This window comes from Coturnix japonica, chromosome 19 (genome assembly GCF_054131305.1).
Source record: "Coturnix japonica strain WE chromosome 19, WE-NBRP24, whole genome shotgun sequence".
Taxonomy (NCBI): domain Eukaryota; kingdom Metazoa; phylum Chordata; class Aves; order Galliformes; family Phasianidae; genus Coturnix; species Coturnix japonica.
Window position 1 is genome coordinate 13024928 of NC_140681.1, and position 71035 is coordinate 13095962.

General features: G+C 43.2%; 1 protein-coding gene and 2 long non-coding RNA genes across 15 annotated transcripts; 1 reads left to right on the forward strand and 2 right to left on the reverse strand.

Annotated features, from left to right (window-relative positions):
- The first annotated feature begins 2004 nt into the window (after positions 1-2004).
- Positions 2005-40043, forward strand: BCAS1 (brain enriched myelin associated protein 1). Of its 10 annotated transcripts, none has more exons than XM_085519809.1 (13): positions 2005-2334; positions 6655-6728; positions 6841-6922; positions 11015-11592; positions 16159-16317; positions 16884-16928; positions 20941-21078; positions 23432-23467; positions 23805-24011; positions 29001-29165; positions 32019-32084; positions 34106-34375; positions 39114-40043. In XM_085519809.1, exons 2-13 carry the CDS (start codon positions 6660-6662, stop codon positions 39186-39188), a joined length of 1890 nt encoding a protein of 629 aa, XP_085375935.1. In that variant the 5' UTR covers positions 2005-2334; positions 6655-6659; the 3' UTR covers positions 39189-40043. The 10 variants fall into 10 exon arrangements, with proteins under 10 accessions (XP_085375935.1, XP_032304471.2, XP_085375937.1 ...); XM_015882072.3 differs by lacking the exon at positions 2005-2334 and adding an exon at positions 2867-3000; XM_032448580.2 differs by lacking the exons at positions 2005-2334; positions 20941-21078 and adding an exon at positions 2865-3000.
- Positions 22429-29005, reverse strand: LOC146757861 (uncharacterized). Of its 4 annotated transcripts, XR_014935831.1 has the most exons (3): positions 26889-27130; positions 25375-25498; positions 22429-24779 (listed from the first exon to the last, which is right to left on the reverse strand). It is a non-coding gene; the product is annotated as an uncharacterized LOC146757861 (long non-coding RNA). The 4 variants fall into 4 exon arrangements; XR_014935833.1 differs by lacking the exon at positions 26889-27130 and adding an exon at positions 28696-29005 and having other exon boundaries at positions 22429-25498; XR_014935832.1 differs by lacking the exon at positions 26889-27130 and adding an exon at positions 27996-28160 and having other exon boundaries at positions 22429-25498.
- A 21079-nt stretch (positions 40044-61122) lies between the features above and the next one.
- On the reverse strand, positions 61123-64349 carry LOC107323035 (uncharacterized). Its single transcript, XR_001559138.3, has 2 exons — positions 64228-64349; positions 61123-63136 (listed from the first exon to the last, which is right to left on the reverse strand). It is a non-coding gene; the product is annotated as an uncharacterized LOC107323035 (long non-coding RNA).
- Between the last annotated feature and the right edge of the window lie 6686 nt (positions 64350-71035).

Genomic DNA, 71035 nt, shown 5'->3' on the forward strand with positions numbered 1-71035 from the left:
GGACTGTGCCTGCTCTCAGAGGAGGGGATATGTGCACAGCTGATGGCTGACTCTACCTTTACACCATCCTTCAAGTCTACATCTGTCCCAAGGGTTCTTAACTTCATACCAGGTGTACAGCAGTGCCAGTGTCCTATTTTGGGGGAGATCAGCTGCTGAAGCCCCAGGTCTGTAACAACCTCACATTGAAATGCATGGAAGCTTCCGGAAACCTGCTCTGTGATGGGTGACTGAAGGAACTTCCACTGGTCTGACTGAGCAGAACTGCAGAGGTCTCACTCAAAGTTTCCTAGAAATGCAAGGATGCATTTGAGGCCTCAGGTTGATGCTGTTTGCCACCTGCACTGAAGTGTTAGAAGCTGGGGTCTCTCCCAGTCTCTGAGATGACTGTAACAATGTGCAACTGCCAGGACAGCTTTCTCTGAAACAGGGTATTAAGTGATACATTGGGCAAACATTCGCATTGGAGAAAATTCCCACTGAGACTGATAGATGATATTAGATGTGGTTTGGACATCTAGATTAAGCTGAAACCACAGAATGGGAGGTGGTTGCGTAGCCCCAGATGAATTTATCCAGTTACCATGAGAAACAGTTCTACATCACCAACTCCAGCACATGACTAATGCAGATCTCTAATCCCAAGAGATTAGCCTCTTTCTTTGGCTAAAGAAGGCAAAAATATACTTAATTTTCCCTTTCTACTGTAGTCTTGGCTAGGAATGAAATTGCACTCAATGAACTTGGAATCTTTCTCTGCACATGAAACATGTTTTATTTCACAACGTGGTGCTTACAGCTGTTACTCAGCCAGCAGCCCAGGGCAAACCTTGCAGACCTTGAGCCCTGTGTGTCACCATGTGCCTGTCTGTCCAGCCCACTCCTCCTCCTCATCTGGCACGGGACTGGATGTGGCTGACAGGCCTTGGGAACAAGCAAATGGGGCAATGTGAATGCTGGGCTGGTCCTCCCTTGTGGGAAAGAAAGAGGAAGTCCATGATTCACTTCACTTATCCTCTGGGATGAAAATGGTAAAGGCTGAGTCAAAGTATCATTTGGTTTTTGTCTGAAGCTGTCAAAATTTACCTATATTAGTGCCTAATTGTTCCTCCCCTCAGCTGTTCTGCAGCTCCTTCTTTCATCTTTCTCAGACGTTACTGAGATTGTATTGCTGCTCATCTCTCCATCTTTGCAAGGACAGTGAAGCTGGCAGTGCTTTGCCATGGGCAAAGGAAAAATGATGCCTGGATAGTTAATGGCAAACACAATGCTGTGGCAAATAAAGGAAAGCAAGCAGACACCCTTCAGCAATACTGCCATCTGGTTGTTACTAGTCAGTTCTAAGGGTAACCTTCTTGAAAGGCAGTGGTGTCTTGCTTGTATTCACTGCATGTGCCATAAGGTAGATAAGGGTGTTACTCCAAACTGTTTCCTTTGTGATACTCACTAAGTTTTTACGTCTTACTGACAACTCTTCAGGAGCAATAAGCCCATGGCAAGCAAAATACATTGCCGAACCCCTGGCCTCAGAATAATTCATTAATAATTAAGGAGAAGTTGACACTGTGCTTTTAGTATCTTCACATCATGACAACACTAACAGCACTGCTGCTATCACCTGCTGTGCAGGGAGGAGCATGCAAGCCCTGAGCCCCGCAGCGTTTCCCAGGCTGGTTCATGGCATCACCCAGTGGAGCCTTTCACACCACTTTGCTCCATACAGAATAAAGGTGGGGTTTTTGTTGGCTGTATTACAATGGACTCTGGGAATCCCCAGCTCGTGGAACCAAGTTTTATTTTGTGAGGAGACATGAATGCACAGAAGAAAAAGCCTGTTCCTGCTTCAGGCACCCCAGTGTGGGCTAAGTGATGAGCATGAGGGATCAGCACATTGTGATGGTAGGCTTAAGACATAAATGCTAGGTCAGTTTGCATATTATGGAAAAATATTAAGATCCACTTTAAGTACAGCAAAGAGCCATGCCATTAAATTCACTTCTTTTTGTTGTTGTTGTTCTGCCACTGTGGGAAACACCCATGTTTGGAAGGGGTTTTCATGTGTCCAGCCCAAAGCCACAATTTCCAGCACCAACAGACAATGGGCTGCCCACAAATCTATAAACTCAGGTATACATTTGTACAGGTTTGGGTGGCCAGGGAGAACAGAACACCCTTCACAAAGGGCTGGGAAAGTGGAATACCCCTCCCTCTGTGTGTTTGCACCCACTGTGTGCACAGTGCCAGGGCTGGGGCAGAACAGGGCAGAGCCGTGGACACGAGCAGCTCCTCGCCCCAAGCTGTGCTGGTCCCTGGGTGCTGCCTACCTTCCCTGAGGTAACTCTGCTGCTTCTGCTCTCATCTGTGTTCTTCTTGGCTTTGCTTTTGGTCTTCCTCTGCTGCCACTTCTGTCCCACACTTGAGCACTGTGGGTGCTCCATGTTAAGTTGGGCTGGGAGCTCCAGCAAGTCCTCAGCTTATTTTCTTTGGGCATTAACATATTTAGTATGATTTTTCCCTTTCAATGCATTTGTATTTTCCACAAAAAGACAGAAGAATAAAAGGATCTCCTTTCTGATAGACCTTCTACCATCCGGGTTGGGATTGTTCACCTCTGTGCCATTGTTGAGCTTTTCCCACCCTGAAACAAGGGTGTGAATGTTTGAACAATTTTGCTTTTCCCATTTGACTACAATGCAAAGTGGCTGAAGGGATTGTATTAAAAACTGCCCATAGAGCCTCGAGGGCTGTAATTTTGCATGTCCTGAATGCACAGCCAGCTTCCTGGCTGCAGCTTGAATTGTTCTTGGGTGTTTCTTGTTTGCTCTGGGTGAGTCAACCCAATCCTTCCTTCTGTCACTTTCCTGTCCATTGTCTGTTCATTTCTTCCCCGTGGTCATTGACAGTCCTCAGATGTATTTGTCTCCTGGTTTCATCCTACCCTTCACGTGTCTGAGTTATATTTTCCTGCCAGGGAGCAATTGAGATTTGCGCAGAAGAAAGGTAAGGAGACATTCTAAGAGACATTCTAAATCCTCTGCTTGCCTGGCTCCATGTGCATCAGAGCGGGAGCAATGCTTCTCTGCCCAGAAACAGCCCCATGTTCATCTGTTACCAAGAGACAGTCTATAGAGACGTACTGGAGAGCCCTCACCCTACTGACACAGTGTATATGTTCTTTGTGTGAAATGATGGATGTTAGGTCCCTCATTGCCTCTGGAACTTATGCAAGGCTTTTTTGGTTTCATTCCAATGCTTATGGAGTAGACATATCTATAGTGAAATGATATACGAAGTGAACTGGGTGAAGCTGATCATGGTTCTCTTGTGACATCTAAGTGTAACATATAACAAGTTTTAGTGAGGAATCAGTTGAATCTGCCGGTACTTTCTATGTTAGCAAACACTGTGACACAGGTGGTTGTAATACTGCAGGTTGGTCAGTGTATTACAGATGTCTTACCTAGCGTGGAGCTCATGCTCCTGCTACAGTTCATGTGGCATAACAACAATCTTTAAAGTATGATTTGACATTCAGGTTCTTTTCTTTACTTTAATTGAAGCATTAGCCGGGCAAGGAAGGGTTTCTGAGCTGTGTCTTGGCCGCAGGCTGGCAGTGCTTCTTCCAAACCAGTCCGGCTACATTCCAGCAGGGCTGTGAGCCCCCAGATTGGGTAAATAATATCTTTGGAGGTTAATCTTTCTATAAAGGAACCCTAAAGTTGAGAATGTGCTCACTCTGTTTCCTCTCAACCTTTGAGGGTTTATTCACATTTTAAAATACGTTCTTGCATCAGGATCCTTCCCTGCTTTCAGTATGAACATCTTCCAGCAGCACTTCCCGGCTCTGGGGAAGGTTTGCTCTGTGCTCTCAGCTTCCCACAGAGATCAACGTGATGTTTTCACACGTGGAACTAAAGGCACCAGTGGGTCCTCTACCACTCACAAATGGCCATGATTAATAATGTAATATAAATAGCCGTAGCCTCTGCAGCAGCAGCTCCTCGGTGCAATGCCAGAAGTGAATCACTGTGACATTGCTCAACTGGCTTTTTGAATCTCTGCCAATTTGGACCATTTTGCATGATATCCCTTCTGCCGATTCTCGGTTTTGTCTATAGGTGGCAGTGACCTTTCATTTTTTTTTCTTTAAAATAAGGCAGAAACAGAAACATACATGCATGAAAATCTTCCTAATTTTACTGGACAAGCTGGACCAGATATGAGTTTGGTATTGTGAGGAACTGCTACAGAGCTGCCATCATTCTTCTGTTGCCACTTTGCTGCAGCTGTAATACTGCTTAAACCATTTAACTCCCAATGCAATAATCAACTGCTATTGCAAGGAGGCAGAAGTCTGGGAAGATACTCCATACATGCATGTGTATACATTCATGATGGAGCTCTGTCTTCTGGGGTGTATTCCAGGGCAGTTACACAGCAAGTTAGTCCCAGTCTTTTAGCAAAAATAGCCTGTGAGTCTTCTCTGGTTTCTCATGAGTGGTAATATTTTAAAAGCCCACATAACCACTGCATGTGTTTTATTTCAGTCAGTATTATAGATTGAAGAAGATGGGTCATTTTTCTTCCACGATAAAATACACCAGAGATCAGAGCCTGTGATCTCTGCTCTGTATGAGTTGAAGATAACTTATCTGATGTAAGTAGAGCTGCATCAGCAGGAAACTGGAGCAACTGAGAATCAAGCTAGAAATCATTGTAGAAAAAATAAGAAAAAATGATAGGATTTTACTTCTCTCAGATGTGTTCTGATTTTACAGTGTGTGCAAAAGAGGAAGCACACAGCCTGCAAATATTCCATCCTCTGCTTAAGTTGTCTTCTGGCATAAACCAGGAGGCCTTGGGAATGGAAAACAAAAGTAAATCCTCCAGATTCAACAAGATACTAAATTTACCACTGAGAGTAAGCTGTAGGATTTGAATCTTGTTTTCTTCTCTTCCAATGGAATAATATTCAATGTTGCTAAGAAACAGAATTGCATATCAAGGACAAGAGGGCACTGTACATCCATGGGGAGATGCTGGCTGTTTTCCACAATAAAGAAGTTCTGAATTATAGTGGAAAAATCAGCTGAGAAGATAAAACCCACATAAAATAAGTCTGCATCTGAAATCAAGGCTCTGTTCTACAGCTGCCATCAGTGCAGTGATTCTCAACTGGACACGATCGCAGTTCATGTTTCAGCATCCTTCAGTGAGGGTTATTCAGTGTTCAGCTCAGCACTGGGAACTCAGAGAACAAAAAATAGGCCTGAAGAGAAGCCCAGTTTGTATTTCACATTGACTAGGATGCAGCATAGAATAGAAATCAGACCTGAATTTCTCTGTAAAGAAAAGGCTTGTACATAGATTGTGGTTAGCAAGAACCCACCATCTGGAACAATAACTGGAAGCAGACACTGGATGTATAGGCTGAAATGAGAGCTTCCTCCTGATTCTGAGGTTCAGTTTTCAAGGAACAATTATTTTCCTCCTTCTCTGCAATAGCCAATGACGCTTAATGAAAGCACTAAGGAAGAAGCTGTTCCACCATGCCTCTACAACTCCCCTGACTCACACAGAGGTGCACCAAAGCAATACTGGATGCTTAGCACTCATGGTGACTGTGCCAGGCATCCAGTAGGATGCACCGGGGCTAGAACTGGCTGCAGTCCTCAGCCTTCCTCTCTTTGGAGACCATCCTCCATCAAGGAGTGTCTCAGAAAGGTCTCTCCTTATTGTTTACTTGTGAGAGCTTAATGTGTATCCTAAGCCAAAGTCAATAGGAACCTTCCTCTACATTCGACCTTCAACCACATTGCAGGGGATGTGCTTGGTCCCAAAGAATTTACAGTTCACAGGCATAAAGAATTCAGAGGGTACATAAATATATTTCAGATTGAAGTTTTAATTATTTAATGAGCTACCGGTAATTAACAAGCCAAGATTATGCTTGGATTGCAGTCAGAGCTGTGACTCCAACATGAATGAATGCAAGAAGTGGTCTTAAAACTGCCAAATATGGGCAGCGGTGATACAGCTGTATCAACACAAGATGCACTGAGCTCCAAAAACACAACCAGGACTATAAGCAAGCACCATGGGGGCTGATTTATGTGCTTGCCTTGCTGAAGTTAGCCCAGGGAACACCCCCTCAGCCACCTATGAACTGCAGCTGGGTAGCAAAGCTGCCTGGAGCTGCCCCACATTTAACAGCCATAAGCATCTTTTTTTTCTTTTTTTTTTTTTTTCTCTCCTGTTATTTAAACAGCAACAACACAAATGTAGACCTCCACAAAGCTGCTGTAATTCCTTCATATGATTCAGTCTTTTCCACCTTATTTTGCTATTAAACCCAATTGTTTCCTATCTGAAGAGTCCAGATAAGCAGTGTAAGTGTGACTCCTCCAGTTTTCCTCAAGAAAGAAGAATGTAATCCATGGCATTTCCAGTAAGTAGCTGTGAGCCACTAGGAGTGACCAGGCTGGAACACTGATGACTAGGGCAGGTGCTTTTGAGAAAACAGGTGGGGCTTATCAGGAGTTTAAACAGCCTGTTGAAGTCTATTGACATTGGTTGTCTCTCAATTTGAATTGCTTGGTAAACTGATATAAATGAGAACAAGAATTGTGCTTTTCCTTCCTCTCCATTTCATAGGAACTATGGGGAACACAGGGAGTGCACCAGAGGAAGTTGAAGAAGACTGCACGTGTCCAGTAATAAGCTACCAGGTAATTAAGAGCTGCCCACGCTCACTTTCCTTGGCTACAACTTATTGCAGTCATTACATTTTAAATCTCATGGTGTATCTAATCCTAAGAACATTTTCATTTGGCTTTTCAGGCTCTACCTGAATCTCCTACAACTGTCAAAAATGGATCTGCTGTATTTGTTCAGGCTCATTCTCCTACAATGAATGGTGGAGGTATGCACTGGGAAGCATTTAAACCTCTTTTTGCTACAAAAGAGAATTTTATGCTGGAGCAATGCTAAGCATTGACATATGGTCTCAGGTTAAGTGATGAATTCATGTTTCATGTCTTATATCTGAGTCTGTTCAGCATGGAGTACCAAAGGGCAAGAACAGTTTGATGGTGGTCGATTTATGCTTATATGTGAATTGTGGGTGTTAGTTTAGAAGTAGTATGATTTTTGCCATGGCTTGGCTGTTGTGCAATGCTTTTCTGTGTGAAGTAAAGAACAGAAAATGGAAGAGAGGTATCAGGTGCTTTTGGAGGGATGTAGGTAAGCTGTTGCTCAGTGAGAGCATTTATCACCTATCTCATGATGTGCATAGCAGGGCAGTGACCAGGCTGGCATATGATGCTGCTGGAGGCTGGCTGGGTCCTGGCCTCTAAGGGAAGATGGCTGTCAGCAGCTCAACCCTGCTTTCTTTGTTTGTATCCTTTCTGAATATCAGCTGTGAAGTATGTGGTCTGAGTGCTAAAAACTGGGCTGTGAGCAACTTTGGGATGTTGTCTCCATATATTCATGGGCAATTGCTCTCAGCCCCAGAAATGTCTCTTTCTCTCCCCTTGCACTTCAGTGCCTCATTTATTTCTCCTACTACCTCTCATTGGCTCTGGAGCCATATTAAGCAGTGCTCACTGTCACAGTGTTGCTTCAGTTTGTGTCTCTACATATTCAGCTAAGTTAATTTTACCACTTTTTTCCTTGTATTAGATTTCTTTCTGTTCTCAGATCATAATGAAAGCCAACAATTCTCTCCAATCTCAGTAAGGAAAGAAAATATTATTCTATTATTCATTGTTAAGAGAAACTTCTCAGCCTGTTATATCCTGTTACATCCAGTTGAAAAAAATCAAAATGTAGACAAAAATAATTGAGTCTGGTATGGAAATAAGCAGATGGTACTGATTGCCATCAGAATGCCCCGTTCCCTGCTAATTTCCTAATGCCACCTAGCTGTAAGAAGTCAGTTGAAATGGCTACCCATTAAAACTACAAGCCCATCACTGTGTGTTTCTGCTAGTGTAAGCCAGCAGAGTCCTGGCCAGTAAATAAAAGCTGGGTAAAGACTTAAGAAATAAGTGCATGTTTTAATTTTAACATGTAAAATTAAGCATATGTTATTATTTTGCTTAGATGGACTCGTTAACATAATTAACTAGTTTAAGTAGCAAGCTGAAATATTGGACTGGGCTGTACTGATATTACTCTGTAATTTTATTAATGATCCAGGAACAGTTGAATCATTTACTACTTGAATACCACTGAAATCATGTCAGATTTTGTATCAAGAAAATCTGGTTCATGTTGGGGAAAAAGGGGGCAAAAATAGCACAGATACTCATTTCATGCAGCAAAAGGCAAGTGAAGCAAGAGGGCTGTGATAACAGATAGGTTTGTGGTCTTCATCTTGTTAGATTGCCAGAGGTATGACCATGTGCTATGCATTAAATGATAGAGTTGATAAATGAGTGTATGAAATCTATATCTGCTAATATAATGAAAAAATGGAATCATGAAAGTTAACTTAATATGACCAGGGGAAGTAACGTCATTTGGGAGAGCCCCATCACCATCTGCTTCACATCTGGGTGAGCAGGTTGGTGACTTTGCTGCTTCTTCTCAAACAGGCTGACAGATGTGTGGGCTTTGGGATTCTTTCCATTGCTTGCCTTTCCTGCTTCTGATTCTCAGGGCTGCAGACACTGCACAGTGCTATCATCCACCTTTTCCTCCTGTAAATCCATTTAAGTAGCAGTGGTTCCCTTACGTCTTCTTGACATCTTTCTCTGTGGCAAAAGGAGAGATACTTCTAATGTATGGTGCTGGCCTTTCTGAACCTCAAGTGCTAAAAGTGCTCAGTGAACAAGCAAAGGGAAGGGGGCAGAGCTAGCAGCAGTTTATCCCAGTCTTCCACAGTGCATCACCTTGGTGATACAGGTTGTTCCTCACTCAACAGTGATAAAAGAGATGCACTGTGGAAGACTCAGCAAGAGAAAGGGCAGGAGGCAAGAAGTTGCAAACATGAGACATCACAGGACCTTGCTGAAGATGATCCCTGACAGTGTTAGCTATGAGAGTGAACATAGCTGCTGAAACAAGACTAACAAAAAAAGGCGAAGGAGAAGGATTGTGTTTTAAGAAGGGATCTGGAATGTAACTGAAAAAACTGAGTATTAAAAATAGATGCTCACACAGAGTGTGGCTTAAGCTGCTGTTAAGGGTGTAAAGAGCCAACCCTGATTCAGAGAAAAATGGGTTATAGAGAGGGAAGCAGTCCAGAGGTGCTTTCAGTCAGACATCGCTGTACGCTTCCAGGCAATAATAGAGACTTTGGCTGAAAATGAAAACCTTTGTGGGAACAAAACAAAACAAAAAGGCTGAAATGAGATGTGTCAAGAGGCTGGAAAATGTTGTTAAAGTGGCAACATTTCCACCCAAACAACAACAACATGATTTCAAAAACTTTCTCCTTTGCAGTTTGCTGTGTACATGGCATGCATCAAATCCTTCTGTTCACCCACCACGTTAATACCCCTTCTCCTGTGGGAGGATCTCTCCTGCTTTGCCTGGTGTCTGAGCAGACTTTCTCTGAAGCACTTGGGGCTGTTTTGACACAAGAGATGTGCTGCAGAGCACATGCCAATGATGCTTTCCAGGTCTTTCATTCCTGCAATTATAACTAGAGATAAAAGTAGCTTGATAGGTTCTTGAGCTACTTTTGTTGATGATGATCTTACATTCTATTTTTATACTAAAAACTGTGCTTTGTTTTTTATCTATTACATGAAACAGAAGTTTGGCATTTATTTCAATTATTTTCCAGTACATATTGTTTCTGCTTTAGCTGGAAATGTGTTTGCTTTTTCTTCCCAAGTTTCCAGCTATAATTAGTAGTTATATCTTCAGTTCTTTGTCTCATCCAGAATACAGGAGGTTTGGGGAACTGTAACTGATGCCTAGTGGCTCAACAGACATAATAGCTAATTATTTGTACCTTCTCTTTGCACATCAGTATGTTGAAATTGATTTTGGTGGAATACTGTAGTAGACTATTACTGGCAAAGTAGTCTTGCCAGCATAGGTTATTTTCTTGCCCTACCAGTAACATTTAGGGCAAGAAATTTTCTCTATTAGAGGGCACGAAGAAACAAACATCTATTTACCTGGGCAGAACATGTATGGAAGAAGTCTGTGCCCCTCTGCTTGTCTGCACATGCACAAAACACAATAAGAAAGCAAATGTCTGATGTAAAATGTTGGAAGCAAATTGCATGCCTTCCTGGTGGCTGGTGAGATATGCTGGCCTCTGCTGTGACTCTTGCAGCAGCAGTCTGTGCTTTGACAGCTGTTGCTTTTGCAGCTGGAGAGCGTTTAAGTAAATTCACTTGATGTGTAAATGATGGCACGCCAGCACATCTCTGTTGATAAGCTGGTGTAACTCTACTGTGAAAAGCCAGTAGGTTGAGATTTTGCAGTCTAAAAATGTTCAGTTTTCCTTACCTTGAAAAGGAATTTTAAAAATGAATCAATATTGGAATCATATGCTGTGGGGGACAGCATTTTAGGCAGGCTTCATTGGCAACACAGTGCAATATTGCCTAAAGATTATAAGAATTACTTGAGATAATTTCAACTTTGCTCTGAAAACAGGAATTTTTAATTTGAATTTTAGCAAGTGAGGTTGAGACTGACAATTTGCCCAGCTATAATTAAATAAAATAAATAAATTAAATAATTAAATAAATTAAATAATTAAATAAAAAGAGGCAACATCAGGGGCTGCACAGAGCATAGAATTTGCACCAATATCAGTGTAGGACAACAGGATGGCAAATCAGAAGAGCTGGTCCTACAGATCAACTGCTGCTTGTGCTCAGTGCTGGAAAAAAAACCAGGAGCTTTAAACAAGCTGCACTGTGTGGTCCTTCCTGGGGCTCCACGTCTCAAACTACTTTATTAAGGAGGGTGGTCACCATGCTTAATTGTACAACCCTTACAACTTCTTTGCTGTGTGGGGTAATTACTGTTCTGTACTTTTTTGCAGTGGATGTGAAGGAGAGTGTTGCTCAGGATAATGCAGCTGCTTCTTCCCCAAAGACAAAGGAGCGGAGCACTGCTGTGGCGGGTGGGGAGGCTGCTGGGAGAGCTGCCAGCAGGGCTCTGCCATCTGCAAAGCTCCGCTCTGTCTTTGCGTTTTCATGGTCTGTACCAGGGCGTACTGAAGACCCAGCATCAGATTCATCAGTTGGATTGGCGAAGCTTGATGTCAGCTCAGAGCACGGCACAAACAAAGCACCAAGTGACAGCGCAGCTTCCACTGCAGCAGCTGTGCCTCAGCCCAGCACCCATAAAGAGCCAGATCAGGCCCTGCTGGCACCCACACCTCAACTCAGCAGCCCCACAGCACCAGGGACACCTGAGGGAGAGGATGCGGCTGTGCTGAAGCCAAAACAAGTCAACTTTTTTGACAAGATCTTCAAACTGGACAAGGGGAAGGAGAGGAACCAAGAGCAGACGGGCACCCAGGAAGGTGGGCAGCCTTTGAGTGCTCCTGACAAGCACAGCACCGCACAAGAGGCTTCCAGGCAGCAGAATGCTTCTAACAGCATCCCAACAGAGAAGGCAAGTGCTGGGAGAGGGCTTTCCATGCCACATTAATGACAACTAGGAATAACAGGAGCACGGGACAACCTGCTGCAGGGATGGCTCAGTGAGTGAGCTGGTGGTCTTAAAATCACTGGAGGTAATTGCTGGGAGAGGAATGCAGGACAGCAGCAGCTCTGATCCATGCACAGGCAAGGTAACAGTATTAACACTCAGTAGTCTGGATGGTGAAGAGTGACCATCTACAAATAAAGGGTGAAATACCTGAAAGTAAAATTGTTACTTGTGCTTTAGAAGCCTGGAGTTTGATACCAGAGAGTAGAAAGAAGTTCTCATGGAATAATGGCTCTTCTTGAGCAGTGTCTATTTATTGAATCTTGTGCAAGCTATGTTGAGGGATAAGTAGTAGTAAAAGCTTTTGTACTATCAGTCACTGCAAATTTTAGTCAAGGAAATCCAGTCCTTGGTATTGATTTTGCAGGAGGGGAGAATGCAATGTAAGATAGTTTGCCAGACAAAGGAGCTGAAAACAGATCTGGGTTTAGTGTGGCTCATCAAGGAAATGTGTTGTTACTTCTAACAGTAGCCGTTTTGTAACCCAAATGTTATCCTTCTGAAACAAAAGGACAGGTAGTAATAGAAGATAAATGATCCGAAGTCATCCATTTGTTACTGTCCTTTGTTGCCATAATGAGTGTAACATCTCAGTTCTCAGGCTCATCACTGGTACGGTTCATTGCCTACAGTAAGGCTTCACTTCAGCCCTAAAGCAAATAAAGCTTATTTATCAAGGATAGCATGATGAGATTTTTACACTTCCTGCTAAGTCTGAAATCAGTAAAAACAGTGTAGGATTGATTTTCAGCAGCTAACTATTGAGAACATCCAGCCTATGGACTGAGTGTAAGTGGCATCACTCTTAGTAGTTTCACTGTGGTGGTGCTGGTCCATACTACCGGGGATGTAGTGCAGGTCCAGGTCCTGTGCAGGCTGGGAAAACAGGAGACAGACATTGGCTGCATGTCTTCCCCTTGTTGGAATCTCTACGTGCCACTTTCATTATGATGGTTTTTATCTGATTACTTTAGGCTTTCAAATAACACAGCTGCGCTGAAGCTATTAAAAGTAACATTGAACGTGGCTCAGCGGATGCTCAGTGCTAGAACTGACAATTCTCGCTATCCCCAAACATTTCTTCAACTTCTATTCTATTACTTCTCTATTTTACATTTCCTCAGATGTGAAGATCTCATTACTTGTACAGTCTTTAAGAATATTCCAGTTTTTACATTTAGTTTGTAAGACTGAGGTTACACTTTTAACCTTTGTGTTTCAGATGTGTAACTCACCACCAGTATCTCATCTATACACATAACTGTAAAGCATCTGTATTCTCAGCCTAGCAGTGTATCCAGCCATTCACTGCAGAGACATGGATCAGAATGAATCGTCTCTTTGGCGTGCTGCTGTCACTTCTGTTTCTAGCTATTACCATAAAGTTTTTCAACACTGGAAACTCCTGCAGATGTTGATATATACACAGTGTAAGATTTGCTGTTTGCTGGAATAGTTTTTTTTTTTTTTACAAACAATTGCTTGTTTTACAATGATAAATAATTTCCTGTTTTGCTGAGACTGTAAACAGAATGCAAAAGGTCACAGTTTGTTCTGTGGAAGTACCATGGCAGGAGATGTTTTCTAATGAAATAAGCTGAAGTAGCTTTAATTGGAGGTCTGAGTTACGGATTGGCTGGTAACTGGGATAGACCAGCCCGGCATTTCTGATGAACATCCCCCAAGGGGTGAGAACAGAACAAGAAATTCTGAAGCTTTTTTGCTATTTTGGATGAATTAGAAGCACTGTTCATCTGGAGGACTGTATCGTAAGGGAGAGTGAAATTTCTAACCTTACCCTTGAGTTTCCTGATGATAATTTTTGTGTTTCATTCCTCAAACATAGGAAGGAGGGAGTATGTGCTGGGGACAGGGAAATGGTTGATAAGGGCATTTCCTGAGAGAAAAGTAGCAATTAAACACTCCTGGTATGTTGCCAGAATAACCGTGTTCCTAAAACAAAAGCTGAGGCTCTGCCTTGCAGTGCAGTTGCCTTCTGTTTCCTCTAAAGTTGCTCATTCTCATGTAGGATGGAGGAACGACCAAATCTAAATTAATTACTGTTGCTTTATTAACTCCAAACTGTTACCAGATAACCATACTAAAAATCCAGATATTGCTGCCGTAGTTTCTTCTATTTCTTGTTGGGTGATGGCTTGTACTCTCTGTAAAAGCAAAAGAAGACTTTCCCTGAGTTGAGTGCCAGCGCATAACAAGCAGCATTGCTGGTAAGTAAGAGAGATTCCACAGTTGTAGCTTAAGAGCTGCACAAACAGTCTGTGTTTGGTGAAACACTCTTTATTTTTGTGGTCCACAAAACTACATTCAGAAGACAGCATAATTAAAACAAGGACAGAATTCATGAATTCATGAAGCATTTACTATGTAAGCCAAAGAAAAGATAAATTATATGCCTGTAATGTTTCACTGAGCTGTGATTCATACAAACAAAAGTGCTGGCAGGAATACATTCTTTTAAGTGTTTTTCTAATGGCTGAACCTAAACGACAGTGTAAGTACTTAAGGTGTTTATTACCCCCAAACTTGGATCCCCAAAGAAATGAATTGAACATTTGCATGGGATCTGTTAACTTCTAATGGTGACTTTCTTCTGTTACTCTGAGAGGTTCCTTTCATTGCTATTTGCCTTCAGGGCCCTCATGATGCATTACACAGTGAGCTGCTTCAGAGCCTTCTGTGGTCATTTGACAATGGCTCTTAAAATGCGTTACTATAGGACTCCATGCTATCTCTCCTTGATTAATGTGCTGAAGGCTTGAGTCTGTACTCCTTCCTTACAGCAGCGTTCCTGTGGATGGCAAGAAGGATCACTGCATCTATCCAAGTTATATTGGGATAGCTAATATCAGTCTGGCTTGGGACTTCAGGTCTTGGGGCTCTGTGTGCCGGGGGTCACTTGGTGGCCTCTGTGCTCTGCACATGTGATTGCAGGGGTTTCTGGAGTGAATCTCTTCATGATCTGCAATAGCATTTACATTTGCTGGGCAGTTTGGAATTAGCAGGGGAGACCCTGCTAGTGCTGCCAGAGGTGGTGACTGTCATTTTTGCAGTGAGTTCAGATGCTGTTTGCTGTGGTGTTTAGCAGTTTTCTTCTTCCTAAATGATGCACGGTCTAAGCAGGGAGAGCCCTGGTTTGAGCACATGTAAAAATGTTTGTTTTTCTTATAGCATCAAACACTTTGTAATTAAAATCTTGTTTAGTGATGAATATTCTGCCTAAATGGTGACCTACTCTGAGAACTTGGGTTTCTTGCCTCATGCTTTTGTTGCCTCTTTAATATCTGAAATAGAGCCAGCATTTTTCATAAAGCCAGCACTCTTTAGATGGCATCCCTGGAGGAAGGGCTGCCAGAGCTGGCATGTCTGCATGCGTTCTGCATGGGACATATTGTTCTTGGAACCACTTGGGCCTCTGACTGGCAGCTGGACAAAGTGGTGTGTTAGGACCTTGCAAGTAACTCCTAAATAGCCTGTTGAAACCTTCTGAACTACTGCGCTGTGTTTCTTCATGGGTAAATTTGGAACATGGTGGGTGGAGAATTACAGAATTCTGTTCTTGTAAGTAAAGCTGTCTGTTTAGCTCCTTAAAAGCTGCATCAAGATTGGTCACTCTGTATTCACTTTTTCTAATGCCAGATTAACCTCCTGAACTCTTCACTAAGTTATTGTTTTTTATTCTCCTTTAGTGAAGAAAAGATGTACAAAATAAGTAGATTCTTTAAAAGTTCTATAAGAATAGTGTTTCTAAATCTGTTGGTATAGTCAAAAGTTTCCTGGGTACAATTTCATGTTCTTTAATATTTTTTTTCTGGTCAATATAGCACCAGCTGAGTACATATATTTGGAAGTTTGAGAAAATAATATATATATTGGTGCCACTTAGAACAATAGCCAGTCTTTGAGAGGCTATTGGAATACTGTTTTGGGGCTCTGATAAATGTAATTCCGGCAAGGAGTCAGCTCAGTCTGGCTCAAAAGGATTACCCTGAGTTGTTACTTTTTTCTTTTTAATCTATACCATGTTTGTATTCACAAGATAATTTATTCCTGGAGTTGCAAAATAACAGGGTGTCGGAAGAAATCTTTGTATGGTACAATCAGACACTGAGCCATCAAAGACTGAGATCTCAGTATTTGTTTCTATTCGCAAGTTTGGCCTTGGAAAGAGAAAAGCCGTGTTGTTTGGGATGCTGTGTGCAACTTTACTTCTGTTACACTTGGTAGCTGGGAACAATGCTCCTCCAATCAACAGCAAATGCTGAATATATTAGAAAAGAGGGGAAAGAGCTGCATAAATGCTCAATTGTTCTGAAGACGTAGGCTGGAGAAATATGGTTGGAATTAAGGTTGTGACTCTGTGGAACATAATGCGAGTCACAAATGTTACTTCTGCATTCCACTGCAAAGTAAGCAGGCTGAGACTGAGGAAACTCTGCCCTCATTTCTTAGGAGATAGATGACTGCAACCAGAGGGACCTTCTGCAGGACTCAGCAGGTGTCAGTGGTCTCACTGCTGGGCAGCCTGAAAAGGCAGAAGTAAAGCAAGACAGCTCCCAGCCAGCTGCTGCAGTGGACAACAACTCCGTCATGAGTTTCCTTAAAACACTGGTAAGCACTGCTCCTCCTCTTCATCTGGGAGTTCAGTTTGAGTTCTTGTAAAGATCCCATATGTGGCCATGCTTAGCTTAATGCAGTGTACTTGCTGTCATGTGCACTGAGGAACAATGAAGCCAAACAGACACCTTTGGGAACGGTATGAGAGGTACAGAGAGGTGCAGGCACAGTGCAGTTGTGAGTCAGTGATGCTGACCTACTCTGAGATCATTCTCAGCTGCACAGACACCTGCAGACCTGGAGGCTTTGTCTGCTTTTAATATCTTCTTAATATTGAAGCACTGATTTTTAAGTTTTTTAATAATTTTCACTTATATGGAATTATTGAATTTTATACAACCAATACAATTTTTGCTCCATATATTTTTCATCTTTGTACTGCCTTTAGGTTACTCTTCAGAAATATTTGTTTTAGAAGCTTTCCAGTGTATGGGGAAGAAAGTCTGTGCTCTCACCTTTGTATTCAGGAAACAAAACCGACTTACTAGAACCAAGCAGATGATCCTTCAAAGCTTTTGAAAGATTTATATATGACTTTTTTTTCCTCAAATGTATTTAAGGTTTCCCCAAGCAAAGCTGAAGCCAGAAGTGAACCTGAAGACAAGGTAGGCAGATCCTCATTTTTCTTGCTGGTAAATATATGGGCTTTAATGCAGGTATTTCTTCATTGTATTGCTTCCTCCCCACTGATATTATCATTTGCAGTAATAATTTAAAATGTTATTCCATCTGAATAAGTTGGAAAGGAAGATGACCATGAGTAAAGTGTAACTATCTCATACGCTGCAGTCAAGATCAGATCTGTAGCCTCTTCTATAAGATTTGTGAGCTGACAATGTTTTTGTTTGTTAGTGACTTGCCCTTGCAAAGTCCTTGCAATGGAGTCTTCCTGAGTCTACAGAAGCCCAGTTTTCTCGTAGAGCTGGATAAAATACGTGGCTCTACACATCCCATAAGGTACATATGCAGAGAAATGGCAAAGATGCACAGCTGCAGTGCTGCACCAGGGACACGAGAGGCCCCCAGGCACAGCAGCTCTATTAGCTGGATCGGGGCAGACACACCTCCTGCAGGACCACATCTTCAAGTGGAGGAGGTTGAAGCACCCTTGGCCCACAGCACAGCTGGAACTAGTGGGCTGTTCCTCACAGCAGAGACCTTAGGAAGGTGAGGGAGCTACAATGGGCAGGGCTGGGACTTGCAGAGGGAGAGCTGTATTTTCCGGTGCCATTGAGGATTCTTCCACCTAGATGCAGCAATGAGGATCTGTTTGCATCCCAAAGTCAGACCTTTTAGTGTTCCTGCTGGGAGGTCAACTTCTTATCATGTAGAAACTCCTCTTGCAGCAGGCAGACATGGCCTCTTGTGTTCCCTTTAACAAACCAGTTTTTTCCTTGGATTCCACTGCCAGGAGATTTGTTTACAGCACATGAGCAGTGAGGGTCCTTTATGTGTGAAGTCCAGAAAGACTTCACTATGAAGGCCTTCCTTTGTTATTACAGAGTGAAAATCTCAAACTGAGTCAATGTATTTACCGTATTTGTGAAAACTGTGAGGGCTGTAAAAAAAAACTTAGATTTGAAAACATAATCTTTTAAAATGGAAAGAACGTAAGTGCTGAAGGACTTCTCTTTCCCCCTTCTTTCCCACTGTTCACACCAAAGCTTATAACAGTTTCAACAGAAGCTGGATTGTGAGACAGTCTGCATTAAGCTGCTGCCTTCTCCTCTCAGTGTTTCAGGCACATCACGGGCTGTCCCAAGAGCTGGGAACACCCAGATAAAATGTGCTTACATTGTTTTGACTAGAACAACATTTTTTCCCCTGCAATGCCTATGAAAAAGAATCTAAGTAACACCAAGAATAAATCCCTAAAAATGTTATTTCCACTCACTTTTCATGTAACAAATTACTTCTGCCATCAGCATCTTTATCTATCCCATTTTTATCCTTTTTATCCAATTCAGTTTCCATACTATTGTACTACAATGAAGGTTTTTTCCAGAACATTTTGAGTACGCTCTGGTTTAATTTGTTTCAGCTCAGTTCTGGGAGCTGTTGATCAAGGTTGATGCTTTCTAAGATGTTCAGAAAAGGCAGCGTCAAACTGCCCCTTCAGTGCGAGTCTGGGGCTCTTTCAACAGCTTTTTGAGAGCTCCAGCTGCTCAATGTGGTATCCAGCCATTATCATGTGCTCCTACAACAGGTGACTGGTGAAGGCCTGCTGTAATTTAGAAACAAATATGCAGTTGGGGTTTGGTTTGCTATCACACCTGTGAGGGTAAACAAATTCAGATGACTAGCAGGATATGCAAAGGTTTTATATACTGTGGTTGAATGTGAGTTGCTTTTCACAGAGAATTCCTTTATCTTCACTAGTATTTTTCTGATCCAAAGAATGACATTTTCACTATATATTTAAAAAAAAAAAGTATTAAAATGGGTAATGTGTCAGCCATCAAAATTTTACATTTCCTACGACAGTTGATGTGCATAATGAAATAATGGTCGTCTTTACCTCTGAAAATACTTTTGTCTTAGATGCATTTCCAAGTGTGTCTGAGCCTTTCCCAAGCACTGGAGGGCTTTAGTGTTGCTTGCTGTTTTGCGTTACTTGGGTGGCACTGAGGCCACTGTGTATTTGAGTCCCAGTTGTACTCTCATTTCTGCTGCTTATGCATCTGCTTTGTAGGAAGGAGCTGGGTTTTATCACCCATGGGCTGGTACATTCCAACGATCTCAATAATATTTTTCTCACTGATAAAAAGATGGATTTTTTTTCTGATTTTTTTTTTTTCTTCCCTGATAATTCAGAGTAACATCACAGCAAAGCATGACAGCGCACTCCCTCCTGGTGATGTGCAGAGGTGCGCAGCACCGCTGAGTTTGTCTTCATGCTGAATAGTGGCTATGTAGCAATATGCTGTCATCAGGAAAGCCCCTGGCTTTAATTGGGTGCCTACAGATGTGTGCTTTCAGCAGCACGGGCACACCCTTCATGGCTGTCACTCCATCCGTGTAAACACGGAGTTTAGCCTACAGAGTAAACAATGCTCAGCTGAGTCATAGGAGTGAACTGATCCTTTGCAAGTTTATACTAACCTAAAAGCATTCATTTGGCTCCAGAACACCTCCTGAAGTCTTCCCTGATAGGTGCTGACAGGGCACACATGGGAGTGCCATGCTACCAAGTACAACAGGGAAAACATGGCCAGTTGTGATGCAACTGACCACAGCCCTTCTGTAGGACACATCCCTTTGGAAGAAGCTTGTAATTGCACTGAACAAAACAATCCTGAACAAACCAAGATTTCATCTCAACATGCTCACAAGTATTGTGTTATCTATTTTGGACCTTTTCTCCTAACCTGTTAGTTGTGGACAGCCACAGTGCTTGATGCTTTATGGTGTAGGTCCTATGGACTGATTTACTTCTTTGGGTTCAGTCACTTGTTTCTGTAGTTCCTGGAATCTTCAGTCAGCTTGTTTCAAAGCTCTTAAGAGAGTGAATACTTCTAACTGAAAGATGATGAAAATGATTTATTTTTAATTATATATTGGCTTGTTTGATATCAACTAAATCAGGAAATTAATTGTCTGAGAAAAATGCCACGGGAGACAATGAAATTCAGGGTATTAGCAAGCACAGCTTAAAATATTACATGTTCCTTTCTAGTAAGTAATACGAATGCATCTCAGTGCTTCAAGGCTCAATGCTGAAACCCTGCAGTGGGAAGAACGCTGCCCTGTGTTTGTGGTTACTCACACAGCGTGGGCATCTGCTCCAGGCTGCCAGCAGAGCTCACACTTGTGCTGACTTGTTTGTATGTTACAGCTCACTTAAGCAATGCTTTTGGGTTTTTCCCCTTTTTTTTCCTTGTCAAAATACATGAAAGTAATGGGGAGGGAAATAAAAACATGAATATCAAAGTTTTTCTTTGATTTAAAGCTTGTTGTAATGGTTTCTCAGTGAAGTGCTCACAGCTTTAGAGAGATCCTGTTTCTAACTTCAATGGGCAGTGATTTGCAAAACAGTGCCTTTTGAAGACATGTAGAAGGGAGTGCAAGAAAACCAATGCTTTTTGATTCAACACCCATAATATCATTATTTTTATATCCTTATTTCTTGCTGATCTTATGAACATTAGCGTGAACTTGTAATTTTTCATGTGGTATCTCATGAATATGGATATTGCACATTCCAGAAATACTTCATTATGCACAGCATTAAGTCTGTAGAATACTGTTTAGTATATTTTTCCAATAGTTATATTTGCTCTATTTAAACTTATGACCCCAAATTCTGTTGGCCACTGAAGAATTTAGGATAATACAGAAGTCTACCTTCAATACCTGATTGAACTGATTCTGTTTGGAATCAACTGGATTTCTGTATCTTTTTATTTCATTCACTACTTGAGAAAGTTTTGTTGAATTGAGAAATTACTTGGAGGGGGAAGAACTGCGGGAGGGTGGTGGGAGGGGATAGAATTTATCCAGAGCAGAAGGGAAATGTTTGCTTTGAATACAAAGTATAAAAATGTTTCAATCTTTCTCATGAAACAAAATGTGCAAGTTCTGTAACAAGTACTGAACTTATGTGATGTTGCACAAAAGGGATCAAAAGCAGAACAAGGCCGCGGTGGGCAGCCTGCTCTGAAGACGGCAGAATCGCCAACTAAAGGAGCCAAGAAAAAGAAGGCAGAGAGTCCCAAGCTGGGACACAGCACGTTTAGCAAACTGTTTAGGCATAAGGTCTGTATGAAACTCAGGGATGAGCAGAACCCTGAGCAGTAACAGATGGTTCCTGTCCCAGAATGAAATCACTGCATTTTTAACTGAAGTGGATCTGGCCAGCTGCGCTCTGCAGTGCTCTGAAAACCACAGTGTGAGCATTTCTGTGCCACACGTTACTGAAACAATCTCAGTGTGCAGTGCTTTATGTGATACACCATCTGTGTGCCTTTGGGATTCTGAAACCATTCCTGAACCCCACGGTGCTCTGGGCTGCCCAGGTCATGCTTACTAATGTTCACTAATGTCACTGACCACTGAAAATGAACATAAAAGGTACTGACAAGCAATGGAGCATGCAGATACATCCATGTCTGGACTATAGAGTGGATTTAAGAGCTCAGTCCAACTAAAGTTTAAGGTTGATATTGATGTGCATAAATCGGTGGCTGGAATTGTGATCTGATGAACTGGGACATCCAGTAGATAGGATAGGAGAAATAAGAAATTTCCTTTTGAAAGGAAAGTAACATTTTAAATCATAACATTTGATAATGAATTATTATATTTAGTTTGGATGAGAAAAACCTGGATGTCAATGGCAACTTGAAATAAAGTAGTTGGTAAAGCACACTTCTCATGCAAGTGGTTGTTTTCAGTGGTTTTTAAATGAAAACTAGAATTCTTCATCATCCTCAGTGAAAGGCATTTCTGCTTTTCCCAGAAGAGGTTAACGTGCCATGCTGCTCTGTGGCAGGCGAGCAGGGAGCTGTAGCTGTTTAGCCCAAAGAATGCAGAAGCAGAGACCCTTGGGCTGGGGGAGGAAAGTAATTAATACTTAATGCTTGTTCAAAACACCCACAGGGAATCTGGGGTGAGTAAGGGGCTCTGTGTTCGAGGGTTATATCTGAGCACAGGGCAAAGGGAGATCTTTATTGTATTTGAAACAATTATGTTCTTTTTATTGTGGAGATTAAAACCATCATCCCGTTGTCACTGAAGGGATCTTGCCAGTGCATTAAGACTACAGTTCTTGCCAAATACTTAAACAATTAGGATGTTATTGTATCTATGACAATGATTAATTTTTATTTAACATATTTAAAATGTGAATTTTTCCATCATTAACTGGGGCTCCCACTATGTAAAAAAAGAAGGAATAAACAGGTTTTTTTGTTTGTTTGTTTTAAGGTGCTAAACCTCTTGAAGTATCTCAGTCTTAAGACCTGTTGTCGGGAAAAATGGCTCCTCTTTGCTTTAGGCTTTGATATGATTTCTTATTAAATATCTGGGTCTGGAATTAGAGACATTATCTGGAAGAAAAGCATCACCTCTAATATTTTATGGTAAAAAAAACTTGTCTCATAGAACTTCACTGTTTTATTTACATAATTTTATTTCTGTATAGAAAATATACAGAAAAAAAAAAGCAGGGTATTACTCATTATGTATTAAGAATAAACAAAATGAGCTAAAATGGTGCTATGTTTATCTGAAAGGCTGATAGAAGGAATTCAGATCAGAACACTGACGTGACAGGAAAGCCCTGAAATCCTCACCTTTAAGATATTGTATCCTTGAAATGCCAAATGTACTAACTGGATGGATAAGTCATGGATTGGTTTATTTGAAATGATCATGTTAAGTGTGTAAATATTCATGTTTAATTCTAGGCACTTCACTGGAGAGGGTTAATCCCTTATGTTCAGCATTACTACTAACATCAGCTCGTGGCACTGATGTTACTTTTTATCATTTGCTCTGGCTCTTACTTGTTATAGCTAACAACAAAAAGAAGTTCCTGGCTCCTGCAAACAACCCTCATCAGCTCTCTCTAGAGGTCTGCACACAGGGCAGCACGCTGCAAAACCTGGCTGCTGGGCTGACAATTACCTGGATTTCCTTACCTGAGATCTTTCTACACCCTCCTCCATACAAAAACCTTCCGTTCTGTATCCCAGGGGTCAAAGCCTGCTGCTGGAAGTAGTAGACTTGATTCCAGCTTCCATGTATGTGTGGTAAGTGGCACGGACTGAGCCAGCCATGAAAATCTAATGTCTTAAACCTCTGTGTTGTGTCCTACCTGATGAGATTGGAAATGTACGTTTATTTTAAAAAAAAGCAAGTTGAGGACTGCAAGCACAGCAAGATTAACATGAAATAATTCGGCCCAGGGCTGAGGAGCTGCTGTAGGTGGGACAGGCACGGGCAGTCCCTCCAGGCAGCCTTGCCTCTGTCAGGGATCACATGGTTGCAGGAGCCAGGACTTCCACAAACATTCACTAAAAATACGAGGCATTGTGACAGACAGTTCCTGAGCTGGGTAACTGAGAGCTGACGTTGTCAGACTTGTCTTTGTTTTGTTTCCCTCCAGGCTGCGAAGGAGACCCAACAGACAACTAACACCAAAGTGAGTAGGATGATTCCAGGTATCTGTGTATGAATAATGTAGTCTAAGGGTAATTAATCTCACTGTCATTCTCAGCTTCAAAGACTGTTCAAGGTGTTTTTTGTTTCAATCAGTTAATCCTCTCTGTTAGGAAGGGTGGGTTGCTACGTAATTTGCTTCCTCTGTTTGAGACATCACTTCAAGACAGGGCAAGGCAGCTCATACGCTGCACCTTGCTGCTTTGCACGCCGGTGCAGGGACAGCATGCTGTGCACCAACCTCCTGCACCAGCTGATGCCCAAACACACTGCAGTCAGCTCATCTGTTTCCATCAGCCGATGTGTTTGTTTGTTTCTAGATAACTGAACAGCAGCCCGTCACCTCTGTAAAACCAGACAAAAATGTTCCTTCTGCTCAAGAGCCACAGCCAGCTAAGCAGAACACAAAGGCTCCTGAGCCTGCAGCCCAGCAGCAGGCAGCAGCAGCCACCGAAGCCCCCAGAGAAGCTGCAAAGGAGAAAGGATCATCCACTCCTATGCCACTGAGCAAACTCTTTTGGAAGAAGGTATGTCTGCATTTTAAAGCTGGTCCACCCCACTGCTCACTCATCACCCACATCTGGAGTTACTGTGGAGATTATGGTTACAGTAAAGCAGGCAAATCTGCAAAGCCGAGTAGATCCTGCATGCTAAGTGCATAGGGACACAAATAATATATACAGCTGCAAATGTTTATACAAGCTTTGGGCTGTCACCTGCACACCTTGCCAATAATGGCAATTGGGCTCCTCTGGAAAAATCTTGTCAAACCACAGTTTTTAAAACCTGGCTGTAGTGTTTTTGAATAATAACATTAGTGAAAAAATACCAATCATCAGTTCAACACGAGCACTAAAAATCCCAGAGATAATATTATTTGTCAAGTTATCTCCTTAATAGAGATATAGGTGTAGAAATGTTGTTCTTTTCTGAGAAATTATTTAGTTCTGGTGGGTCTATTCTTACTCAATGGAAAATAAATCATGAGAGTGCATCAGTCTTGAAGTTTGGTGATTGAGGTCAGTTGGTTACAGAAATGCATTTCCCCAGGTTAAATAGCCACTGTGACTTAAATTAGGACTGACTGTTTCCATGATCCTTAGTGCTTTACCAGCTGAAGGCTGCTGCTTTCCTTCTTTGAGAGAAGAGCTGGGTTAAACTTCACTAAAATGTTGGATGTGGGATAACTGCTCTGCTGGGCTTCTGTTCAAGTTCCAATCCCAGAAACGAAATGCTTCCAAATGCACAGATGCAGACTGAGCAGCCAGCCCTGCAGCTTCTGCAGCTGTATTTTCCTGTGGGCAGAGAAACTGGAGATGGTTTGGGTGTTATTTGCAAAAGAAAAGAAAAAGTTTAGATATTTACAGAGTAAACAAGCTTGAACCATTTGTTATTGAGGAACTCATTTCCAGTGGAACTGGGTGAATTGGATAAGTAGAATGACAGGAAACCTGTATGGAGGTGGGGGGAGCATATTTTTACGTAGCCACTATCACTACGGAAATCTTCTCTACAGATGAGTAGTCTGGCTTAGCTGGAAACAAGGCTGGGAAGCAGGATGTATGCTGAGCATCAGGGTGAAATGAGGAGTCCTTCTGGTCAGTGTTTGTGTGCTGCTGCAGCATAAAGCTGAGTAATAAATCTGGTTTGAAGCTCTGTGTTTTCATAATTGAAGTAACAAAGCCCTTTGTATTCAAGAAAGGAAAAACATGGACAGGGATTTTTTTCTTGTAGAAAAACAGGGAAAGAGGTCCTGTGTGGGAGGGATTGGGGAACTCAGAAATCTGGTTGAACTTTAGTAAGATTTCAAAGCCTTATTTAGGAAGATTAGCTCAAACTGATGCAGATATTGTATTCCATATTGTGGTTAAATTAGGCCTACGTAACTACCATGTGGCTTTTTAACTTGTCAACAGTTCTCACAGAAGTTCTGGCATCTTGAGCACCTCAGGGCTGCACACGTCTTGCCAAAATCCTTTCACTTTTCTGCTCATAATGCTGGATCCAGTTTTACCTACATAAAAATAAAGCTGTTTACCTCAATGAATAGAAAACATTGGAGAAAGCACTATAAGCCAGGGCTGGTTTTGGCTGCTACCAAAAACACTAAGAGTGACTTGAATCCTTGTAACAAATATACTGAACTATATTAGTAGATGAAATCTGGCATCGAGCTTTGCAGAATAAGCTTATTTATGCTTAATGTGAGCTTTTTTGATTCTGGAGTCACCCCAAGACCAATTATTTCTTGCAAGTTTTCTGAGGGTAAACTTCTGCAATGGAAAACTGAGTGTGGTCCTTAGGATTTATAAAATAAATAAAACCTGCTTGCTTGAGGTTGAATCCTTTCCTATGAAAGGCTCAAGTTGCATTGCTGGAGTATCTTGGCTGACAGCAATTCTCTCCTTTGAGAGAGAGGTGACCCAATCAGCTTGAGGCTTTAAAAAAAAGGCATAGGTGTATAATGGCCCTTAAAGCAGAGGTTAATCTCAAACTTGGTTTGCTTTGAGGATTCTCTCAGTTTACTTGCAGTGTTTTGTTTTGCTGGGTTTCTTTTTGGCATGCACAGCTCCTTTGCTAGGGCGGAGCGATAATGCTCACAGCTGTTCCATCATTCAGCCTTGTATCGTCCTTTAGAACTAACAAATAGCAACTGCAGCACTCCGAATTCAGACCCAACTTCTCTCCTTCCAGGCAGACTCTCAGATATCCACCTTCTGATGAGCTTTCACTTCAAAGCACAGCTAATGAAGTGACTGTCAGTGTGTTGCAGTTAATGCTGCAGCTCTGGCTAAAAGTGAATGTATTTGTTAGGAAAATAAAAGTCCTCATTCAGCTCTGCAGATTGAAACTGCTTCAGCTCTACTGATTGTTCCATATGAGAATGATAACGAGCATTACTCCACTGTTTGTCATAGAAGCATTTCTAGCAAATGTTAAGGAATATTAAGAGAAAATTACAGATCATAATTTCCCATATCTGTGCTGAAAAGCTGGCTTCAAAACCTTGTTGTTATATGATCAGTGCAAAGAATCACAGCACTTCCTTTACATCAGGTCAAAAGTATGCAAGTAAAGAATGGAGGAAATCTCAGAGCATTAAGACTGCCCTGTGAATTGTCTTTAAAAGCAGATCTATTTAAAGCAAACAAAACAAGCTGGTGCCTTACAAACTGTTGTCGTACAAACACAGAAATATAGTGCTCTTCTTGCTGAGGAGAATTTATGTCCCTCTGATACAAATAGCCAGCAGGTTAGTTATTAAGAGAAGCAGAATGACAGCACTTACTGCTGACCCTGCAATCACACTGTGCCATAGGAAAACAAAGATAAATATTTGGGCAGAGCATGCAAGATTAATGTTAGAACTATTCAGGACTTATCAAGTCCCCACCACAGTTTACCTGCTCTGGACCTGGAACACGTGCCCTGGCAGGCAGGACAGAAAGGGATTGTGGCCCTTTATTGCAAGCTGAAGATCTCAAGATAAATGAACTTCTGCAACAACCTCGTCTGATAGAGCACAGATTAAAATAACTCAGTAGGTAAATGGTTTATCTGCTTCAATCAATAAATCACAATTAAGTGTACTAAAGCTGAGCTCACATTTTCCTGAAGGCTTCTGAGTAATGCACAAGAAATGTACAAAGAGATACCAATTACTTTAAACAAATCCATCTCTCTGGATTGCCAACTCTTAGCTCTCCTCTCTTTTAAATAGGCAGTGCTTCTCAGTTTGGCGTTTCCCCCAGGGTACATTTGTTAGTAGTGACACTGATGCCATTGCACAGATGTAGCTTGAGAGACAAAACTCATCTGGGTTGCAGCTGTAACAGAATAACAGTAATATGATCCCAAACCACAGTCACTGAGTGATGGGCTCCCAGAAGCCAAGCTGCTGCTTTATTGAGCCACTCCTCCAACTCATGCAATGAACTGTTTTCTTCAAGGAGATAGATGGTGAATTGACTTTATGTGAAGGAGACAGAAGTATGAACTAAAATTATTAGGTGTTATCTCTGGAATTTTCATAAACATGAATTAAATCTGCAATTCCATGGGAAGGGTGTGTACTGCTGCCATCTCAGGTGGTAGGGGACAAGTGATGTTTATTCCTGCATCATTCCTGTCATCTCCCAGAGTCACCTCATCCATAAAAGAGGAGCCAAAAAACACCAAGAGCAGCTGTCGTGCTGCTCTTCAAGCACATGCTGAGTCCACACCTTGCACGTGGCCTGCAGCCCTGGTCTCCCCAGCTCAGAGTATATCATAAAGCTAAAGGCATAACGATGAGAGGGAAGAGGCACATAGATATGGAATGACTTCTGTTAGAAGTATATAAACTACTCATAATTTTTTGGCTCGAAAAAGTTGTCAGAAAGGAATGTGGGAGCAACATGCAGGATGACTGCAGCATGAAATGTGAACAGGAATGGTCAGCTGTTATTGCTCAGACTAAAAGCAGCAGAGTATCAAATGGAAGCGTTTGATGAGAAAAAGAAAGTACTTACCAAACAGCACATACTTCAGCTGCAGAATTTTTGCCCTGGGATGCTGCTTGGTGTCAGGAGTCTACATCAACTCTAAGTGTTCAGCTGAGTTTGTGTAGGAAAAGTCCATCAGGGACTATTAAACCAGACATACAACGTGGCAATCAGTGAGTGTAAGAGGGCAGCAGTGCTGAAAGCTGTTGCTGTATGAGGCTTCCGTTTATGGTCAGAGATGGTATCTGGTGCTGCAGTGCATCTTTGGTCTTATTGTCTAAATTGTTCTCATGTTCTGCATGTGGCTGAAATTACTTTTAGTAAAAAGACTGTGAGAACTCTTTAAATGTGAGTTCCTGTATGTTAAAGTTATCAAATACAAATTATTCTGCTTTACTTACAGCAGTTGTTTCCTTTTGCTGTCAGCATGCATTTCAGCTGTAACTGCTATCTGTTTTACCAGAAACCTGTGTTTAAAATGGCAATGATGAGAGTAACTGCTTTTGTTTGATTTGGTATTGAAGGCTGAAGTGTAACTTATGCCGTGTTTATAGCTTTGTGTGCCTTTATGCAAAAGGTACAGAATGGCCAAGTGCTGTCTCCAGTTCAGATTACCTGGTTATTAGTATAATAGCTTCTCTATGGCAGAAAGGAAGACGGTTCTTCATACAATTATGGTAGAATGGGAATTAATTAGTGGTTCTTGGCATGGGAGAATGTTACTTACCAGGGCATTTGCTGAAGGCAGAAGAATCAGCTGTGTATGGAACTGCTCATTTTTACTGCTTCTAGCAAGTGTCACCTGCTCACATTGCATCCTCCTGGAAGTAATTTCATTTACATTTTCTGTTTGAACTGCAGCTGAAGATAAATTCCTTTGTTTAGGAGCAGGTACCACCACTGTTTCCTTTGTAACTGGCTTGTTTGCTTGTTTGTTCATTTTGCTAAACCCAGAATTACCGATTATTCACTCATTAACCTGTATTTATTTTTTTCCCTGCATTCTTAATGTCTGCTCAAAACAACCCTTAGAACGCATCGGAAGAAGCGGAGGTTGCTCACAATGAGAAAGCAGATGCATCTTTAGAAGCTGTAACTCCGGACAAAGATGAGAGGAGCCCAGAAGTGCTGGAAGTGAAACCTAGAAGAGAAGAAAGCAAAACCCCTAAAGCAAACCTGAGGAAGTTCTTTAAGCTGGTAAGCAGAGCGCTTCGATCCACAAGCTGAGTGCTCTAACTCCTAGAGCCCCCTGCCGACCTGCGATAATGCTGAGCCCAGGCTCGTGCTGCAGCTCCTCCTGGCGGCGACCAGCTTTATTTTCAAGCACCTACACGGTGTGGGAATCAAAATAGCTTATACATCAAAAAATGACTTTTTTCCCCCCCCTTCTTATGATGCCATATAATGGCCCAAGTTTTCCAAATGATCACAGCTATGAATAGTCACATTGTTAAACATTAAAATGAATGAGTCAGACCCCAGGATAAAAAAGCTACACTCCAAATCTCTCCCCACCCCCTGAATTTTGCAATGTTTGGTTTTATGGGCTTTGATAGCTGCAGCCCGACTCATGGTAGGTGCCTTTACTTTATTTCTTCTGGTGTTACTTTGCTATACAGCCAGTCTGGTGGACTGGAGTATCTAAACCATGATAGGATCAGGCAAGGCACTGTAGACCCAACAGGCCTTTGGTTGTGAAGGTCACTAAGAATTTGTCTGTTAGGAATAAGGAGAATGTATCCAACACTGAAGTCTGAGACAACTGTGACTTCAAGCCATACAACCCTACCAAAAAAATAAAAAGCACTGCTTGAAAATAAAGCTGTGCTCCACGCCCATCTTAGTCACTATGGAAAAAAACAGCTGTTAAAAGAGCAGAGGGTTAATCCACAGTTTGGCCTGGACAGACAGAAGTAGAATGTAGACAGACCTTCAGACAAGTGGTTTTGTGGGTTTTTGAAACACTTCGTATTCATCTGCTCTACTTTTGGCCACCAATTTCCAACCAGACCCTGAGTATTGAATATATTTTTTGCCCTTTGATGTGTGTCCCGAGCAGTTTCCTTTGAATAACTCTTGGGTTGCTGGATAACTGCCATGCTGTTGCACAGAATCCAAGCCATGTAGCTGTCATGCAGCTTTGTGCTGTCTAACACACACCAAGTAGTGTTTTCTGATACAAAATCCCCCTTTTCTGTTATCTAAATGGGCCGCGTCTACACAAATACAAAATCCAGGGCTGCTAATTGGAATTCACTTGTTTCTCATTAATCAAATCAAATACCTGACTTACCACATACAGGATATACCTAACATGGTCCAGGTGTTTCAGTAGCAATGGTGACATGTGAACCATTCCCGCATATGCCCCGCAGAAGCAATGAGTAGAGGTGAGCAGTCCTAGAGTCCCTTTGGATCTAGACAACATCAGATGATTTGAGCCTTTAAAATTCCTGTGTTCTTGGTGCTTATGCACAGGAATGCAAGTTTATGTAAAATAAATCTTTTCTAAATATCTCTTTTGTGGAGATAATAGAGCACAAAAAATCATTCTTTGATCCAAATGAGCAGGATTGCTGACTGTAAACTGGGAGTGAAAGCCCTTGTCCTTAGCCAGGAAGATGCTGAGCAAAACAGGTGGTCTGAAAATGCCCTGAGTGTGGCCTGTAAATAAAACAACCCATTTCTGGACTAAAAAGATGCTCTTAGGCAGACTAAGTAACTAGCAAAGCTTTCCAAACTGTATCTGCAATGGTAGGACTTATTCTGCAGCAGCTGTGCAATGCTGCTGCCCCATAGAGATAAATATTTACATGATTAATTGTAGCTTGAACCAAGTTGTCTCATCCTAGTTTTCCAATATTATTTACAAAAACGGGTTTACTGCTTGTCACAACCTGCTCCCATCTAAAGACATGATGGCATGGATGTGCAAGGGGCTGAGCAGGGGCACACTCTGGGAGGAAGATTTCCCCTGTGGTCTGTGGCAATTAATTAATTGCTGTGGAGCAGTTCAGCTTTCTCTCATGCTGCTGCTGCTACATGTTGATTTTTCTGTGGCTTCATGGGAAAATCAGAGTCTGAAACAAGTCCTTGCAATAACAGCATGCATAGGATCAAGCAGATAACATGTTTCAAGTAACAAATCCACAAGCTGCATAAAACCACAAATCGTCCAGTTCTATCTTTAGAACAAAGGTCACATCCTCTCATTGTTTTCACTGATCGTATGCAATGAAAAATGACGTTTAAATTTGGGCACGTTGAAATTCTGGAGTTTACTTTATGCTTTGCTGCTGAGCTCTGTGGCTTATGTGGTACTGCAGGGAATACCACGCTGAACCCTCTAACGTGCTTCTTCATTTAGCGCGTACATACAGTTTCTTTATATTACTAATTGTAACTAAGTGTTAATGATCAAAACCTTGTAATGTTGACTTCTTGAGCTGTTTTTGCCAAGCAGTGATTTTCTGTATCATAAATAATTCAGATGCTTTAAGGTCACTGTGAGTGAGCTGCATGTGTCGCCTGGCAGCCCACTGTGCTGCACTGGGATGGGAAGGTGGGCACCCAGAGGGGCTGTTAGGCAGCTGCATATGGAGAGAGGGCATAAACTGACAGGCAAAAGTGGGAAAATGAATTCTGATGGAAAATATATATATGTATAGAAATGTATCTGTACAGCTGAGAGGGTTTTAATTATTCACGGAGTATGCTCTTAGTGTGATGGTTCAATAGAAAGGAAGGCACGCTGGATGTTGTAAGACAGGTTTGTCTCTGGAAAGCAAGCAGAATCTCTTTCCTAGAACACCACAGGGCAATGGGTTGATAGTGGGTTGATAGCACTGCCCTGTTTACTGGCCATGATCTCTGGTCCACTGAGACCTCACTGGAATTTCTTACTGCTTCATGGGAGAATTGCCTTGCAATTCTGAAACTGGAAAATGTCCTTAAACCAAACCTTGCACTGTTCCATGTCGATGTTTTCATGTTATTGACCGCTGCAGAGCAGAGCCCGGTCAGAAGCGCGGTAACGCTGTGTTGTTTCAGTCAGGTCGGGGCAGTGGAGGGTTGACCCCCCCAGCAGAGGAGATTGTACCCAGCCCTGACCACCAAGTAAGTGCCTGCAGGTGTTCTCTGTTGGTGGAGGGTCGCTTTCACCTACTGCCATCCAGCTTTAGCTTCTCCAATGGAACAGACACTGACACAACACTGCTATGTGCTCACCAACTTTCTTGTATTGCCTCATTTCATTTCTTTCCTCTCCTGCTAGTTATGTTGTGCACATACCTTGGTTTAGCCAGCAAAGCTAAATGCAGACAGCCAGGATGATTTTGACTTTGCTAATTTATATTGCAGAGGAAAGGATCATTTAGGTGGGAGCTCCCATAGAAGAGGGAAAAAGGAGAGAATGAAAAGTGCTCACTACAATTTACCAACAGATATTTTTCTATCTGTTTTATTCTTTTATTGTGTTTGTGCCATTAAAACTGGGAGTTGAAATATGAACTTTAGATTATATGCTTTATAGCTTTAAAAACGCCTAAAAAAACCCCAAACCCATATTTTAATTAGGAATGCAAATACTGTTATCTTTTCCAAGAGGCACAGCTTCAGGTTGGGACATCCAGGATAATCACCCCCCAGCAGCTAAAAGCTACAGTCCTGGATCTGTTCTTTAGTATTCCATTACTTCAATTAGCATCCAGTTCAAATTGTTTTGAACAACTTCTTTGTTCTGCTGCCTTTCTTATTCGTGCTGCTAGGAATTAAGGCACAAGGAGGGCTGCTGCTGCTGCTGCTGACTTTCCCCTTTATTAGAATTTCTGCCAAATAATCTCCTGCAATGTTGCCAAAGTGCTTCTGGGACGCTGTGATTCTTCTATTTTCCTCACTGCGGTTCTGTACCCTACCAAAATGCTTTGCAGTGCATTGCAGTGCTCACCCAATGTCTGCTGAAATTTATGGGGTATTTCTTTCTCATTTAAAAAGCAGCCTTGGATTAAGGCCTCCTGCAGTGCCATGGGGAAACCACTGTCCTGTTAATCTCTCTCTCTTTTTTTTTTTTCTTTCAGTGGCAATGTTAAAGCTGAGAGAGTAAAAGCAATCTGTCAGGTGCAGATCAGCCTGTAGAATAAGAAACATTAGCATGTTTCATTATTCATAGGTTTCACTTTGTATTTCCTGAGCTGCTCCCGTCAATATAAAATATGCCAATTTCCTGCCTTTCAAGGTTAATATGAAACACCTCAAAGAGATTATCTGATAGAATATTTTTTCTTATTTTGCCTGGAAAATACATTGTGAATATTTTTTTAGTGTTTTTTTTTTTTTTTGGGGGGGGGGAGAGGGGCAGACATCAAAGGCCCAGACCTGCTCACAGAAATAACCCTGTTGCACCCAATTTGCATTGAGCTGCAATACTGCAAATCTCAGGCATCAGCGCAATTAAATGTGTGGAGTGGAAGACTCAGCTCTAATTTTACACAGAGTAAACTCACAGACTTCATGGAGTGTTGACAAAGGCTGGAAGTTCTTCTGCCACCTTTGAACTCCGATATATCCATCTCATAGGTGTGTTTTGTGTGCTGTGGTTATTTTTGAACTGAATGTGCACATCTGCAATTGCACTGAAGATCCACCTGTTTTCCAGTCAGCTTCAAGCACATCCCATATTTTTCTGAGTTTCAGAATCTTTGCCTTCACTATAATTAAGTGCGCTGACATTGTTGTCTTTGGATTGTTACCTCCTCTTCTTTTGCACTTGTGGGTGGCATTTTCAATGTGGTCTTTCATAGCCATGCCTGGTTTTTAGTTTCTGATGCAGCGTTGCAGTTTTGTGGAGATGCTCTGTGCATCTGTGTGTGTGATCCCTGACTCCTAACACAGCTGGAGCACTGATGTACATGTCAGTAAGGCTGGGCAGCAATGGCCTGATCCTGCCATCTTGGCTCAGGTCAGTCAGCTCCCTGCGTCAAGGCTGCAGGAGTCACTCTTGAGCTCTGGAAATGGACACCTGTTGGATAGCAGGATTTCTCCTTGCCAGGTGGCCTTTCATGTTTAAACATACTTATGGATCGCTTTCCAAAATGTTTACTTTTCCCACTAAAAATAACCATTCTTTGAAACTGCTTTAGACGTTAAACTCCACAGAGAGGCCAGTTGCCACAGCTGAAAGTGAACCAGTGGGCCAAAAAAGCAAGGAGAGTTCCAAAGACAAGAAGCCGCCAGCGGAGCTGAGCAAGCAGAAGGGCAGCAAGCAGGAAATCCGAGAGCAGCCAGACTGCAGGGAGCAGCACGCAGCTGAGACCGACTCCATCCAGAGCGGAGGGGACACTGCCAAGGAACCCACCTCCTTCAAGAGGATGGAGAAGAGGCAGTCGTTGGGAGGCTTTTTTAAAGGCTTTGTATGTTCTGTTGATCCTATCTTTTTAAGTTATTTATTTCTTAACTAATTTGAACTCCCAACCTGCAAGCTGTTAACCCTGTGAGATTTGTGCTCTGGTGCACAGTACGTCCATGTCAGGAGTGTCACTTTGTAAGAAGCTTGCAGGACTAGAGCTAAAATGCAATGTGTTGGTTAAGGGCAAGAAAACTTGGGCTTCAGGGTAGTGATTTTCAGGTACAGTGCACAGTGGGACAGCCATAATTGCTCCCACACCCCTGCTTCACAGGTTCATGCCTTGGCCATGGGGATGACTCAACTGCTCCTGTAGCAGGTGCTGAACCACCTACAAATTATAGTGTATACATGAAGGAAAAGTGAGGGTGGTGTCTGTTTGCCAAGGCATGCTTCCTTCACAGTGGTAGCTCAGCTGCTGCTCTGGAGCAGATGGTGCATCCCTGCAAGGAGCAATGGACCGAACTCCAGGAGAAAATCATGGCATTCCTCTTGCTGGTTGGAAACCAGCGCAGATGTCATGAGATAAGCTCCAAGAATTAGTAATCAACCACAGACTAGCAAATGAAAAATTACACATGCTATTTTTTCCTCTCCTTTTGTCAAAATGTACTGTAAAATTGATATGCCCCCCTTCACTGAAACCTTAAATGTAGATGTGAAAGAATTCAGGACACTAAAAATCTGAGTTTCTGTAAGGCTTGCTATTACTCATGCAACAAAAATGCTTCCTCAGAGCACTAAGTGCATGGATTTCTTTTCTCCTGTCTGCATTCAGGGTGCAGGATAGACCTGGAACTGCCTCTGGAACCTCTCTGTAAGAGTGCAGATTTCCATTACTTTTGATAGATCATTTGCAAGGAAGCATTTTGCATCTTTCCTCATGTTGCCACAGTGAGTCTGGAGTTATGGGATCACTGTTAGCATCCTTTGGAATACTTGAGCTACATCACAAAGCTCGAGTGATGCAAAGAATGTGAACTGATTGAACAACGTTACCTGCCATGATTCCTAGTGAATCTGGTTTCTCTTGAGAGATGATCAGCTTTTATCCCTTCCTCACTACTCTGCTTCTAAGCGTGTCACAAAAGAGAAGGACAGCCAAGAAACCCTCCAGGTCTGAAAGAAAGGTCAAGCAATATGGAGTGAAATGGTAGCATGGATCTGAAAATGAGCCCCATTAGGACTTGGAGTTTTGCAGTCAGGCTGCCCTGCAGACCAGCATGACTCATTCTGAGGCAGATGTTTTTCCACATCATAAGAAGTGTTTAATTTGCACACATTTCACTGAATTACTCTCTATCCCAGAGAAGGTGATTTGCATTACCAAAATAGTTAAATATTGGTTGGGGCATTAAGAACCAAGTATACTGACAACTTCCTTCCAGCAATGAATCTGGGAGTTCTGTCAATCACAGCCCTTAAATGACTCTGAAGTTCTGTTTCTCTGGCATAAGGTTATCTGGAAATGAGGCAAATGTTAACCACCCCTGTTGTTATATGGACATGCTGAGGTTTGTGGTTTATTCCTAGTCTGGAGACTTGTTGAAATGAGGTAATGCCAGCTCTCCTTTGTTGTGACTTTTCCTGCATGTGTGAGGAAGGTTTTTGTGTTGCCAACTGTGCTTTGTTTAGTGACATTCATAGATACTGTATCCAAAATATTGCATAGAGCTTAACAATAGATACAAATTTAGACTTATTCCAGACAGAGAGATAGCAGGAGCTGTAAGCTCATGCTTTTAAGTGCAAGGCCATGAAAGATTCAGAGGTGCAGGAAAAGTAGCTGTGATACAGGGGAAAGAAAAGCTTTTTGATGAAGCGAGGAGGTTGTGTACAGGTAAAAGGACCATTCAAGGGGAAAAAAAGTATGCAGAGCAAACATAGAGGAAGTAGAAGTGTTCAGTGAGATTTCTGCTTGCTCCAGCAGTAAGCTGCACAGCTTGGCTATGGAGCCAGTCCGTCTGCTCTTGCAGCTATAGAGGGTAACATTTCTCTAACTTCCCTCTGCCATTAACAAGGCATAACACTTTCTAAGATGTTTGGTTTTTAGTGTGTTTTTTGTTTGTCTGTTTGTTTTAATAACTATATAACCCATTTGGTGAGTTCTTTGTGTTTTTGAGGGTGGAAGAAGTTCTGTGTATGGAAAATATCCCCCACAAACCAAAGCCAGACGTTTCTTTTGCAGATAACAGCACAGATCTCTGGTAACAAATCAGAAAAAAAAACCACTAAGCTTCATGCTGATGAAACAGAAGCACACAAAGAAAGAGATCCAGGAGGCCTCGCTTGCATAACCCGTGGCCATGGAGCTCCTCCTGAACTCTGGCAAGCTATTTCCATCGCAGCTATTTTAGCACCACTTTCTCCTCAATGTATTGATTCCTCTGGGAAAGGGCACAGAGTGAGAGGATGTCATAGCCCTGGAATGCAGCTGATGGAGATGCTTCAGTTCAAACATCTGCTCCCACTTGGGCTGAAAAACACAGAAATTTTTAATACAAATGAAGCCAGTTATGCAGGCAAACAATATTAGGGGTTGGCTGCATGATTTTGGCACAGACCTTAAGGTCTGATGTCTGCTCTTATGGCTGAACAGACGGATTTCTAAGCTATGTGAAATACAAAGGCATTCAGTGAGAGTTAGAAAAGTGAGATTTGATAATAAAAGAACAAATAGTTACATTGTTTTCTGAGCTGGAATAACTCGTACTGAGGTTATCAGAAGATGGGAGTGCTCAACACATGGGAAATGTTCTGACCTATTCAGGTCTGACATGAACTTCTGACCAAAAAAACCTCCATCACTGTGACATTCCTGGGTGTGCCCTTGGAGGTGCTCTGCCCAAAGAGTGTTCCAGACAAGCTGTCACAAATGCAGACAACTTTCACTGCACGGAAAAGGGACACGCAGAGTAATTGAGAGCAAGACATGGGCAGTAATACCTGTGCTTAAGAATCTGATGGCAGAGCTGGAATTTGGCCGTTAAAAGGGCAGGAACAAGGTTCTTTATTTTATGTGGTGCTTGGAAATTCCAGTTTAACAGGAATCATCAGCCCTCTCCCTCACAGCTTCCTGCTTTACTCAGCAATCACCTTGAAAATGGGTGCAGCAGGGAGACTTGTGTTGGCAAATAATGTGAGACACTTCTGCAAATGTGCTAAATGAGTCAAAACGGGGATTATCTGAAATGAGCTTTACCTCCCCTACTCCTTCCTCCACCCAATCTACATCATTTACAGGAAGGACAGCAAATACCATCATCTTGTTTTGTAGATCAGCATAGAAATGTTTCAGTATCTTCATGTTTTGGATGGAATAGCTGCAGTTGACAGACTCAAAGTGAGCCTTATAGGGGAGGAAATCTAACTTGAGCAAATTTTAAGGTTTGTTGGACAAACCCTAACGATACAAACAAATCATATTCATCCAACAAATGATATTCAGCTTTGTGTGACACACATTACAGCCTGAGACTTTTTTAAAGTGTCTTTTATTTGTTGCAGTGACAAAATCATAATCATTCTGTTCTAACATCTTCCAAATGATGCCAGAACTAGAAACAAACCCTCTGCAAGAAATGATGTTTCGCCCAGCCACCCCAGTACAAGACTTCAGTTCTGCTCAGGCAGGGGACGTTTTCAGTCTGTTATGATTGTTGTCTGTTCTTTATACTTAGATTTTCAAAGGTGAAAGGCTGAAGGGATATCAGTGCAGTGAGGTCTAGTCACTCTAAAAAAAAAACACTGATCTTACTTCTCTGAATGGAATGAGGAAGTTGAGGTCTTTCTCTCCCCATTTGACACAGAATAGTCCCATGGTGTCTCAAAGTGATGTGGCAGGTTCCAGAGTGAAGCGTGCTGTGTGAAAGGACAATCTCATATATGATTCTGCACATTTTGTATTGTAGGGAAAGCACATAGCCCCACTTAGCACTGTCACTGTGTTCTTCTGCTCAGCCTGCAAAGATTTAGGCATGGGGCTACAAACAGGTTTGGCATCCATACACACTGTTAACAGCCATCTCTTAGTGTCTGTGGATCCATATTGCTGCTGTGTTCTCAAGTTTCAATGGCTTCAAAGCCAGTAAAATCAGGTCAAGATAGCTTAAACTAGAGCCAAGTTTCTATTAATTACTGGCCAAAAATTTAGTTGGCAGAGCTAGATCTGTGCACTTCCTCATCCTAAACTGGATTAGTGTCTTGAACTGGTTCCAGACCTGGAATTATATGTGTCGCGAAGAAAAGTTTTATCACTCTAACACTGTCAAATATCTGTCATGCATGAAAGTATTTAATGCTCCTTTAACTTAGAGCAGACCAAGCCTGGCTATAATGCGTTATTAATCATGTTTGAGGGGCGCCCAGCACAGCTTCAATGAACCATTTAGGTCAGAGATATTTTAGTGAGAATTGGCCAAAACTGTAATACTGAAAGTAAGAAGAACATGTCTCTGATAGGTTAGTCCTCTCCCTAAGCACAACTGCTTTTTATGCTGATTGGGAAAACTATGTTAAAAATACATTAAAATAATAATTTAAGCAAACTCTCAGGCAGTATTGTTCTGGGACTGTCAGGATGTGTTCATATACAGACTAAGTGAGGGGTAAATTAGGAAAAGAAAAGAGCAGGAATGAGAATGAGTGCATGGTGTCTACTAGCAAAGATTTAACATGTAATCTCTGTCCTAACCTTTCTGAAATAGCAAAACAAAATTCATACATTTCTGTTTCTTATTCCACAGGGTTCCAAAAGGATGTCTGATGCTGAAGTGCAAACAGATCCAGTGTCTATCCTACCTGCTGGGAAATCCAAGTAACGAAGGCACTTGGCTGCAGGAGGATGGGCAGCTCCCTGTGAGCTCACCTGCACTAGAGATGACTCATTATTTTCCTTTACATGGCTGTCATGGAATGCCTGAGGCTCAAGCAAATGTTGGTGTATCATGTAAGGTGTATCATTTGCAGGGTATGTTCTTTAGACGTTAGAAAGAAACTGTAAAGATTATCAAGAATGTGTAGTAGCATATTTAAAGCAAGGTCATTTTTAGTCTGTGGAAGGTAGGGCACGTAAGGTAAGAAAGTGGCAGTGAATTAAATAAATAGCAGAAAAAGTGCACGTGACAAAGGAATGCAGTTCGTGCAGCAAGGTGTGAGCAACAAATCTCAGCTTTAGAGAGCTCTAAATTAGCCAGGAAAAGAAAATCTCCTCTGATAAATGTTATACTTAATTGTAAAAACAACCCAGTCACCCATTGTGGTTTTATATAGCGCTGAAATTAGCCAGCAGCCCTTAGCCCAATAGAATCAGCAGTTCTAAAGTTACGCTTTGTCTTGGTTATTAATGTAAATTAAAAAGCTAAAACGCAAAGGCTTTCCGTGATTGAGGCAACTTCTCTCCTGTCTTGGTGAGGCAGGATAACAAATTTAAAGCTGTTTGAGGTTCTAATGGGAACACACGGGGGCAGCCGCATCCCCACGCTGCCCTAACGCCAGGCTGTACCTCCAATCCTGCTCCTAATGTTTGGCAGATGATAGGAAGAAATACTTAGCCGCTTCCGATATTTGTTTATATTCGTACTTGTAATTAATCCTAATAAAATCGAAGCTGCCCAGGCAGCTCCCTGCTTCATGAGGCTCCTGTAATAACTGTGGTTAATAAATTTTACAGAAAACAGAGGTGTCGGTGCTTTATTCAGCCCTGGGCTCACTCAAACAAGGAACCATAAACCTGATGTTTTAAGGCACATTTGCGTCTGAAAGGTGCAGTACTCTGTTATTAGCTCTTTCTGATTAAATAAAGGAATACTGATCCTTTCAAAAAAATTTAAAAAAAACAATGTACTTCTACCGCTGCATGAGATGTGGGATTTCCTGTGGGTCTCCATTTATGGCATCAAGAGGGAAGAACTGGGATTGTTATATACAACACTGCAACGAAACTAAATGGTTTTAGGCTTTGTCTATGCTGCAGGAGCACGCAGTCTTAATTAAATCGGTGAATGCAAAGTTGTGGTGTGACAACCACCATGGTTACATGTGTGTATGAAAGAGTTTGATGTCAGCACAGTGAATGCCATCAGGAAAGGCGCATAAACCATCATGCTGTAACACTGACCTCATGCCCCACGTAATTGCCTCTGCATTAGAAAAGCACTTAATCTATTTTTAAAGAAGAAAAAAAAAAGGGGGGGGGCTAATTAATTGTATGATAGGCCCCATACATTATTATTACTGCGTTACAGATTGCATAGATTATTATATTACAGACAGATCAGGCCTTCTGTATAAGATAACTCTTTGCTGGTCTGTGCTTCAGGAGCAGAACTGCACTGATTGCCATTCTGCCCCCCTGAGGCAATGAGGGCTGGTGAGATGTGCTTCAGCCCCATCCCTTGGCAGTGGGGTGAACTTCAGGAATCAGGAAATCCTCTTGGCAGAGAAACAAGAAAAACAGCAAGTTTGGCTGCGGGTGCCCCAATGCCACGGAGCTGTTATTGCAGATGGAATAAGGGTTCTGTTGGCACTGCTTCCCACAGAGAAATCCCCCGTTATGTTTGATTCCTCTCTGACAACAGGAAAATATGAGCTCTGAGGAAGCGAGTCAGCACACAGAGCCCCAAGAGGAAGAAAAGTCTTAGGAGATGCATCCCCAGTGAAGTCGAGCTTCCGCATTCCACGTGCTGTGTAAGAAACATGAAAGTACAGCTGTTGTGTTCAGGCCGGGTAAAGCTTAACGAGTCGCTGGAAAATCAAAGCTTTGGGAAGGACTGCGATCCAAAACAAAGGAGAAGAGCAGCCAAACCAAGGCATTGCATTTAGGCTGTGCTGTCAGCAAACAGTTCTGGTTTTGTACATAAGACCTTTTGAGGGGAATTGAAGCGGATCAGACTACTTCAGATATGCATGTGCAGAAGAATTTTAAGGACAAAATGCAGTCTGAGGAATAAATAACCCAGGGTATAGATTTTAAGTGCTGCTTTCCATATGCAAAGCACTCCTCTCCAGTAGACAGGAATTTACCCCCTGGCCTGTCCTCCTGCATGCTGTGCAGGGCTGGCCTGGAGCTGGGCTATGCTCTTCCTAAGCCGGTGGAGATGAGCACCATTGCAGCAGCCTGCGTGCTGTGGGTTTTCATAACCTGAAAGCAAATGATCTCCTTTGAAAGTATATCAGAGCTCAATTGCTCTTCTCTGGATCCTGTCCAGATGTCTAAATTCATTACACTTCAAGGTGGGTTCTACAGATAATTCCCAGCTAAGCTGCCCTGCACTGACTTGTACAACACACAGCCTGCACAGTGCAAGGTAATATCCGGTCTTAAACAGTCTACCCATTAATTGTTTGCATAACCAGCTGCTAATTACCAGTACACACAAAATAAATAATTGCGCTTCAGCAGCTAGTACTTGTTTGGTGTGAGCAATCACCTACAGCCTCTCTTAAAATGCAGCAACAACAACAACAAACCACCCCTTCCAAGCCTGTCCTGTGCATGGCAGCAGGGCTGGAGGCTCTGAGCAGCCCCTGTGGCTCTTCTGTATGTAAGCATTTACAGCTGGCTTTGGGATAACATACAAGAAAATCTGGTTTCATACTGAGAAAGAATAGCATGGCAAGAAGTGCATACAGGGTTAGAGCACAGAGCTGTGACTGTGGGGGCTGAGCCCTCTTGTGAGCACAGAAATGGGATAGCTGTAATTTCTTTATACTCATCTGAGAATATCAGTGAAGAAGCTGGATTTGCTTTAGGCTCCGCCTCTTCTGGATAACACACCCAAGTCTTTACTGGCAGCTTCAGCAGTTTAGCAGTTCTGAGAATACAAAAACAGGAAATTCTGCACCCGCCTTGACAGAGACTGAAGGACTGAACAGATTCCTTCAAGACTGCATTATTTTTTGAGAACAAGTTATCAAAAGCTTTGAAGAAAAATAAATCCCGTATCAACATTCTTTGTTTTTTCTTAATCCTGCAGAGGAAGCATTAACAATTTACTTTAAACCAGAAAGGTGCAAAGTCCAAATTCCTCCTTTATCACATCCCACTGTAATCAGGTGATGCAGCTCTTGACACTGCCCCGTCACCTTGACACAGAGAACAATGAACACAGACCCTCAACACAATCCCAATCCTGAAGCAGGTAAATGTTGTAATTAATAGCTCTGAGTACCCAGGGAACCCACTGATGCTGGGCACAGAAGCACCTTGGTGGTTGTTGTTACAGCTGTGCTATAGCAAAGGGGCTCCATCAGAAACATGAGCCATCTAATTCCAGTGTAACTAAATCCATACTAAGGCTTTTAGGAATATAATGACTGTACTTGAAAGACATTTGGGGTCCCCTCTTGCACCTTCTAACCTCCAATCAATCCTCCTGGTACACTTATGAGGGAATTTGGGCCTTGTCTCCCATAGGCTGCTGTCATAGTGGGACACACAGGTCCTGCAAGGGTTAACTTCTGCTGTGGGGTGGGCCCGCACAGCTGGTGGCAGTAAAGGAGCTAAACTCTTTGAGAGGGATTGGGAAAGAATATAAAGGTAACATGGCAGCTGCTCTGGGAGGGGACTGGCTGCAGAGAGAATCCAGGTAAGAGTGGTTTGTTCACTATGGGAGCAGATGGGCTGGGTGGTTTGGTTTGAACTGGTGTGTGTGTGTTCAGTTTTTCATGGGGGTGTGGGTCGGTCTTATATCCTCCTAGGAGGACATTGGCCCTTAGTAAGCAAACCTGTCTGGTTTTAGGTCCTCCGGAGTTCGTGGTGGGGTTGGTTTGGAAAGTTTGTAGCAATATGTTGGCTCATTTGTGAAGGCTTTGGGAATGTTGTGCACCTGTAAGTTGGTGGTTTAAGTCAATGAGGCGATGTGTCTCTTTTGTTACAAGTATAAATGTGGATTTAGCCACTTAACTTTAACCTGGAATCATAAACAACTCTGACCCCGGTTGATACTCTGTTAAAGGTAAATGGCTGTGCTAAAATGTAAACTAACTGATAGCCAAAAGTAGTGAGAATCCTCCCCAGAGCAACAGCAAGCTCTGTCTTTTTGCAGGCAGGAGCAAGACTCTGAGCAGCATCTTGGTGTGTGATGGCTGCTGTCTATGTGCAGTCTGTGCTAAATGTTCCTCTGGTGTATTTTTTAAGTGGTTGCTGCATTAATCCCTTTCTCAGCCTCTGTGAATTTAAAGCTTGTAGTCAGCCTTGATTGTGATTTAGAAGAGGTGCAGAGTGAATGTGAATTGTGTGGAGTGCCCAGGAGAAGCAGAGCAGGAAGGGTTAAGGGCAGCCTGTCTTCCTGTGCCGGCCTTGTCCTGTGTCAGTCCTGACAGTTGACCTGCAGTGATGTAACACAATACGGACACCCAGAGCTTGTAACAAATGTCACTTTGAGACAAAGCATGTGCTTCTAGAGAAAGTTGTTTGTTTCTCCTGAGCCCCAAATTAAGCATTCATCATCTTGTCTCCTGTAAAGCATATTGTTGTAGCTTGGAGGAAACTGAAACTAAACCATATGTTGAAAGGAGAAGAATTTAGGGAGGTTATTCTTTTTCTTTCTGTTAAACCCATGCTTCGTTTTTCCAGCTCCAGGGAGGAAAAAAAGCAGAGTGATTTCTGCTGGCAGTGACTATTTCTAGTCCATTACACGAGTAGGTGCTTTTGAGTGCTTGGAAACAAACATTGTACTAAAATTACAACTGGTTGCTGGCAAAACGGCTTGTGAATGCTGGTATTCTGGGATAGAAGCAATATTTAAGGCTTTGCAAAGAGTGCTCCTTAAGTGTTTGTTCACAGATGTATCTTTGTTCTTAGGTGATGTTTGCCAGGAATTTCCTAAGCAGCTCAGGGTTATGCATGCTCCTGTTTTGGGGTGCTTGGCTTCTAATTTCTTAAAGAACTTCCTATGAATGCTGGTTCTTTGGCAGTGATGTTGTAATGATTGCTCTAAACTGACACTATCAGCATATTTCAGCCTTCTCTCATTTTGAATTTGTTCTCCCTGTTGGGCTCTTGGTAAAAGTGTGGTGGTATTTCCTATACAAGCTGAAGAAGCCGTTGAATTCAGAAATGGATTTGAAGTGTTCACAAGAAGCAGCACTGTAGGTCTTGGGATGTTGTTTTCAGGATCAAATATGTGCATTGTGGGCTACTTCATTGTGCTTCTTTTTGTCTGGCTTCCTCTTAACATATCTAGATGATCTCTGCCCTACCAATAAGTGAATGGGAAGTATCAAAGTACTTCTGAAAGATTTCAGTTTCTCATTTGAGATGAGAATCACAACCAATCCAGTCATCACCAGCAAGCATCTCATGTACTTACAAAGAGATCTTTAATCCAGCAGTAGTTGGAATCATTCTTGCTGTTTGCTGTCTACAGTGCAAAACGAGCAGGTGAAGGGCTGAAGTGTGGCTATGGAGCTTTCTGTGCTGCTGCTGGGAGCTCCCAGGCTGAGATTGCATGCTGAGATGGGGCTGAGCCAATAGAGGATGAGCTGGGGGCTCTTCCCAAGGTGGTAAACAAGGAGCACATGAAACACAGCTGTGTATGCATGTGTTTAATTTGATTGTTCTCAGCTGTACGTTACCTGAGACAAGGTAGGCTTGGTATCTGTCACCAGGGGAGTGTGCTTCCAGCCCTGACACCCGTGTTGTCACTCTTCAAGTGAGACGTGTCCTCATTTAAGAAATGCTGACTTTTTTTCCTGTCTTGTTGCATTTGATATTCAACTTTCATTACCAGAACTAGTCCTGAACTGTTTATGATTTAATATCCGGCCCATGAGGAGGTTTGGGTTTGGGCCAGATGATGAACACGGCAGAAAAACTAACCCTGTTCTGTGTAAAGGATCAGCTCAGATGAGGAAGGGGAGGTGTGGAAAGGGGAGGTGTTCACAGTGGAAGGACTGCAAAAAAAGGAGCCTCAGAGCCATATGCACAACCTGTTCTCAGCAGGGAAATATTAAAGATGAAGCAGATAAAACAGTTCTTGGTATTGAGAATGAGATTACTGCTTTCGTGTGTGTATTAGCACTGCAGCCCTTCTCACAGATGGATGCTATTATAGCAAGTAATCAAATACCAACATGTGTTTCATACAGAAAGAGATCCTAAGCTAACTGGCTAGCAGGATATATATATATATATATATATATATATATACACACATACACACAATGTACATCAGAAAGATGACCAAGTTCTTAAGTTTTAGGTCAGTCTGGAGGTGCTGGTTAGTGGGAATCTGATCTTTGTGTCAGCTTCTGGTCTAGTATGCAATATATTAAAAAAGTATGATGAATGAACTTGATTTCATTCAACGCCTTACCATAATTTCTATAGGTTTCAACACGTATTAAAATAATTTACATGTCAGAAATGAACTTGCTTTTATTGTAATTGAATGAGTGTTAAGTCAGGATTACTTAAACTGGACTGTAGAGTGCAGAGCAGATCCAATAGTGAAGATCATGAATGAAGAGCATGAATCATGTCTCTCCCAGCATAATGAATGCTGCAGCCATGTTCTGACTGACTCAGCATGTGACACTTGTGAAACTGATATGGGACACAGCAGGGAAAAGTGACATGGCACAGATCTGCAGTGGTTACCTCAGTCTTGCAGGGAGTAATTGCAGTCCTGTCCGGTTCAATTCAGGCTGCACAGAGCATGGCTGCTCCCCTCCCTTCCTGCCAGAAAGCAGAGCTGTCACTTCCCCAAATTGCTTCCTCATCCAACAGCTGAATCCCATCTCCATCCAGCCCTCCTGCTCAGAGCATCATCCCCCTGCACCCCTACATGCTGGGATGCTCTCATGTTCAGTGTGTTCTCTTCAGTGAATCTGAGAAACCTGCTGCTGTAATTACAGGAATTCAAAGTACTTTCCTGGAATTACGTATATTTTTAACTACCTGTATGTTAACTATCTGCTGTTCTGTTGCAGCTCCTCTGTTTATCCATAGCAGAGTTACCTTTATTTTAATTCTTATTGAGGATGTAGATAAGATCCCATAGATTACCAGACTCAATAACATCTGTCCTATAACTGTATATGACACAGAATGTTTTAGATCCTGCAAACTCACCCAGTGTCAGCATAGTGACACCAATAGAATCCTATGAAGTGCTTTTCCAATAGGGCAAGGATGAGTTGCTCTGTCCAAAAATGACAGTCTGAAACAGATTTTTCCATGACCAGTTTTGTCAGTGTGTGCGTGCATGTTCACACAGCATCCCAGCATTCCTGGGACCTCATGGATTAAGTTCCTATAAGAGCAATGTGATATAATTTCTTCCAGGGCCAGATTCGTGTAGCAATGTCACTGTTGCACAACTGATTTTTTTCTGAGCTTTAAAAACAAGGCATTTCAGTAGGGAATACTCAAAAGTTCCAGGCTGTACCTCTCAGTATTTGTGTGTGATGTTAAAAAGGGGGGAGGGCGGGGCTGTGAGCCAGCAGTGCTGCTGTTACTATGAAGTGCCCTCAGCTCTCCCCCACCAGCTGCCAGTTCAGCCCCCTCCCCCTCGCCATGTGTTTCGGCCTCGCGTTTCTCTCCCGTGCCGCTGGAGGGCTCCTGGCTTCAATATCTCGGACGTTTCTCTCCCTGGAAGCGCTCCGAGCTGCTCTTGTAGGTTTTTTTTTTTCCTATGTCCCATTCATAGAAACCGGGAGGCTAAAAGCAGGAAACGGGCGAAGGCTGCGTGATCGGCATCAGCACACGGAGCGGTGCCTGCGGGGCTGTGCCCGGGGATGCCGTCTCGGTGGGCTTCAAGCCGTGCTCTCTTTTGGGAGGATCTTTCCTCTCGGGGTGGGGGCGGGCACAGAAAGCCGCCTCCGAAAAGCTCTCGGAGGTTTCATCCCCGCGGTGCTCCGCTCTATAGCGCTCCCTTGGGCGGGCGGCAGCGCACAGCTCCGCTCCTGCGGCTTCCTTCTCTGTTCACTCCTTTCTGGTTATTCATCATATACATTTCACGTTTTATATACGTATGTGTTCTCCCCATAGTGATTCATTACTCAACTTAGATACTGTGCTCAGTTGCTTCTTCTCGGAGTTGCTGCTAACCCTACGTCCTTTCACGAAGAATGAAACAGCATCACGGCGTGGTTTCGTTCTAAATGTTTGGACCGACAGAGGCTTCACCTGCAGCCTCAGGGGGGCCCTGAGGGGCTCAGGGCTGAGACCCCGGGGGGAGCGGGGTGATGAAGAGACGAAGGGGGGAATGAGAGCGCTATGGAGGCTTCATCTGTTTCAAAACGGAATATATTTAAGCCCGGAAAAATAACGTACCTAAATGGGCATCGGTGCACAATTTAAGAGGAACATTAAGCAAACACCGCGGAAATGCCGTTAAAAACAAAAAGATTAAAAGAAGTGCCTTCTATATGTGAAAAGATGCATTCTGCGCTCCTTTCTCTCTTTCAAATGCAGAAGAAAAACAAAGGTCAAGAGAGATTTGGCCGACACCATAACACGGAAGTCACTTTTTGTGCTATTGTGATAGTGCTATTGTTCTTCTCTTAGTGCCCTGTTTGTATTAAGAATGAAAGAAAAGCAATGCTAATGGCGAGAAGGGGACAAAGCCCTGCTGGGGCAGATGGCTTTTGGAGGGGACACCAGCTTACCTGTGTGCACCCCCCCTCAGAACCTGATGTCAACCCTTCCCACCTATCGCTGCCATCTATGTGAACAAGCTGCTTGCTAATAGAAGTGACAAAGAATGCCTGGCACAAAAATGCTGGTGGGCTGCTGACTGGCAGGTGCTCGAAATTAAGCCAAGTCCTCTGATTTGTCGCACGTGTTTATGCAGTTGCACCGTTGGGTCTGTGGTTTTGGTTCATGCATCAGATAACTGTGTAACTGCCCACTGAGATAATTAATTGCGTGGTTATGTACACGATTAATTGAATAATATATGCAGTGATAACCGTGTAAGCGGGGTAGGAGAGCAGCCATACCTGTCGCGACAGGCTGAGCATCCCCAGAGAGACAAACTGTTAACGAGGACCAGGACAGTGGGGGTCCCTTATGGGTCACCTGAGTGGAAGAGCCACCCCGGCGTCAGTGGGTGTTAAAAGGAAGTGATGCTCTGCAGTGTGTACCAGCCCTGTGCTTGTGGCCCCTGCCCCACAATGAAGCCTGGGAGGGATCTCCCAGCATTGCCTGTATTATTTAGAATACAAACTCATCTGGGTTTAACGAGCGCATTTAGCAGGACCAGTTATAAATTGTTCATTATCCTTTAACCCTTTTGGCATAAAAGAAAACTTCTAATTTCCTACTTTACCTATACATGGGAGAAGGCATTGGCTGTGTAGTGTTTGTCTATTGCTGCAGCCACTGACACAACGGGGTTCTGCTCTGTGGCTGCAGCTCTTAGGAACCATGGCATTTCCTGACACTGAAAATGGTGAAACGCTTCTAAAACTGGCTAATACGTATTTCAGTTTAATAATGGAAAGAAGCGTATTCTGAGCCCTCTTTTTGCAGATAAGGGACAGCTCCCACACGAGGGTTGTCTGAAGTTCCCGGTATTCAGTGCCAGCTCCCTGGTTCAGGCAGATATGAATCACGGACCCGGATCGAATTGTTGTGTAAATGAGGAGAATGTTCGGGTCCTTCGGTTGGCTCCGACGGGCACAGCTCTGCGCTGAGATTTCTTTGGTGATAAGAATGAGCATTTAAGCCTGCTGGCTGAAGCAATTAGCGGGTTGTCCTTTAATCACAGCTCACAGGTTGAAACAGAAGTTATTGGGAAGGGGCGGACGCCTCGTTTAGAGGAAGAAAATATTATTTTTGAGGCCCTCGTGTTTACAACTGCAGTATTTTCATCCTTGAGAAGTTCGGTACCTGCTGGTGTGTGTTTCTGACCCCGTGTGCATTTGAATTGTGTGATGGAGAAAAGCCTCCTAGTTAGCAAAGCCTCAGAGTGCTTTTGTTTGTTTGTTTTTACACAGTCGCCACTTCTTTGTCTTCTGGGACTTTGATCTTCAAGGGAACCCACAAATATTCCGAAAAGAAATGCTAGTTCTCAGACTCAGAATGGAGCTGGGTGTTGAAAATCACGGACCAGGAGCTGCTGCTGTTGTGCTGGAGGTGTGCTGTCCCCTCTCGCTGTAGACCTAGGCAGAAATTAAAAGGGTGTTTTCCTGGGAGGCCATGTGCTCTATGTTCTGCCCCTACAGCAACTCTTCCTATGGTACCAGAAGCACCTCTGTGTTCTCTCAGATGCAGCAATAAGCAGATGTGCAGTAGTTGTTTTCAGTCTCTGCTCGGATGCTTCTGCTTTGGTCTGCTTGTGAAGGAGGGCTCTGTTTCAGGGCTTATCTGGAAGGAGGAGAAAAACAATGTGTCAGTTGGTCCAGTAACGATCATTGCGTTTCCTTATGGCTTTGCCAAGCATCGGTAAAGGCAGGATAACCTGTTCAGCTATTTCTATTGCCTGTCTGCCAAACCCGTGGTTTTGGCAGTGCTGTTGCTGTAACGTGGTCACCTTCCTGGAAGAAGTGTGGCTTTCCTCCAGCACTAGAGCTCTGAGCAAAATTTGTTGTGGGATGGTTGGGGCACATGGAGACCCAGGGATGAGTGTGGGCTGCAGCTCCCTGCATAAGGTGGTGGCTGCCTGTGGGGCAGGGATGCCTTTGCCCAGCTGCCCAAGTCCCTTGTGTTGCCTGCTGCTGGCACAGCTGGTCCCAAACCTGCTTCAGGCAATGTGACCCAGGTTGGCAGAAAGCACCTTGTTTGATTGTTCAGGTTCACTGATTTCAGGCCAAGTGACCCAGCCATAACAACCAGCACACCAGCAAGCTCTGAGCTGCTGGCAAGGAGTGGGCATGGAAACTAGTGTCTGATTTATGGAGACAAACTCCTTCCAGATTATCCTCCTCAGGAAGTGCTGCTGCACTGTGTATGATGGGGAGCATCACTGGGGTGAGTGGGCAGCTGTGCAGGTTGGCTTCATGCTCTGCCTTGTCCTGTAAAGTGCCTGTAGCCATTGTGGTAAACAGCCACAAGACACATCACAGGGAGGGCTGGGTGTGTTTTCAGATGGTTCTTTTCTGGCCATAACTGCACTACGATGAATGAAAAGTTGAAACAGAAAAGCATAAAAAAATGCACATTGTGTGCTGATACGCAGCATAGGGTCAAATGTTTGCAGGGCTGTCAGGACTTGCTAGGAGTCAAAAACAAAACAAAAGAAACCACACACTCCTTCACATCTGCCGCTGCCTGACACGCTGCACAGTGTCTCCTTGCTTCTAATAAAGATCACACAGCGGCTAAAGCTCTATCAAAACTTAAAGGCCAAATAAATGCAGCACTTAACCTCCGAGGGCCCGTGCCCTGTTTTATTGGCGTATGGAATGGAGGCAGTGTGATGAGATGCTTGTGAAATGCAGCTTCCCACGTGCACCAGTGCTGCTTGAACATCTCGCTGAAGATTTTCAGAAGAGATACCTGTGTTCTTAGAAAGAGCACATCTCTGCTCTGAGAAATCACTTATTTCAGGTTTATCGATAAAGCTCCTCAGAGAGAGCTCTGAGAGCACGATCTCCCAAGTGCAGCTTGGGATGCAGTGTGAGGCCTGGGGTGGCTTATGGGGACCCAGAGATCATTATTTTGCAGGCAGGATGATTTATTCTGTTTTGAAACAGCATCTGCAGTTTCTTCTTCCCAGGCCGCCAAGTGAAAATAGAATCAAGTCATATACTCCAATCCTGGATTGATACACACAGGGAGATTTGGGAATCTATACCTGACCCATGTGGAGCTGCTGATAACCCATCCCAGGCTGCTGTGCTTGGAGCTATTGCTGCTGTTATGGATCCAGAGAGAGGGCTGGTTTGGTTTGCACGCAGAAGGGATGTGCTGAAGAGAAAGATATGCAGTACCTGAAGTAGAGGAGTGGTATTTATAATGCCACTGAGGGTCAGGTGTGGGTTTAGGAATGAAACTGGACTGAATCAAACAAGCAACTCAAATCTGAACTGTGGGAGGCTCAACACATTCATCACTCAAAGTATTGCTCAGTGTGGCTCACTGAAAGCAATACTGCAGTGCCTTAAGCCTTGAGTGGTCTGATTAGACAAAAAGAAATGAGATAAAATAAGCCACTTAAATTTGATCTCAGCTATCATAAATTATCTAATTTAACTCCTATTTGTTTCTGAATGACCTGATTTGAATCTATTCGTTAGCAGTGATTCATCACCCAGCTCCTGCAAACAAACCCTGTCCTGTGATTGCTCCACAGTCAGTACAGGAAGAGATTCAGCTTTGTTCAGTGTTGGTCACATGGTGGGTCACAAGTCACACTCTGTTATTGCTGTTTCCTATTTGGTGGTTGGGTTAGGAGATGGCAGGTCTTGCAATTATCTCCACTGTTAACTACAGTAAGATTTTATTTATTTATGTATTTATTTAAAGCTTTTTAGAGCTGTCCTAAGAACACCTTTACTTGTGACTGTTCTACCCAGCCAGCACTGCATCAGGGCTCACTGTGCAGCTGCTTTTCTTCAGTACTCTTCAGCACAAAGATGCACAAATCTTGGTTCTCTGCATTTATACTTCCTGCTTTTTTTTCTTTTCTTTTGGCAGTGCTTACACTGTTCATTTAATGCATGAGTACAGACAGCCTGCAATTATGTGTACAAGTGGTGGCACAGTGCATGGCCAGCACACAGACTGATGGCATTCAGAGGTGCCTTGGAAACACTGCAGAATGCACCTCACCCAACAGTACGTCTCCATTGCAGTTACAGTCCCAGCAATATTGACTAATAGCAATTGAGCAAAACCGCAACAAATAATGATACAAAAAGAGTTAGCACAACACAAATATAACATACAAGCAGGCCCTGAGTGTGGATGAGCATCTGTCTGTTGATCTTCAATCAGCAGTCTTTACTTGGAGGTTTTTAGTGGAATTATTTTTATTATGAGTTTTAATTTTAGAAATGTTTCTGCTTGGGCCATTGATCCACTCACTCTCCTGTTATTTCAGTGTTTGTCTGTGTCTGGAGCAGGTGCTGCTGGGACATGGCTTAGTGGGGAAGTCTTGGTTGGGCTGGGTGATGTTGGAGATCCTTTCCCAAAGCTCTGCTTTTGGACAAAAGGATGTTGTTATAGGGACCAAAATGTGGAATGCTGCCCAGAGGGAGTGCGTGTGCCAGGCTTCAGAAGAGCCCTTCCTGCTTTGGGAGCACACGTCTGGAGTAAGATCTGTGCTCACAGGGAAGCTGGACCAATGCTGTTTTGGTTTCTCTTTGGTTATCTGCTGGGTCGTGTTTTTGGAGCTGCCTGGAGGCAGGAGGTTTTAGTTCTGAAGCTCTGTGTTGGTTTGGGTTCTAAAGCTCTGGTTCAGGGTTATAACAGTAGTGCAAATGAGGAGTCAATGTTTGCACAGTCTGAGTGGAACTCTTTTCAGTTGGATGTGTATGACTTTAAAATTAGTTTGTGACTGGTTTTCTTCAGTCCTTGATAGTGAATTGATTTAGCACATCTGTGGTTTATGTGAAATTATTAATTCTGTTATTGACCCTATGTGAGCTGGTAAATCACCCCTTCTAAGCTGTTGGTTTTGGGAGTGAAGTTAAGGCTGGAAGAGAACTAAGCAGGGAGCGCAGAATGGATGGGATGGAGAGCTCTGCCACTGCTGGGGTGCTGCCATGGGAGTGCATGGGCTGCAGCTTAGCACAGCTGCACGGTGGTACTTGCCATTCTAACAGCTGATCACCTCATAAAGCGTGAGGGTGACTGGAAGAGCTGGGAATAGGAAATGCCTGCAGAGTAGAGAGCAGGGAATTAAAACCCTGACAGACCTGGAGCCAAGTGGATGAGGACGCAGGGCTGCAGTCGCTGGGGGGAGCGGAGCGGCTTCTCTCACTTCTCAGTGAGTTCAGTTTGCTCCACTCTCGCTGGTGGGAGTGACATGATCACAAATGTAGCACCATGATGTGCAGCCCCGTTCTGCAGTTACACATCACATGGCCAACAAGAAAAAGAAAAAAGAAAAGCATTCTTTCTGCCCACAAAGCCTTCGCCCCCCCCCCCCCCCCCCACTCCCCCAAAACATTTAATTATCAATTAAAAATTGCACTTTTTTCTTTCTTTCGGATGGTTGGGAAATGCAGTTTTCCAGGGGGTGGGAGGAGAAGCAAACTTGGCAGGCTGGGGGAGGGGAGGGACAACAAAGCACTTATTCTTCCTTTTCCCCTCCCCCAGCAGAGGGGGAAGCAGAGGAGCAGTAGAAGTGGGAAGAAGAAAGGAATTAAATAGTAAAGAAAACTGGAAAGTGGAGTAAGGAAAGAGATTTAAAGGGGAACTGTGCACTTTTTGGTGAATCTTTGGGATGAGGGCTAAATTCTGGGATAAACTGGAAGTTCCAGCCTGCATAAGCCACTGGCTTTATGTTTAAGCACGTGCATGATCCTGCTGCTATTAGTTTAGTTCCTCTGATTTATTCAAATCAAAGGTGTGGCCTGAAGGAATTGGATAAAGCAGAGGTGAGCACGTTTGTGTAACATCCTCATTGCACATATATCAGGGGGGAGGTGGATGGCTCGGAGAGTTTCACTGCAAGGTTTCATAACCTTTAAGCTGGGTGTGTGCCGCTTCAGTACGGGAAAAGCAGTGTCGGGATGAGTTAAGCTTTGTGTTGCATGTGACTTTGTGAGGATTAGTCCAACCACCTGTTACTAAAACGTGAAACTCAATCAGAAAAGCAATTACATACATTTCCAGAAGCGCCCAGGAAGGCACACCTTGGCTGGAACTGCTATGCAGTCAAGACAATTTTCATAGAAGCATCAGCTTTTGTCTTTCAGCAGCTCGCTGTACACCAGCCCTGCATTTCTGTGCGGTCGCACACACACGTGCCCTCACAGAGAGCCCACTGCTCACCGAGGCTCTGTTTGATCACAGTTACACTGCTCAGGCTTCAGATAAGCAAAGATAACAAATGTATACATTACATGCTTGAAAGCATGCGCCTTTCCCACTGTGGGTGTATGCAGTGTGGGCAAAGGATATGCAGCACTGACTGTCCCTGTGACTGGGCAGAAAGTCTTTCCTGGCAGATTCTTCTCCTTTAATCCTTGTTTCAGAAATCTAACTTTTTTTTTTTTTTTTCCCTTCATCTTTTAATCACTCCAGGTACAGCTGGCTGGAAAAGCAGGGTTTCGAGTTTGCAAAAACTAGGTGTTCGTTTGGTTTTGCTTGCTTTAAACACATTGTCTGCACTAGGATGGTAGGTTTTCAACTCCCCCTGCCTCCCCCCCCACCCCCCCCCCCCCAATACGTCCAAGTGGGACCCTTGCGTGCCATTGTAAGAGCAGTGCTGAGCCTGGTGGGAGGCAGAGCCCAAGCAGCTGCCTCAGGGACAGCCTGGGCTGGGCCCAGGGCTCCCTCAGCCCCAGGATGTGTCAGCAACACGCTGCAGGTTCAGTGAGCGGTGCCTGTCCAATGCAGCCTGGTCTGGTCTGAAAAATTCTGACCAATTTTACTGTTGAGTCACTTCCTACATCTCAGCTGGGAGAGCAAAAGGCGTTCCTGGGGCAGGAGTGCAGAAGTTGCTGATAATGCATGCCTAAAGTTCTCCCATTGGCATTAATAAGAGCACATACATGTTGATAACAAAAGCTAGTTGTCCCTGAAGTAGATTTGGAGGCAGCATTCAGTTTAGGACGGAATCCAGCCTGCTGATACCAGATTTGTACCTGGGCCTGGATTTCTGTTCTAGGAACTGTGAAAGCAGATCATGCTTGTCCTGCTATAGATGCAGCTCGGTACCACTGCATCTGAAAACTGGAACTGGGAAAGTTCCTCCTTCCTTCTTCCTCATTACGGTGCAGAATACGGAGCTTTTGACTATGACCTGTACAACAGAACTGCCTGTTTGGTAACAGTGTTTGCAAACAGCTTCAGAACCTTTGTTCAGGAGCTCAACCTACCTCAGCTGTGGCAGGAGGTTGGGCTGTGAGAAGGCAGTGACGCCTTTCCCTGTGCTCACTGCGCTGCATCAGCCCAGCACGAGCTGATGGTTTGCAGTGTTTGCTTCCTATTGGGCTGCAGGGAGTCCGTTCTGCTCTCCTTTTATTTCCTCGGCAGCACAGGTTTGGGTTAAAAGAGGAAATAAAAACGTGTGGCCACCCCTCTCTGAAAACCAGACCTTAGCTCCCGGTGGTTCTTTTCCTTTCTAAACATGAGCAAGATTAAAAATAAAGAAGTGTCAGCGTGCTAATGTTTCAGTTTCTAATCAGTTCACAAATGGCAGGAAATTAACTGGCTTTTCATGAACATCTGTTCCACTTCTGGTTTGAAAGGTTGGAGGCAAATGCTATCTGTCAAATGTAATAGTGAGCATCGCTAAGAAATACTCTTCAGTATTTCTTACTGAACTGCCTTGAAATACACATGGGGTGTAGTGGTGACTGCCATCCTGCTTGCTGTACACCTGCTGGGTATGCCAGGAGCAGAACAGCGCTCTGCCCAGGTAGAACGCTCCTTTCTGAAAAAGCAGATTAGGAGACAAAACCTTTTTTTGCTGTTATTATTTATTTTTAACAGACTTAAAGTCTTGTTGCTGCAGCAACAGTTTCTATGGGAATGTAACCTCAAATAATTTGATTTAATTCACCTTTTGGTGCCCACCATTCCCATACAGCCAGGTTCTCCTGGCTGAAGCAATAGTACCCCATAGGGCAGGTGTAGCTTATTGTCTGATGTTGGCAGGAATGGATGACTACTGAACCTCCAGCCATTAGCTTGTGCCACAGGAGAGGTCTCTGCTGGCTCTGCTGGAATACTGGCTTGATATCAGTGTGCTTTCTCGTTCTTGGTACTGCATACTACGTGTTGCCTTCCCACTTAAAGACTAAAGAATCCAGAGTTTCTTGTTCACTGCTGTCAGGTGAGAGGGAATTCACAAGCCTGGAATCACGCAGCTTGTAGCAGCTGTGCTGTTCTTGGCTCCCTGCAGGCAAGGACTTGAAATTCTGGATCCAAGTGACACCAGGATATCTATGTTGTACATCTGTGGCACTGATCACTCCTAAAGTTGGGTTCAGTACAAATTCAGAGAAAAATTGCTCTGAAGAACAGAAATAAAAGCTCAAGCATCGCCCAGAGTGCACTGCTGGGTTTTGAGCAGTGTATGGTTGACACAGGGAAGGATGGCCCAGGTTATGCAGCAAGCAGCCAAAACCCACTGAAAGCTTCCTAGATTCTCCCGTGGGGTCCAGAGAGGAGGACATTAATCAGAAGAGACAGGAGAATCTGTAACCAGACAGGTTTGGCCATTACACAAGAATACCATGCAAACATGAAACCAGAGGAAAAGATCTTTATCAGCACCCAGCATACAAAACCATACAGAAGGGAAACTCAAACAGCATTATGTGCTGCGGTACCATGATACAACTGCAGCTTGTTTGTTCTTATTGTGGGCAGCAATTACTGGCACTACGCTGAATGTTCAGTGAAAGTCCTCGTCTTGGTTCTTTTCCCACTACCCTGCTGAAAATGATATTTAGGAGATGCTTAGTTTCGGTTCTCTGCTGTATAAAGCTCCACAGTTTTCTCTTGCATTTAGTTTCCTTTCAGGCCTCGTCCCTCCCCATGGTGTGCTGCTGCCTCACCATTCCCCTCCTTGATGCCTTAAGGTGCTGTATGAGGAGTGTGCACATTTATTCTGTCTGTAGGTACAAACCAAAAATAATAGATAAGTTTCTTCCTCTGATTCATGAGCAGATTTGGCCTTTAGAATGACTAGAACTTTATGGAATAAACAGTCTAAATAGACTCCAAAACCTTCAGAATTAATACAATTTAAAGTAAAAATAAGGTAAAATTGAGTACTCTTGATCACAGTGAAGTTGGTGCTGCTCTGCAGTGCTGTAAGGAGAGCTCAGTCAAGGGGAGAAGCCTGTTTTGATATTTCATGGTGGAGCATCTGCATGCAGGTAGATTAAAATACCTCCATCACTGACTTTTCCTTCTATTTCTGTCCCAATGAGTGGCTGATCCTATCTGTCAGAGTGCCTTTCTGGTTTACCTTTCACCTTTTTGTTCTGTAATGTCTTCATCTATGACACATCTTTGCAGATGGCACTGAGCTCAGTGGTGCGGAGTGAAGCTTGGGAAGTCCCTCTCACTGCTGTGACAGGACAAGGGGAAATGGTTTCCAGCTTATGGAGGGAAGATTTAGACTGGATGTATGGAACGAGTTCTGTGTGCTAGGGGCAGTGAGGCACAGCACAGGATGTGTGGGAGAAGGCAGTGCTCCATCCCTACAGATAGCCATGGCCAGGGATGGGCTCTGAGAACCATTTGGAGCTGGGGGTGTCCCTTCAGAGTTGGGTTAATTACCCTTATGGTCCCTTCCAACTCAAACCAGTCTATGGTTTACTCAGCCCTTGTTTCTATGCTCTATCACCTGATGACTGCGGCTGACTGCAGAGTGGGATAGCTGATCAAAAAATATTACATGGTTACTTTCATCCACCTAGCCCCAAGGCAGTAATCCAACTGCTGTGCTTGTAGCAGGGACTCAGCCAGCTGGGGGAGACCTGGTGTGGAAATCCTGTGATGGAAGGCCTTTTCTCACTGGCAAAGGGCACTCTGAAATGGGTGTGCAGGGCCAGATCCACACAGCTCTTCCTTTAGCTGTCAGAGGGCATTAAGAACTATGCACTGCACTGTTGGGGAGTTATATACCCTTATTCAAACAGATGCACAAATCTGGTGCAATGAACGGAAAAGCAATATTGTCTATTAATGAACTCGATAATTACATTATCCTCTAAGCATTGGCTACACCAGTTCTCACTAGGGGAGGGAAAAATCATTGGGCAAGAAAAATAATCATCTCACTAACAATTATCATTGGAGTATTAAAGAAACCAAGTACTTATCGTTAAATAGTCTCTCTGGAAGCTTTTGTTTCCTAATAAAGTGCTCATTTGGTGAAGTATCATCAGGAGTGCAGTAATTTGATTCTGATCACGAGTTTTTACCTGCTTACAAGTGAACTGCTTGTAAATATTAGCGCTTTGCCTTTGCTCAGTTTCCAGCTGTACTGGAGATGCTTGGCAATGGGAGTAAAACTCACGCCCCATAATACACATTTTGCTGAGTTACTTTGTTGCAGCAAGTGAGAATAAATGCGGAATAAGATGCTATGGTTGTCCCTATATGATCTAGATTTATAGTTTCTTATTGTATTGCTCTCTCCATCAGAGAAATGGAGATGGTGGCATTTATTCGGCATTAACACTCTGAGGCAGAGGAGGTGTAAAAGTGCTTTATGGGCATCTGTGCTTGCCTAATTACACCTACTCTAGGTAGCTTTTAAAAAAGAACATTAGAAGTTTGGAAAGTTTCAAAACCTGAAGCTTTTAGGGTTCCACAAAAGGTTGCAGCCCTCCATTGGAATTTCAGAAATTTAATTTATCTGGAGAACAAACAACGGGGAGGGGAATAAAACGAGCAGCCCTCATTTATGTGAAAGGGGAGCTTTAATGCGAGAACAGAACGCGGTCCCTTTATACGCACATGTCGCTTAGGCAGAAAGTTTAAACGCTCGTCTGTAAACCTTGTCAAGTACCGTAATAGGGTGCACCGGTTGTGTTTTAGCACCGCATACAGTGTCTGGCCTCAGAGCAGAGGCACGACCCGTCCGAACCCATCGCGGTGGGAGATGCCGGGGATGTCCGGGAGGGATGGAGGGATGCGGGACGGGCTGAGCCGTGGGCGCAGCGCTGCTCCCGGCCCCGAGCTCAAATCGCTCGTTCAGCGCATACCTGACCGAAGGGGAAAAGCTGCCCGACTGGTTTTGTTGTTTCAGCTGTGCTGGAGCGAGGGAGCAAACAAAGCTTTAGCATTTCAATTAAGTTTCAGCTCCGAAGATGTTTTCAAGTAAATGTTATAAAATGCCGATGCACCCGTACCGGGGAGCAGCTCGGCTGCAGTGCTTTATGTATAATGATTTTTTTATTGCTTTCAGAAATACAATGTGGGCATCTCTCTCGAGGAGCAAAACAATCAGCTCAGGGCAGGAAAAGGCCGTGGGTGTTTTTGTCTCTTATGCTGGGATTTATAAATGAAAAGGGGAAGTGTCCCATCTATCTTTCCCACTTGACCAGATCGTTGACTCCGTGATATCAGAGCTCTGCCGTCTCGATACCATTTGCAGTAAATGTAGGTTATTTGTTTCTGACTTCAGGAAGTGGGCTGCCAAGCGCTGAGATTCTTTCTGCTCCAACGATATAAACAAGCACAAAAGGAAGTCGGGGCAAACCCTAATCTCTTTCTTTGTGCTCCACGCTGTCATTAAGAAGAACAAAGTTTTGATTCATTTTGCTGCAGGTTTCAAGACAAAGTTAACAGAAAAACGCTGAATGTGTTTTAGTGCTGGGTTTTGGGTTTTGTTTTTTGTTTTTCCCGTCAGTGATTTCTAAAAGGTCCTCCAGTTCTGTGGCAATAATCCCAAACGTTGCATTTGTGAGAAGCTGCAGTTTTATTGTGACATGGCAACTTCAAAGCAGCGCTGTGGTTGGCCAATGGCAGCTCTTTGCAGCAGCTGTTATGGCTTAAATTGCTGAAACATTATCTCCTGTGCTGTACGACCGACCCTATAGCAAAGCTGTGTGCAAAACCTACAAGGCAAATGTGAAACTTGCATCCAGTGTAGCCCAGGAAAGTGAAAAGAAGTTAACTAAACAGGGAAAAGGCCTTGCGAATGTAGTGGTCAGCAGACAGTGTGGAGACAGCTTATCTCTTAGATCAGAAGATACTGGATTTAAATCACACGCAAACAGGGTTTTGAAGTGTACCCGGCTGTTTTGTTGGTAACCACCAACGTGAATTATTTCTTACCCGTTTTAATCAGGCAAAGTGAGCATTTGGGGTTAGAGGGAAAATGTCCTTACGAGGTTACTGGGTTACACCGCACGCCTGTGGTGCTTCCCACACTGCAGCAGCCAGGGAGCACTACCTGCACAGGACGCTGTGTGCAGGCAGCCAGCGGGCTCCAGCAGTGGCTCAGAGGTGGCCAAGCTCAGCTATTCAGCTGATCAACACCTGTGCTGGTCTTTGTGTGCTTCCCTGTGCTGTTTTAAAATCTACTGCTTATTGTTCCTGCAGTTGTTCTAGTGAAAGCCCATCCTCACACACTGCCCTAGTTTGGTGGTATTTCCCATCCCTGCAGGTAAACCTGCCTCTGGTTGCCCTTCTCTGGCCATTCCTGTTGGAAACTTGGCTGTTGTGGAGTGATTGAAGTTTGGGCCAGATTTCTATTTTCATGCACACAGAACCACTGACACTTCTCTCCAAGATTTGCTTCTCTTCTTTCGCTATATCTATCTATATAAAAGCAAGATTTCTTCTAGCAGTATAAGGGGTGTGAATTTGATTTGTTGGAGGATGAGGGAAGGCTGTTGTAAGTGTTCTCCTCTCAGTCACTCAAGCCTGAGGTCAGATTGGAAGGGGTGCAGTCACAGTTTATCTGTGGTGATGAACTTTCATTATTTTAATACCCTAAACAAGATACCTGCTAGCAACAAAACCACTTCCTTTGTACCACTGGTTTAAAAAAAACCCACCTGGGTCTGTGTATTATTTTATGCTAGACATCTGAAGTCTGCACTTCCTGAAGCAGTAGAACAGCTGAGGCCATGAGCTCAGTGCTCAGCTGGCAGAAGGGTCAAATCATGGCAGGTTCATCTCTCATTGTTTGACGAATCTCTCAAGTTAAATGACTTGATTCATTCCTTTTATCTGTGTTTATTGGGCTACACTTCAGGGGAGGAAAAAACGTGGAGGAAAAAAGCAAAAAGTAGATAGAAGTTGTCGGGCGAGCAAACCGCAGCTAGAAGGGTGCCGTGATGTTCAGGAAGTACTTTGGAGAAAGTTACTGAGGTCTACAGTGCACGTAATCATTGCAAAACCTTTCACAGCAAACTGAATCTAACAGATCTGAGCCTTTTAAAGGCAAGAGAAGGCAAAAGCTCTTACTTTCCCCCTAGTACATTAATACAGTCCCTGGGTAATTTGTGGGAATATCACCACTGCCTGAGATGGAGAGGGAGGAGGAGGAGGAATCATTGTTTTGAGTCTATGTTAAAATCTTTTAGATTCTGTTTTGACTATAGCAGTTCAGTATAAAGGTGTTCATAGTGAAAATGTTATTAAGGAATAAGAAGTGAGGAGGAAGTGAGAGATTTGTGAAGGTTAACCATAGAAGCCCAATCTAAAGGCATACCACAGCAAAATTCTTCCATTCAGACTGTGTGGAATACCTGAATTCCTTTTCAGTTCCCACCGTGTTCTGCAAAGAAAGCTGCAGAAGGTGAACATGGAAGGAAAAAGTAAGATCCGAGAAATGTGCCCTAATAGACAGAAATATATGTTGGAACAAAAATAGATACAGAACTGTCATCACACCCTTAGTGATACTTTTTTTCCATCCACTGATGTGGTATACACTTTCAAGTCTATTGTAAAGCAATTAAAGGCTTTTTGTTCTAGCTTACACTACAAGTTTTTCTGGGGTATTTTTAATACGAAGATAGATCTGTTAGATCCCTCACCTGGACAGACACCAACAGCAGCACCTTGACACTGACTTTAAACATTAAACTGGTTATCTGAGACTTGGAAAGTACAAACCATTTTGGTGAGGCAGCACTCACAAATAGTATTTCTATGGATAAAAAAGCTTCCTTGCTCTTCCTAGGACAGCACAACATGTCCACGAGGTGAGATGTTGTAAGACATTTGTCTTCCTAGTTTTTGAATTACTGTTGGAAGTATAAAAATATTAAACATAACGCTGTTCCTTCTTCTCTCAGTTACAGAAATACAGAAGTAAAATGCACAACTTGGTAAATATCTGCATGCACTTCTGCAAATGCTGTGTTTCATTTTGTTAGTACAGCCCGTGTGTATTTGCATGACTTTGTTTACAAAGGCCGCGTTGGTTTCATGCAGTGGGCAGCAGCTGAGAGATTTGAAATGGGCTCAATTGGGGGAAAAGTGGAGAAAGTGTAAAACATGTCCATGGGCTGGGGAGAATGGAGAACGGAGGATTTCTGTGTGCAGATTGCAATCTCTCTCACTTGTTGCTACAGATTATGCTGAAGGGATCAGCTGTGACAATGGAACGAGCAGCACCTGCCAAGTGTTCACATAAGCAGAGTTCCTCTTTTCCCTTCCTCTCTCCCTCCCCGGCTCTGCAGGCTGTCAGCTCGGCAGGATTCCTTGCCATGATTGGCGACCCTGTACGTAGCAGGGGGGTTGAAACTAGACAGTCTTTATGGTCCTTTTCAACCCACTCTATGATTCTATGATATGATCCACAGCTCCATGCACACCCTCCTGCTCTGAACTCAGCTCCAGCACAGGAAGAAACTTTTCCTCTTCCTCTCTGACAAAGCTGTTCTGCTTCTGGGTAGGAACCTGGGCACCAGCATATATACAGTCATATCTGAACAGTAAAAAATTAATCTGGCACCCCAGCTACTGGAGCCCATTCAACACAGAACTTTTCACCATCCCCTTTTTGGAGGTCCTCAGTTCCTCTTTTCCTCTTCTCCATTCAGCGTTTTAAGGGTACAGGAAAGTAGAAATGTTCCAGATTTCCCACTAGGTGACTGTCTGCATCTTTGGCTACTACAGCTGTGAGGATCCAGAGCTACTGAGAGTTGTGCTGCTGCTGCTGCTGGAGGGTCCTTAGTGTAGAGATTGGATCATTCAGCGCTGAGTGGAAAAGCAGTTTGTGTCCTGCAGACAGTGATAAAAGAACACATCTGGGTTATTACGGTGCGCTGATAATAAACTGTCTTTGCTAATAACAAAAGGATTTTATGAACAGTTTTCCCTGAAGCCATTCAGAAAAGAATTCTCATTTGAGTCATTTCAAATCATGTATTTATATTCTGAAAAAACAACAAAGCTTTCACTCAAGTCTGAGCCTACTGCTGCATCAGACCTGGGAGAGCAGGCCAGGAGTTCTCCTTCTGATAGCAGTGTGTGTCATTTATATGCAGGAAGAGCAAAAGGGAGCATAAAGCAATTAGGATAACTAGGATGTCCCACAGAGGAACTACTTACATGGTGGTACATGATGATGGTAGATCCTTGGTGCTTCAACTAGATTAAAAAGCAAACATTTTAAGGCTGAGCCTGTTAACAGCCTTGCTTATGCCAGAGTCCAGTATGGAGCAAACTGGGAGTGCTGGCACAGGTCTGGGTGCATGGCTGGATGCCTGTGAGCAGAAAGCCCATGGGTGCTGTCCTTAAGGAGCTGCACTGTGGCAGCTGGCTGTTGTCTGACTGCTCCCTGCATCCCTGTGCTCCTGAAATGGGAGATGGTATTTGTGGCTTTGTGCTCTGTGAGACCACCCCCCTGCACCTCAGCCTGTAAGCTGTAAAATGGATCTGATAGTGCTGTGTAGGGAGAAATAAAAGCACCCAGGACACTAATAGCAAATAGTACTCGCTGGCAATTTGGAATAACAAATGTGCTTTGAGTAACCCAGATTTTTTTAGTGGGATGGAACAGGCAATAAAATAAAAGACCAGAAACTGCTGGGATGGTCTTACAACGTTCTAGTTGAGAAATGCTGCTTTTATTGAAGAAAATGAAATTCTTTAAATTCTTTCTAATGCAGCAGTGCACAGAACCCAGAAAGAATTTTGTCTCCAATTGTGTCTTTTACTGCTTTCCCCTCCAAAGCTTGTATTAAAAATTAAACCCCAGCTTAAATATACCTTATTATTTATCTGAAGGTGTAATTTATGACACGCAGGGCAATCCCTATGGCTCCCTTGGCACTCAGTGGGGCTGTGCTTTGCCCACCCCCCCCTCTTACCTGCAGTGTTATGTCCGGGTGTCAGAGCAGAACTGCAGCGATGCCTTTACAGCCCTGGCACTGTCAGATCTGCTCGAGGAACACAATCTTTAAATCCAGCTGAATTCAACGCTTGTATTTATTAACAAAGTGGCTCTCAGCCAGAATGCTGCACACGTAACCTGTTGGGCCATAATGCTGCCTTTGTGAGGATATCTGAATTTCTGGAATTCAGACCCACCAATTTGCTCGATGAACCAGAAAGCGTTTCTATTTCTTGGCTGGAAGAATTAGGAAAAATGACCCGCCTGGCATTTCTGGGGCCTGTGATAAAAGTATTTGTGAACTTTATTCTTCTGAGTCACTCCTGTACATTCCGGGTGTCTATGGATGACCGCATTAGAAGGAGAAGGGAAAATCCCCAACTCCTCCAGTACTGAAACAGAAAATATTGTAATTTCCTGCTTGCTTTTTCCTAGAAACAGCCTCAGAAGGACTTCCTAAAAGAAAGCTGGTGTGTAATGTGGCAGATTGGGACGGGAGATTTGTGCAGTAGAACTGGAAAGACTTTGGGAAGATCGATGAAGGAATTTTTGTGGCTTTTTAATTCCTTCTAATTATAAAGGGCAAGAAAGCAGCTTTTGGCAACAGAGGGATTGCTGAGCTTTCATTTGTGATTCTGCAGAGAAGAGCAAAGAACCTGTGAGAAGTATTTGGTGTTAAATTTATTCTCTTTTGTCCCTTTTCAAATTATTTTTTATCAGTAACAAAGCTTTAATCCTCCCTTAGGAGGTGTGAAAAAAGAGTGCAATAATTTCTTGCATTACTTATCGGACAGTTTGGACATCGGCAGAGCACCCTTTTGGTAATATGAGGGCCAATAATGTTTTTAAAGAAGCATTTAGTGAAATGAACACCAGTTGTTGCGTGCTATTTAGGCCCAAATCCCTCCCCTTCCTGACTGCTCCGTTTTGGTTGCCTTGGCTGTAGTGAGACTGTTACTTCATTAAGTCTGCATCCATCAGAATGTGTTAGGTTTAGCAGTCGCACTTCTAAATAAAATTAGTGAGTGAAAAGAGAGCCCCTTCCTGCTGTCTGCTACTAATGCTTTCTTTAATCAAAAAGGCAAAATGTATTAATGCATAAATGAGCGTACATCGTACGGAAGAAAATCTGTGTTATGGCTGCAGTAAATCCTTACAGTTCGGTTGCAGAGTTTTGTTAAGAAAAGGTCAATGGATTTCCGATAACCCCAATAAGTCAGGCTGAGAGCTTCAACGATGCGGGATGAATTGTGGGGAGTTTTGTCTTTTAGATGTGGATGCAAAATAACGCTTGGAAATGTATCCTGCTGTCTTCTCCCCACTGGGGAGAGAAGGCTACGGCATATCAGTAGCTCTCATTTCCTTTGCCATTTGGTTCTGCTCCTTCAGGCCCACACATTTATGGCCTTTGGGAAAAGGAGTGAACTACACTTGGGGCATGTTGACTGGGTGCTGGAAAAAGCCCTTCTGGCACAGTCGTCTGATAAAGAATTTATCAGGTTTTATGGCAAATTGCTGATGTTTTCAGATCTCCTGTACGTCTGGTTTGGAAATAAAAGCCAACCCAAGGTCTCCATTTCACAGATGAGCCTTGGTGCAGGGATACTATACCCAGGGGGTGGGCAATAGTTCCCAACTTTGGACGTCTCTGGTTTCACTGGTGTGTAAACTACTGAGTGTAAGAGGAAGGTGTCTGACACATTCACTCACTTCTAAGATAAAAAATTGCACCATCTCCACGTGACATTTCAGTTTGGACATACCAGCAAATGTCAGAAACAAATGCTGTGCCTCATTCTTATTTTTATTTTTTAAGCCTTTCACTTCCTCTTTCCTTGTCTCCTCGGCCTTATTTGTTCCAAGGCTCTTTCGTTTCTGTGTATTTCATATCCCTTTAAATGTAAATGGAAGCTAGCTACTACAAGTGGACAAAGTGATTCTGAAGCTGTGATAAGGATGCTGCTGCACTGGCTCTGTCAGTAGATGTCTCTTACCACTCTTTTAATTGCTGGTTCGGCAAATATTGTTTCATTTACCAGCAGCCACATCACTGTTGCCCCTGAGCACCAGGTGCATGAGCTGCTCTCACAAATGAGGAACACACCACTGAAGCAACAAAGTACACACACCTGTGCTTTGTGTCCTCTCAGCTTCTGGCCACAAAGCTGAGCACTCTGGACAGCATGTGGAATGAGGGGAAATTCTTCATTTTGGATCTGAGTGCTGGAAAAAACACCTTTGCTTTACTTTTATTTTTTTTTCTTAGTCTATTAACTTGTTTCTGTTTCTGTATTACTTCAACTCCTTCTGTGTTGCTCCTGCCCTCTTCGGGTCACTCTCATCATCCCAGTGGTGCTCTCCTGCTCTCACTGGGGCTGGCTGCATCATGGGATATCACACTGGTTTGGCAAACCCGGTGCTGTTCTCATGTGTTTCTCTCTGCCAGCTCAGCCAGCAGCAGCATGGTGCCCTGAGGGCCTGCATTTATTCTTCCCAAGTAGTAATATTCAGAGGAAGCCTCATCTCCTTCTTTTACTTTTGAAGTTAACTCCAAAATCCGTAGCTCAGACTTTTACAGTATCTCACCTTACTGTGTTAGAAGGAGGCAGAGTAAATGCATGGGCTGGGACTTATCCTTCCTGCCACATGGGCAGTACGTGCTGGTGGAGAAGCAGTTCTGGACCCCACCTTGTCATGTGCGCCCACCAGCATCCCTGGACTTCCTCCTGTTACACAGCAGAGATCTGCTCTTAGAGATCCCACAGCCAGTGTTATAATCTAAAGCAGCACATAACCTGCCTGAAGACTTATTGGTGAAATACAATGAAGGAGCAATTGCTGGCTCCCGCTATGTTCTTGCCCCTGAGTGGAGCAGAGGTCAGAAGTAGGAAAGAGTCAAGCTTATGGTTTTGATTTCATATTAAAATGTTTTATTATGGCTTCATTTCATGTCCAGGGATCTACAGTTGAATCACACATCATTCGGCCTCTTAATTTCCTGTAATAAAAATATAAGTGCTCAGATAAAGAAGTTCAAAGACCTTTTCCTGAAAACCACGGGGGTGAGGGAGAGAAAATCTTCTCTACACTTCTCCCAGCTCTTAAACAGGACTACAGTGTTAGATTATTTGTTTGCATGGTGTCCTTCATCGTCACCATCTTCCCATCGGAGACTTTTGAAGTCCGTACTTTAATATATTTAGTAACTTGACAAACTCCATTTGTGGAGCTGGCTGGAAGAGGCACATAGTGCTGTTAGCCACACTTGGCAGCAGTGGGCCTGCAGCCCCACCATGGGAAGCAGTGAAGAAAACTGAGGAGCTCCATGAGCTGGTTGTTGCTCAACTGGGGGGTGAGCTGCAGGCCCTACCATGGGCAGGCCATAGACATTGCCCACTGAGAGCTGGGAGCATTATCTTAACTATCTTAAACCTGAGGCAGTGGTGCTTTGGTGCAGTGCTTTGGACAGCCTCGTGCTATAGGTATGTGTTTACTTTAAATTCCTGTTTGCATAACTCATTCTTCCAAAGGAGAAAGCTGTTATCTCCTCCCACTGAAATCAGAGATGCATGTGATTTCCCGTGCCTTCCTGCACTTGCTGTAAGGAGCTTGCTTTCTCCTGCCCACGGGTGCATTTTCCATAGCACCATGCAGTGCAAAGTCACGCTGTGATTGCTGAGACAAGGGGCAGCCATTGGGGCCTTTCAGTGAGTTAGCCTGATTCAGGACAGTCAGTCACTGGGATACTTCAACAGCATTGATAAACAAATTACTAGATGCTGTTATTTCTGCATCGTTTTCTGCCCGTGTTCCCTAAATCCCACAGAGGCCCCATCCAGCAGCAGCACAGTGACAGGGGTGCGGCAGCAGGCAGCGAGCGCACAGCACGAATAAAGGGAATGCGAAAGCTGGGCTGCATAACCCTGCTTGATGTGCGGTCTCCTCTGATATCACAAACTTTTTCTATTAGGAAAAAGAAGCCAGAAGCCTTTGCCTACCAAAAAAGAATCTTTGATCTAAGTCTTTTATGTTTCTCACTCTTCCCCCCACCCCCCCCCACCAGCCCCCTTTGCTAAAAGGAGCCATGCCAGCATTATAGAAATAGCATCTGCAAAACAATTTGCAAGCTGGCGTTGAATACATCTTGCTTTTCAAAAAGCAAATCTTTCACATGATGTCATGTGGTGATTTCTCTGATTTTGCATTTTTTAATGACCTGTGTGTAGAAGATAGATGTCTAAGGCATCAACCCTGCAAACAACTGTAAATATTTGCCTTGAGAAAGCATGTGGTATATCCTGTAATTCTTGGCTCAGCCACTTAATCTGGAGGCAGCTTAATTAGTTGTTAGTGGACTAAAGCAAAGAAAATCTTTTACAAATAAATTAAATAAACAACACGTGGTTTGATTTTTATGAAGTGCTATAGTCTGCTGTGGCTTTTGTGGAACCCAAGGGTGCTCATCACCTGGAAAGCTGGGCCCTGAACTCCCAGCTTGAAAGCTGTGATGTTAGCTGAGCATTTGGCGCTACATAAAATCAGCAAGTTAAGGGGTTTCAGAGATGATTGGTGGAGAACAGTCCTCTAATTCTGTGTTTGTTTTCCTGAATATGTGGCTGTAATCTCAGAAATACTGACCATCCTGCAGCTCCTGCTATTTTCTGTCCTGAGGAGAGGATAATGATGGAGATGTAGGCAGCTTCGGAGCATGGTTGTCCTGTGTGAAAAGCTCTATGCCGCTCTGACATATGGCTCCAAAGAAAAGCTCTATTTTTATTCTTATCTTTTTCCAGTGGGCTCTACAGGTGTGAAAAAAGATCTGAGCATTACTAAGGATAAATGAATAGGATCTGTATTCAGCACTGGGTTGGGATTCCAATTTCTTCTTAAAAGTATTAGAGCATATAAGGAGTGTCATAGAAAATAAAATACAAAACATTAATGGTGTGATGTCATCTGAAACACTGTGTTCAATCCTTTTTCAGCTAGAAGTAGTTCATAAATAAAGGTGGCTAAGAGATGAGTGACATGTTTAAGATGGCTGAAGGATATACTTTTTGCAGGGCAACACAAATATTCCATGGAATTCATTATCACAAGATGTTATTGAAGCCAAAGGGGGTTACGTGCATGTCAGAAATTGCCATCAGTACCTTAGAAAAGGTACTTAGGAAAGATATGCTACCTTCCCAAGCTCCAAGGCACGAGGTGCTATGAGCAGAAGTGTGTTAGAAAACAGATCTGTTGTGGATGGAGTCTTCTGGTACAAAGCTCTTGAATGTTCCTAGTATCAGGCTGACCAGCCTTGGGGAGAACATGATGATTTGTTGAGATCTTATTCAAAGTGGTGAGAACCACGTTGCAACTTATTCAGATACGTAATAGTGAGTTTATTATATCCCTAAAGTGGTCTTAGTTCTGTTTAGCTGCATTATTTACTAGTTGGGAGCCACAGAGGAATGAATGAGCAGCTCTGGGCTCACCTGCTGAAATCTGTGCTCATGCTTTTCCTAACTGAGAGGAGTTCAGGTCTTCACTGGTGATGTGCTGTTCCCCTTCTGAGCACCTGAGTTTGGTGGTGGCTTTTTGTTTCACTTTTGAAAACAGAGACCATCGTATTAAACTCAGATTCAAGAATTTCCACTCGCAGCCTTGGCGGTGCTGTTACCAAACTGTAGATGCAAATATTGTTCCCACTCCCTGGCTCCTGAGGAGAGCGTTTCATTGATATGTTAATATCTTCTTTTCTCTTCTTTCCAGCATCTAAGATCTAAAGGGCCGCAGTGTTAGATACAGTACTAGCACGAAACAAGAGTCACGTACCCGTTCTTAGTTAGAAGCTAAACATTTCTTTCTATGAATGTTTTCTGTAGGCACAATTGGCTGAGAAATGTTCTAATGTATGAGACTTTTCAGGCAATAGTAAATAACACCTTCCTGTGCCAAGCAACATGCTGCTTACAGCTGTAATGTTCACGTTGCTATTTGTCTGCTGCCTTTTCTACTAATATTACAATTAAAGTAGGTGTAGCATAAGGAATAGATATGAATTTTTACTGTATGTTTTGTGAATTTGAAGTGTCAATATGTAAAGAATTCAACATTCAGAAAATAGAGTCCTTACATCTGTAGAGGACTTGTGTGTTTTAGTGGAGGAAGAAGTCTGGTGGGTAATGAGAAAGAAGTGCTGAGTGGGTCTGAGCATTTCTCTAGAATTCAGGAGATTGGATTGTTCAGAAAATCCAACTGATTTTTAACACACCTTCTTCAGAGGACCCGGCCCAACCTCTTTTCTTTGTGCTCAAAGCAGCTGATGTGGAACAAAAGCACTGAAATTCAGTCTGGTTCTGGCTGAGCAAAGTCTGCCTTCCATGTACGTGGCTGAACAGGGTCACATCAGTGGGCGTTATGAACTTCCCCTTGTGTATGCAGATGCTGCAGATGGCAACACCTTTCAGATTTTCCCCATGAAATTACCCCCAAATATTTCAGGCAGTAGGAAGTGTTTCTTAGTCAGAAATCTTGCCCAGACGTCGAGCAGCTTCTAACAAAAGGCAGTGCTATTCATTGAGACACAAGCGTTTTTACTGTAAGCTACTGCTTGAGGGATTTTTGTATGAGTTTGTGTGCAAGAACTTCAAGTGAGTCATTAAGGTGACTATTTAAAAGGAAAATCCATTGTATCTCCGTAATTGCTTTCACACAATGTGTGTCTGAGTTCTGAGTCCAGTCCACAACCTGCACCTATGTAAAGCCTCCAAGCAGACGGAGCAGTCAGTATGCAG

Bases quoted from the DNA above. Each gene is read 5' to 3' on its own strand.
- BCAS1 (XM_085519809.1), top strand. From the start codon at position 6,660: ATGGGGAACACAGGGAGTGCACCAGAGGAAGTTGAAGAAGACTGCACG. The intron at 6,923-11,014 runs GTATGCACTGGG...ACTTTTTTGCAG, and splicing joins TCCTACAATGAATGGTGGAG to TGGATGTGAAGGAGAGTGTT. The intron at 32,085-34,105 runs GTAAGTGCCTGC...AAACTGCTTTAG, and splicing joins TACCCAGCCCTGACCACCAA to ACGTTAAACTCCACAGAGAG.